This window comes from Zonotrichia leucophrys, unplaced genomic scaffold, assembly GCF_028769735.1.
Source record: "Zonotrichia leucophrys gambelii isolate GWCS_2022_RI unplaced genomic scaffold, RI_Zleu_2.0 Scaffold_90_182705, whole genome shotgun sequence".
Lineage (NCBI taxonomy): Eukaryota > Metazoa > Chordata > Aves > Passeriformes > Passerellidae > Zonotrichia > Zonotrichia leucophrys.
Genome location: NW_026992295.1, coordinates 100,535 through 171,703, shown reverse-complemented (window position 1 = coordinate 171,703; position 71,169 = coordinate 100,535). Strand labels below are relative to the sequence as shown.

Sequence of the window (71,169 nt, the reverse complement as noted above, 5' to 3'; positions counted from 1 at the left end):
CTGCTTGACCCAGCCCAGGCAGGGCTTTCCCAGCCACATTCCACACTCCATTGCCCAGCTGGAGCCGCTGGTGCCTCTGAGTTGTGCTGCCCCAGCCCCAGGGACGCTCTCCTTGTCTGCCCATTCCCCCACGGTCTCTGGGCAGGGATGGCCTCAGTGGGGGCTGCTGACATCCTCAGCAACTTGGAGGCTGCTGCTGAATTTCACTGCTCCAGAGGCTTGTTCAGCCTTCAGCTCTTCAGTGCAGGAATTCAGTGTCCCAGGGCTCATTAACATTCAGAACACCTTAACAAGCCAAGTCTCTGGGGATAATGTGATGTAATTTCCAAATCTTTTGTGGTTAATTCAACATATTTCATAAGTGCATTCAAAGTGAAGATATTATATTTACAAAGATAATGAGAAATTTCTTTTTTTAGGGTCTGTTTAGGTTTTTTTCCCCTGTTCATTCATTGACATGTGCAATCTCCAATTGACACCGAATCCAAGTATCACCTCATGCAGTTTGAATAGATATGAAAATCAAGACCCTTCATGGCTGACAATCAATCAGACTCTGTCCCTACCCCCACCCCACCATTTCCCCATCCAAGCCCTGGCACTCAGAGCAGCCTTGTGCAAATCTGAGCTCCCTCCAGCCCAGGCTGCACCTGCAGCTTTCAGCTCCTTGGCTCCAATTCCCACCTGCTTTCCTTGGAAGAGGAGCTGCCCGAGACACAGAGGGATGTTCATTTCTTTTCAGCCAACAAAGCCAAGGGGAGGCACAGCTCCATCAAATGCAAAAGTCATTCCTCTGCTGGGCTCTGCCCTTCCCCTGATTGCCACCACCTGTCCTGTTTCTTTCATCCCTCCTTTGCCAGGCTCTTTCTGGGACAAGGGAGCTCTGCTCTGGCTATGGAAGGAGGTGCAAGTGCCACCACTGAAGTGGGAACCCCAACTCAGGTTTGTGTCCTTTGGGAGTCAGGAACTGGTGGGACTCAGAGGATCATGAAGTTTCTTTTCATGGCACACATAAAAATGTGAATATGATAAAATTTAATAAAAATCAAAACCCTTCCCTCTTCTCCATGTGACATTCCAGAAACATATGACATGTCCACCATCTACAAGGGATTTCCATACAGGAAGGATTTTAGACAAAGACAACTTAGTTGTAGTTTTATGTCACTCTTGCTCCAGTCTGAAACAGGGCCCAGCATGGTGCTGGGATCATCAGAGAGCTGAGGTGTGTTCTGGAATTCAGTGCCCTCCCCATCCCGCAGCAGCCCTGCCTTTCCCCGCTTCAGCCTTGGTCTCCAGCACAGCCATGGAGACTCTTTGGGCTCTGGACGATTTCTGCAGCCCCCAAGAGCAGCTGAGCTCTGCCTTTGGCACAGTCAGGCCTGGCCAGCGCCGGCCATGCTCAGCAATTACCTGTGTGTGCCTGGCCTTGCTGTCAGCCCCGGCAGCGGCTGCGTGGCCCCTTTGTGGCCCTGTGCTGGCCAAGCCATGGCGGCCCAGACCCTGTGCAGGCCCAGCCCAGTCCAGGAGCATTGCGGCTGGGAATGCCCCTGTGCCGTGGTGCCCACAGCAGCCTTGGGGCTCTGTGCCCCATGGCCTCCCTGCTGGGCAGCCTCTGCCACCTACTGCAAAGCCCGTGGCTCCTGTGGGGCTGCACGGACAGCCCTGCCCCGGGCTCTGCCAGCCTCTGGGCCAGCAGAGAGGCAGCCAGGGCTGGCCATGGCCGGGAACAGGCAGGAGGATGGAGCTGGGCCACAGCCAAACTCAGCCCAGGCAGAAGCTGGGCTCAGCAGCCATGGCTGCCAAGGGCTGGGCAAAGAGGCTGGTGCTGACAAATGTCCTGGGCCCCCTTCCTGTTCTGTCCATGCCACCAAGGGCACAGAGCAGCCTCCTCTCTGGGCCACTTGCCTTTTTGCAATGCCTTGCACAGGCGCTGGCCCTGCCCCACAAGGCCTGGCCTGAGTCCTGCCCCTGCACGCTCAGCCAGGCTGAGATGGACACTGATGGTTTCTGGGCCAGGCTCTCTGAGCCCAGCCCAGCTCCCTGCAAGCTCTGCCAGCTGCCCTGAGCTCTGGGCAGCACCAAGGGCCTCTCCCCAGCCCAGCCCAGCCGGCTCTGGCCCCACAGCTCTGCTCAGGCCAGGCTGCTCTGGGCACTGCCCCACGGCCTCAGCCCCTGGCAAGGGCACAGCAGCAGCTGCAGCTGCCACAGGACTCAGCCCCAGGCATGGGGGAAGGTGCTTGGCCAAGGCCAAAGGAGGCTCCCTGGCTGCCCTGCTCCCCTCGGGCTGAGGTGCTGAGAGCTCTGCAGCCCCTGCTGCCATCCCATCTGCCCAGGGCAGCACAAGAGCCGTGACCTTGTTGCCCTCAAGAGCTGCTCCTGCTCCAGGCCCAGGGCCCATGCCAAAGCTTGGGTAGCCACAAAGCTGTGCCCATTTCTGCTCATTGCTTCTCTGATGGGGATGGGTCCTCAGCCACTTGGAGCCTGATGATGAATTTTACTATTCCAGAGGCCTCTTTTTTCTAGTGGTTTTTGGTTCAGGAATTCAGTTACAAAAGCTCATAAAGATTTGTTCAGAATACCAAAAGAAGACAAGTGTCTGGGAATCATTCAAGTTTTTAATTCTTCAGAGGTTAATTAGTCACATTGCAGAAGTGTATTCAAACTGAATATACTATATTGAAAACAATGAAGAGAGAACTGTTTTGTCCAGTTCAGTTGTCTTTTCCAGTTTAGGTTGATATCAGCAATGTCCAATTTATACTGGCCCCCACCACCTTCTAATTTTGAACAGATATGAAAATCAAAACTCCTCGTCGCTGACAATCAATCACACTTTGTCTGTCCCCCCTCCCCAACACTTCCGTCATCCAACCCTTCTACCCACTGTCTCCCACCAGCACCCGGTGAAGAGCCAGGCTCTGTGTTCTATATTCCCTCCTTGCTGGCACTGCCAGGCTGGCATGAGGAGCCCCTCAGCCTTCCCTGCTCCAGGCTGGACCAGTCCAGCTCCCTCAGCCTCTGCTCACAGCCCAAGGGCTCCAGCCCCACCTTGGGGCCCTTCCCAGACCCTGCTCCAGCTGCCAGACATCTTTCCTGCCCTGGGCAACCCAACCCAGGCCACAGTAACCTGGATAATCCACGTCCTTGGTGTCCTGGTCACACAGCCCTGGCCCCTTGTCCCCTGTCAGGCTCTGGGGTGGATCCTGTGGAACATCCTTTGGATGGAGGCCGTGGCTCCACGTGAGCCGGGGGGATCCCAGGGGACAGGGACCCTGCTGGGCATGAACAGCATTGGACTTGTTGGGAGAAACTGTGAGGGGGAGCTGGGGCAGAGTGACCAACCCAGTGACCTCACACAGCCCTGCTGGGATGTCACACAGCCCCTCTGGGATGTCACAGCCTGCTCTGTGATGTCACAGCCCATTCTCAAATGTCACACAGCTGGTCTCTGATTTTACAGCCAACTCTGTGATGTCACAGCCAACTCTGTGATGTCATCATCTGCTCTGTGATGTCAGACTGCTGCCCTGTGCTGTCACAGCTTGCTCTGTGATGTCATAAATGCAATCTATGATGCTGTAGCTTCTCCATGACCTCCTATCCTCCACTCTCTGATGTCAGAGCCCATTCTGTCACCTCATGTTACCAGATGATCCATTATCTACACCAGGTGAGCTCACACCTGGAGCTTGTTCTGCAAAACCCCAGGCCTGTGGAAACCTCACAATGCCCATTGTGTGAGAAGGGGAACTGGAAGTTCAGCAGCCTCAGTGTCCTGCCAGCTCAGCCAGGCCCACAGGAACACTGGGGTCCATGACCACCAGGGACCACCAGAGAGACCCCAGGACAGAACAACACATGGCTGAAGGGGAGGGGAAATATGTGAATGATTTTGGGGAAACCATTATCATATTTATGTTTAGTCTGGGAAAATCAGGGAATATGTGTACAATATAAAGAATATAAACAGAAACTTTCCTGCTCTCAGCCTGCAGGGCTTTGGGAGGAGCTGTCCCCCGTGCATCCCCCTGAATAAATAATGCTGCTTTTTAATGCTGCATTGGTGTTCAGGAGTTTTCTATTTTACTGAATTTTTGGTAACACTCCCACTGCCAAGGAAAGCTCTGTCTGCTGCTGTTCACAAACAGAGAAGGGCTGGTGGCAGATGTGGGGCTCGGAGGCTGTCTGGGGCACAGTGACCATGGAATAATCAAGTCTTCAATATTCTGTGAAAGAAGGAGGGGCAGCAACAAAACTTCTACACTGGAATTAGGAAGGGCAGACTTTGGCCTGTTTAGGATGTAGATTTGGGGAGTACCAAATCAGGTACTGATTTTTTGAAGGGAAACAGCCTTTAAAAACAAAGGGGTCCAGGAAGGACAGACACATTTCAAGAAACTAATCTTAAGGGGGATGGAGCAGCCTGTGCCAGTGTGGCAAAAGATGAGCTAGTGAGGAAAACGACTGGCCTGGCTGCCCATGGAGCTTTTGTGGGAACTCAGGGGAAAAAAGAGGATGCATAAATTTTGGACAGAAGGCCAAGCAACTTAGGAAGTGTTTAAGGATGTTTTTTGGTTATGCAGAAAGAAAAGGAAAGAGGTGAAAGATCACTTAGAGATTAACATTATTTTTTCTGTAAAAAAGAAAAGAAATGTTTCTATAAAACAAATTAATAGCAAAACATGGGATAAGGAGAACCTCTCCTCTTTATTGGATGCCGTGGAAAATATAGTAACTAGAGATAAAGAAAAGGCAGAGATACTTAACACATTTTTTGTCTCACTTTTCAATATTAGGACAGGTTGTCCTCAGCACAAGTGTTCTCCTGAGCTGGTAGATGGGCACAGGGAGCAGAACAGCCCCTGTAATCCAGGAGGAAGCAGTTGGTGACCTGCTGAGCCACTCAGATGCTCACAGGTGTGGGATCAGATGGGATCCATCCCAGGGGGATGAGGGAGCTGTGGATGAGCTCCCCAAGCTGCTCTCCATCATTTACCATCAGTGCTGGCTCAGCAGGGAGGTCCCAGAGGACTGGAGGTGCCAGTGTGAGCCCATCCCCAAGAAGGGCTGGAAGGAGGAGCTGGGGAACTCCAGGCCTGTCAGCCTGACCTGGGTGCCCGGCAAGGTTATGGAACAGATCACCTTGAGTGCCATCACAGGGCACCCACAGGATGGCCGAGGGATCAGAGCCAGCCAGCGTGGATTTCAATATCTGCATTGATGATCTGCATGAGGGGACTGAGTCCAGCATCAGCAACTTTGCAGATGACACCAAGGTGGGTGTGAGTGTGGATCTGCTGGAGGGTAGGAGGGCTCTGCAGAGGGACCTGGACAGGCTGGATCCAGGGCCCAAATCCAACAAGGTGAGGTTGAACAAGACCAAGCGCCGGGTCCTGCACTTTGGCCACAACAACCCGTGCAGCACTACAGGCTGGATGACAGCCAGGCAGAAAGGGACCTGGGGGCACTGATGGACAGCAGGCTGGACATGAGCCAGCAGTGTGCCCAGGTGGCCAAGAAGGCCAATGGCTCCTGAGCTGGATCAGGAATGGTGTGGCCAGCAGGAGCAAGGCAGCGATTCTTCCCCTGTGCTCAGCACTGCTTGGGCAGCACCTTGAGTGCTGTGTCCAGTTGTACTGGTTTAGGGCAAATTTGTTAAAGAATCTGCAAAGGAGGGCCCCTCCAGAAAGCGAAACCCACACGGCCCCTCCCCACAACCGGTTCGGGAAAAAATTCCTCGGAGAGAGGTGGAAAGAACCTGTTTATTTGACTGGCCCCGCACCCCCCAGCACACAAAATGAACAATACCCGATGACACCGCTCTGAGAAAGATGGCAAAATCAGAAAGTCTCTTTCGGGGGTGGTTGCTCTGTTCTCAGTCCCTCCGGTGCTGGGCCAGCTGCTGCAGCCGAACCCTTGGTGTTCCCGGGTCCCAGTCCGGAGCAGGTTCGAGACGGTCACAGGAACAGGAGAGGAGAAACAGTCCAGGAAGCAATGTGGACTGTTTAGCTAGAACTAGCTAATAAGCAGAGGCAGAAAGCAGAGCAGAAGCAAGAGCAGAAAAAGAGAGCAAGCAAAAGCAGCAAGCAAAAGCAGCAAGCCCAAAGCTGGAAGTAAAAAAAAAAAACAGCTCTGTCTACTGCTTGTCTCTGTGTAATGATAAGAGAAACCCAAACAAAACTTCCACTCTTCAGTGCCGGTCTTAAAGGCACAGAACAGATGAATGGGGATATACAAGCATCATAACGTCACCCCAGGACACCAGTTCTGGGCCCCCCCCACTTTAGGAAGGCCATGGAGGGGCGGGAGTGTGACCAGAGAAGGGCAACAAGGCTGGCGAGGGGTCTGAAAATCAAGCTACCAACTCCTGTGAAGAGCAGCTGAGGGACCTGCAGTTGTTTATCCTGGAGAAGAGGACGCTCAGGGGAGACAAGGCGGGCGTCAGAACACAGGTTGGACTTGATGATCTCCAAGGTCTTTTCCAACCTTGCTGATTCTGTGACTCTCTGGAACCACCCTTGGAGCAGTTGCAGGATGAGCCCTGGGCCTCCTCTTCAGAAGCTCCAGCAGCCCAGGTCCCTCAGCTTCTCCTGCCAGCCCCAAAGCCCATCCTGTCAGTCCTGCAGAGCCTCTGCAGCCCCTCCTCACTGCCCAGAACAGGGAGCCCCAGAGCCAGACACAGCAGCCCAGATGTGCCCCCCTGGCCTGGGGTGCCTCTGGCAGGGGAACAGCAGGAGGCACTTCAGGAGTCTGCAAACAATTTCTGCAGCACTTTCTAAATGATCCTGCTGCCGAAGGGACGCTCCCATGGTGCCAAGTCAGGAACTGCAATGGGGAGTGGGGCCAGAGAGGAAAGGGCAAACAGGGATGGGATGTTTGAGGGGACGAAAGGAGGCTTGGCAATAGGAAGAAATTTGCATCAGGAAGAGGAAAGAAAGCAAAGGTGAAGAAAAGGAAATGCTCAGGACAGTTTGGGGGTGGTTGCCAGGCAGCTCTGGCTCTGAGAAACAGCGTCTGCAGTGAGACAGGAAACTCCCAGCTGATGGGAACAAACTTTCTGGCTGACTGCAGAGGCCAGGACAAAGCTGAGTGGTTTCCCTGGTGTCCCCCAGGCCTTGCTGGCCCCAGGGGCTGATGGCATTTGTGCTTCCTAAGGTTCATGTCCCCACACCAGCAGCATGGGGATGCTCCCCCTGCTGTGTGCAATGCAAACAGGGGCTGCTGAGCCAGTGCTGCCGTGTCTGTGCCTGCAAGGATGGGGCACCTGTGTGAGCTGGGGGAGAGGCCAGGGCTGCAGAGGGGGGATGTTGTTGGCAGCTCCATGAGGAGCACTGCCACCCCCAGGGCTGTGCCCGGCCCCGAGAGCACTCAGGCCCTGCAGCAACACCAGGGCCACCAGGGCAGCGAGGCAGGGTCACGGCAGCAGCACTGGCAACACCAAGTGCTGCTGCTGCTGCTGGGCACAGCTGCTGGGCCAGCACTGATCTGCCCCAGCTCTGCACACAGACATTGCTGCTGCAGCTCCAGAGAAGGCAACAAAAGGGCATCTCTGCAGAAAACTTTGCTGGGAGATCTTTAAGTTACGTTAAAGGCACCAAGAGCTCATTGACACAGTTTGTGGCCACAGGGAAGGTGGAGAGAAACAAAATGAGAAATGGCAAAAACAATTATATTTATTAGTTAACAAGATTTAAAAAGTAAAATAAAAAGAGAAAGAACCTCCAAAATGAAAATAACAAGAAGGATCAAAGATCACTTTCATTTCAAGTGATTTGCAGAAATTGGCCAGCAGTTTATCTTTTCTGAAACCATCCAGTCATCACTTTCCACACTGCAGCCTTGAGCTCCTGGTTTCTCAGGCTGTAGATGAGGGGATTCAGGGCTGGAGGGACCACTGAGTAGAGAACTGACAGGGTCACATCCAGGGATGGGGAGGAGATGGAGGGGGGTTTCAAGTGAGAAAACACAGCAGTGGTGATGAACAGAGAGAGCACAGCCAGGTGAGGGAGGCAGGTGGAAAAGGCTTTGTGTCGTCCCTGCTCAGATGGGATCCTAAGCACAGCTCTGAAGATCTGCACATAAGAGAAAACAATGAACACAAAACAGCCAAATGATGAACAGGCAGTAACAGCAAGAAACCCAAGTTCCCTGAGGTAGGATTTAGAGCAGGAGAGCTTTAGGATCTGTGGGATTTCACAGAAGAACTGGCCCAGGGCATTGCCATGGCACAGGGGCAGGGAAAATGTACTGGCAGTGTGAATGAGAGCAGTGAGAAAGGCACTGGCCCAGGCAGCTGCTGCCATGTGGGCACAAGCTCTGCTGCCCAGGAGGGTCCCGTAGTGCAGGGGTTTGCAGATGGACACGTAGCGGTCGTAGCACATCATGGTCAGGAGATAGTACTCAGCTCCAATGAAGAACAGAAAGAAAAAGAGCTGAGCAGCACATCCTGTGTAGGAGATGTTCCTGGTGTCCCAGAGGGAATTGTGCATGGCTTTGGGACAGTGGTGCAGATGGAGCCCAGGTCAGTGAGGGCCAGGTTGAGCAGGAAGAAGAACATGGGCGTGTGCAGGTGGTGGCCGCAGGCTACGGCGCTGATGATGAGGCCGTTGGCCAGGAGGGCAGCCAGGGAGATGCCCAGCAAGAGGCAGAAATGCAGGAGCTGCAGCTGCCGCGTGTCTGCCAGTGCCAGCAGGAGGAAGATGGAGCTGCTGTTGGACATTTTCTGTGTCTTGGCATGGGGATCTGTAAGAAAAGTAATCATGGAATAGTTGGGTTTGGAGAGGACTTGAAAAATCCCAGCACAGCCTGGGGGCACTTTCCCCCCACTTCTTGCCCAGGGCTCTGCTGCCTGGAGCTTTCCCTGCCAGCAGCTGCTTCCCTGTGCCCAGGGTTGGGCCCTGCCAGTGCTGCCAGAGCCCAGCCCAGCCCTGGGGGCTCAGCTCTGCCCTGCAGACCCCTCCCAGCTCTGGCACTGCCCAGGGGCAGCTCTGGCTCTGCAGGCTCTGATGGCACCATCAGAGCAAAGAGACACTGATGCTGCCTGTGAGGGGCCCTACGGTATTTCTGTCACTGCCTGATTTATTAACATCCGAGATAAATATTATTTATCTTTCTCATCTGAACTGAGAGATTAATATCTCGGTGCAATTTCCCATCCCGGCAACCCAGAGCGGTAGATTAAAAAAGCAGGATTTTCCCTTTTATGCAGCCCCTGCCTTGCTGTGCTCCCTGTATAATCTACTTGGAAATGTTCTGCAGATTTATGTCATGCTGGGAGCAGTCCTGAACAATGCAGCATCCTCCCCACACAAGGAGAACACTTCCAAGCCTGACCAGCTGTCTCCTCCCACCCAGACCTTGTCCCCCAGTGCTGGGAGCAGCTGCCAGGGCTGGCTGAGAGCTGTCCCTGGCAGGCAGCAGAGTCCCTGCCCCAGCACAGCGCCCTGGGCTGCAGGACCCTGCTCTGCACGACAGCCCTGGGCAGCCCTGGCTGCTCTGCACAAGAGACAATCAGAGAATGTACTCACAGGGTCTGCAGGCATTGGGATGTTCCAGCTTTAGGAGATGGCTCCAGGAGCTGCAGCTGCATTGTCCTGCAGCCAGAGGTTCCTGTGCCAAGGGCTGGCAGTGATTGTGCCCCAGGCACTTGTCAGCACCTTCCCAGCCCTGACTGATTGAAGCTCTCTGTGCCTCTGTGCTGTGCCCGGGGTGGCTGCAGGCAGTGCCCCAGCCCTGCTGGGCTGGCAGAAGAGCTGCTCATCAAGAGAAATGTGCTTTTGAAGCTCTTCTTGGTTACCAGGAGCTGCCTCTGTGCCAGGAGCCCAGCCCAGCTCAGCAGCACAGACACAGCACCAGGACTTTAATGAGCCTCTGGGGCTTTGTGCTCAGGCCCTGAGCATCAGTCCCTGAGAGGGAGCTGAAGAAACCTCTCCAGAACTCCAAGGCAGAATCCAACTCCAAAGTTTCTTGGACTTTTAATGGGTCCCACTGAGGAGCACAAATGAGAAAGTGTCCCCAGGCCCCAGGCAGAGCAGAGAACTGGAGGCAGTGATGACAGGTGGGGACAAAGAGAAGCCAAGTCTTGGTGCCCTGGGCCACAGCAGCAGGGTCTGTGCCACCAAGGGCTGTGAGGAGACACCTTGTCCTGAGGCCCTGGGGCCTCCTGGCACAGCCCCAGCCAGGCTGGGCACTGTCAGCCCCTTGTCCTGCCCTCAGCATCCTCCCCTAGCCCACATCCCAGTGGCCTCAAGGATCTGCTGGAAGGAGTCCCTGGGGAGCCTTGCTCAGCAATGGCCCTGGGGGCTCCTTAATGCTCCCTGCAGGGACTGCAGGTTTTTCAAAGGACTTTGGGTTTGGCTTTTGCCTTGGAGTCTCTGAGAGGTTTGTGCAATCATGGCCTCCAATTATCTGCTTTAATTATTCCCTAGAGAGGCTTTCTCAGTAACAACACTCAATGGGGCTCATTAATACTACAGGGTACTTCAGTTATTTTAAGGTACTTGGTGTTTCCCTTTTGATACACACTGTGTGAGAGGTTTGTGCAATCATGGCTCCAGTTATCTGCTTTAATGAGTCCCTGGAGAGCTTTGTACTGACACTCAGTGGGGCTCATTAATGCCTTGAGATACTCAAGGTTTTTGAGGTACTTTATGGATTTAAGTAAACTTTTAGGTACTTTTAAAGAAATTTCCTTCCAAAAGTGAGTGTCTGAGAGGTGTTTGTGCCATCCTGGCCTCCAATTCTGTTGTCCAAGATGTCCATGAGGAGCCTGTGTTGGATATCTTCCCCCTTTCTGTTTTAAAACAAAGATGGAACTGAAAGAATTTTGTAAGACTTTCTAAAAGCATTCAAACAATCATGGGAAAATTAACAATACAAGAACAACCACTAAGAGAGTTAAATGTCCTGTTTTAGCTAGACATCATCCAACCCTTTAGTCCCTTGGATTGGAAGAGTTTATTGAACCAGTCTTTGTTTTCCACTTGAAGCTTCTTGAACCCTTCCTTCAGTACCTGAATGCTCTTGTGGATTGACTCGCTGTGGCTGGAGAGGTTCATGCAACACATGCCCTCAGAGTCTACACAGCCATGCCCATGTGCCCAGAGTAAAAACTCTATCACTGTTCTGCAAGGTGGCATGTCTGATGGTCTCTGTGTCTGAGAGCAGGCCACTCATTGTGAGGGAGGTAGCATTGGTTTGCTTACTTAACAGGCACCCAAGATGGTCTAATGGTCCTAAAGCTTTAGCTGCAGCCACCCAAGGCAGTCCAAATTGGGGATGCTACCATCCAATACCGGGATTAAAGCTTGCAAAGCCATCTCTTTGATATCATCCAATACTTCTCTAGGGATACCTGCTGCTTGATAATCTGGTAGCCTGTGTTGTCCTTCTCCAGCTATGATGGTTGCGTTGTCAATTCTGCCCTTGCCTCATTATTTTATCATAGTCATTGCTATTAGCATAATAAACACTTCCATTGCCTCTTCCCACCAAGGTGTATATCTGTAAAATGACAACAACATAAATATTTTTAAAATCATAGGATGGTTAAAATGTGCTGTTAACATGGCCCTCATTAGGTCATTTAAGCAAGGTAAGTGCTTCTATGTCTTAGATACAAAGATCCTTGATTTCCTGCAAACAGTGGTGATACTGGGATTCTGCCCCCTTTTCATTATAAACAGGGCATGAGAATTTGAGGCTATTTGCAGTCTCCTTCTAACTGGAGGCATGGTCCAGGGTGGAGAGGGAATGATTGACAGTGAGTGCAGTACCCGCAGTTGTGGGGTGGAGTCTGGAGGTTCTTTCAGGGCAGAGGCAAAAAGTTGTGGCAGCAGGAAGTGGAGGAGCCAAGATGGAGGGAGGTGGTCAGGCTCCTGAGCCATATTTTGGCTGTTCGTCTTGAGTCTCCAGGGCATGATGTCCAAGAAGCATGGCCATTGCCATCTTGGACCATCATTAAAGGTTTGAGAAAGGCAGGTTTGAGGGAGTTCCCGAGTTAGGAGTTACCAACGATTGAGTTTTCAACACACTGCTTGTGGTTATAGTGTGGTGTGGAAGATGGGGAGCATCGCGGGTGCAATGGGTCCCTTTGATCAAAATTGTACAGTTTAACTCCCACTGAGTCCTAAAATTCAGTGGTATGGATTTCATCAGCAGAGGATCTGGAAAATTTTTAATGATCCACCTCATGATTGATTTTAATTTGTTCTTTAAAATATTTCATCACGATTAGTGAGAATGAAAGCATCCATATATACTCCTTTCTACTTGAACATCTGGTGCCCATTTGTCTCTTTCTTGCTAATGGGGAAGAGCCACTGGAACACTCCAAATTAATTATGGGACATGGGTCATACTGTAAAAACACAGTGACTAAAAGGTCAATGAATGTCTTGTATTTCCCCAAAACCACCTGCAATCCTGTGCAGGTGAAACCGTCATTGTCCCTGCTGATCCTGGCCAAGATCCCTTGAAGCAACGATGAATCTGCCGAGCCTGGCGCAATCCAAAATCCCAGGGAGCACTGACCTATCCATCAGCTAACCCCAGCTGACGTGACTGACACAGGGAGCACTGAACGTTGTGGTCCCTGTTTGGGCGCCAAATGTCCCAATGAGGGTGGCTGCAATAAACCTCTCTGGTTCCCTGAATTCAGGGCGAGGGTGGTGAAAAAGAAAAGGAGCAGGATCAACGGGGTTTTTTAAAAGGAACTTTAATAACAGGGTGAAAAACAATACACATGGAGAAGTCCAGCACAGTACAAGGGCTGGATCCTAAAACCTGAGTCAAGGAGGAAGCAACAACATAGACATTTGGGGCTAGAAAACTAGAACAATAATCATATAGAAGAAATAAGTAACCAATAAACCAATAGGGGAGTAGAACTTGGACAACTTAGCATAACAACACTAAAGGCTTATGGGGGATTTCTCAAGCTCACCCTAAGTTAAAAGAATGATTCCTAGGACTTGAAACTCACACCCAGTTCTTTTGGGGTAAAATCTGGCTGACTCTGAGTTACAGCTGGGCTAACTCCCACATTGCTGATTTGCAATGGTCCCTTGGGACCATGCAGCCCAACAGAGCCACAATGATGTCCTTGGTTCCACGAGGCTCCACAGTGTCACAATGTCCCTTGGATCCATGGTGCTTTGCAGTGTTCCAATGGCTCCTTCATTTCACAGGGCTCCCAAATGTCACATTGGTCTCCATAGGAAGAAAGCCATGGACCCCCCATGTTTCAGCAGCTGATGAACGGCAACCACCAGAGGCCAAGGCAAGCCTGACCTGTCTGTCCTGTCAGGTTTGCTCGGAGCAACCCTTGGATATTCAAAATTATGAATGTGGAATCCTAATTTCAGACATTTGTGCCTGGAGAAGGATGATTTTTTCCATACAAAGAATAGCACAGAGCCCTTTCCAGTATTCGGAAAATAGGTGAATGTGGCACTGAGGAGTTAAACACTAGCCAAACCTGTCTGTCCTGGCACATTTTGTCTGGCAGCAATCTTTGCATACACAGAAATTTGGAGGTGGAATCCAAATTTTGGCCATGGACCCCTGTAAAAAATGGACAGTTCTTTTCCATAAAAAGGAAAGCCCAGAGCCCCAGTGTTTCAGGGGCAGATGAGAGTGGCCTTCTGTCGGATCTCAAAATCTCAGCCCTGAATTCTGAGCCTCCGAGACCACTTTGGGGGTCTCGGGAGTCCTGGAATGTTGCCAGAAGTGTCTGGTGGCAGGACTTTAACCCTGCACAGGAGACGACAAGGATGAGGGCTTCACCGGGTGAATGGTGAAGGGATTAGTTAATTAGAGGGTGAGAAACAGGATTTGGGGTTTATGTACAGGGGGGTTTAGAGGAGCAAGATGGAGGAATTGGGGTGTGTCCTGTCCTCCTTCTTCTTCCTTCTCTCCTCCATCTTCTTTGGCCACGGTGGCACCTTTCTATTGGTTATTACTAAGAGTACACCGAGTTATAACAATAGATGGTATTGGGGAAAAATGATAAATATTGTATACGTAGCAAAGGGTATAAAGATAGGTGCCTGCCCCGGAGGGAGAGGCAGTGTGCCCATGGCTGACTGCTGAGCAGATCTCTGTTTGGCTGAAAGAACATCTTTTAGATAAATAATTAATAAACATAAAACCAGAAAGAAGAACTGAAGCCTCTTCTCGTCCTTTGATACGCGGGCTGCGTCAAGGCCACCTCCGGGCCACCTCCAGAGCCTTTTCAGGCCCCTCAAACAGCCGAGATAAACCGGACAGCCTTCCACATTCCAAGGTCAGGCAGACCTGTCAGGTAACCCCTGGGAGACCAAGGCAGTCATACCTATTTCATGTTCCCTTGCTTCCAGAGGGCCCTGCAGTGTCAAATGGTTCCTTGCTTCCATGATTCCCTCAGATGTCATAATGGCCCCTTGGTTACACAAGTCCTTAAGGATCTCAGTGGTATCTATGGTTCCACAAGGCCCCACAGTGTCGTAATGGTCTTTGGGTTCCATGAAGCCTCTCTTTATCACCATGGCCCCTTGGTTCCATTGGGGCCCAGTAGTGCAACAATGATCCTCTTGGTACCACAAGTTCCCATAGTGTCACAATGGCCCCTTCCTTCCATGAGCCCCTGCAGGATCACAATGTTCCTTTGGTTCCATGGGGCCCCACAGTGTCACAATGGTCTCCATGGTTCCATGGGGCCTTGCAAAGCTCTCCACAGATTCACGGTGCCCTGCAGGATTACAACAGCCCTTTGGTTCCACAGAGCCCCACTGCTTCACACTGGCCCCTTGGGACCATGAGGCCCACCAGACCCACAATGATGTCCTTGGTTCCATGAGGCCCCACAGCGTCACAATGGTCCATTGCATCCATGGTACTCTGCAGTGTCACTATGATGCCCTGCTATTCAGAAGGCTCCCGAGTGTAACAATGGTCTCCATGGCTCCTCAAGACCCCACAGTGTCACAGTGGCCCCTTGGATCCATGGTACTCACAGTGTCACAATGATCCCCTTGGTTCCACAGGTTCCTACAGTGTAACAATGCCCTTTGGCCCCACAACACGCTGCAGTGTCACAATGGTCTCCATAGGAAGGAAACAAGTGAGCCCTAGTGGTGCAGGGTCAGATGAGAGGCAGTCACCAGAGGCCAAGGCTGGCAAGACTTGACTGTATTGGTAGATTTTTTTGGAGAGTAACCCTTGAATATAGGGAATTTTAGAGGTAGAATCCTAATTTTGGCCATGTGAGCCTAGACAAGAAAGAGAGTTCTTTTCCACAGGAAGGAAAGCACAGAGCCCCAGTGCTTCACGGTCAAATGGGAAGTGGCCCTTGGCATGTCAAATTCAGTGGGACCTGTCAGACACTCCCCAGGAGGCCAAACCAGGCAAACCTGTTCCATGTTCCCTTTTTTTAAATGGTTCCCCACACTGTCACAACGGTCTCCTTGATTCCACGAAGTCTTGCAGTGTCACAATGGCTTCTTGGTTTCATGAGCCCCAACAGAGTCACAGGGTTCCCTTGGCTCCATGCAGCCCTGCTGTGTCACCATAGCTCCTTGTTTCTATGGACCCCAGTGTTTGATTACTGACCCTTGCGCCCATAGGGCCCCTGAGTTGCACAATGATCTCCTCGATTCCATAAGGTTCCCTAGTGTCCTTGGACCCGTATTGGCACAAGTGACTCATGGCTCCATGAGGTTCCATATTGTCACTCGGGTCGCTGTCATAGGCTGGATGAGATCGATGTCCCAAGATACCCTGGGATGTTTGGAATACGCGTGTGTGGCCAGGGCCGGGTCAGGCTTTGGTTCGTGGTGGGACAGAGCCCCACCCCTAGTCATGGCCTGGCAGAGCTGTCAATCACACAGCAGATGGTGTGCCAACCTCACTGTGATTGGCTGAGCTGTCAATCAATCACACAGTAACAGCTGGTGCCTAGCCTGACTCTGATTGGACAAGCAACTGGCAGTCCCACCCCAGGGGCGGACCCATGAAGGCCCAGGGTGTTAAAAGCCAGAGCACAAGACCAGCCCATGGTCTGGATCCTGCCTTCTCCAGGGGTTCTTCCATTGGTGACACTGGAGCCCAAGCCGTTGGTACCTATGTGAGTGTCTTTCTATAGATCTTCTGTCTTTCTGATGTTCACTATTTCTTCTCCTTCTAATCCTACTTACCTGGAACATTTTTGGGTAACTAAGCATCTTAAGCGTTAAAGGTTTTTAGGTTAAACCCTTTGCCAAAATTCCTTGACTGTCCATATTTTGCCAGTAAAATTTGGTGTCATTTTGACCTCTTAGCTCAGTTGATTAGAGCATGGTGCTGGTATCACTGAGGCTGTGGGTTCAATCCCTGTGTGGGCCATTCACTTAAGAGCTGGACTTGATGGTCCTCGTGGGTCCCTTCCTACCAAGAATGTTCTTTGCATCTGCCCATGCTGAGAATATCTGGTTGGTGTTTCTCCTGTGCACCAAACTGAAGGAAAGGAAGCTTTGGTTATCCCCCAGCATTTCAGTGTTTTGGGGTGTTCCAGCCCTGCAGGCTCCTCAGTTTCCATGAGGCCTCACAGTGTCCCACTGGCCCCTTGGTTCCATGAGGATCTGCAGTGTCACACAGGTTTATGACATTTGTCCTTGCTGCCCCTCACATCCCACTGCCCCACAAACAGCCCCGAGCCACCCGTGAGGGACAGGCCCTGCTGTCCCAGGCTGGGCTCAGGGCTTGGCCTTTCTGTTCCCCCAGCCAGCCCAGGCCTTGCTCAGCATTGCAGTTCCCTGCTCAGAGCCTTGGGCTCCCTGCAGTCCTGGTCTCAAGGATCTGCTCTCACCAGTTCCTGGGGAGCCTTTGGCAATCCCTGCCCTCAATGGGGCCCAGCCATGCTCCAAGGGGCTTGGAGTTTTGCTGCTGACTTCTTGACAAGCTTCTTCAGCCTTCTCTGTGTGCCTGAGGCTCCTGGACCCAGCCCCAAATCCACTGTGGGGATCATCAAAATACAGAAAGCCCTCAGGAGCTCTTTTCCTTCCTTCCTTCCTGCCTGCCTCCCTCCCTCTCTCCTTTCCTTCCTTCTGTCCAGGGCTTTGGCAGCTGATTGGAGTTCAGTTTGGAGTTCTGTTAAGGAAAAGGTTTCAAAATGCACCTCATACTTTTTTTCTTTCATCAAGTGAGTATTTTTTATTTTCCAGATCAGGGAAGAGCTGATAGAAGCATTCCGCAGGTAACCTTGATGCTGAATGTCTCCTTAGGAGGTCTGGGCACAGAGAAGAATGAGCCCCTTGAGGGCTGACCCTATTTGGACAAGCTGCTCCTCACCCCCAGCCTCACCATGTCTGACATGGCCCACCTGGCACTGACATCCCTGTGCCCTGAAGCAGAACCTTGTCCCCTGAGCTCTGCAGCTCCATGTCCAGCCCATTGCACCATGTCCCACTTCTCTCCTCAGGGCTCTGCCTGCACATAGGCCCAGGAGAAGTTTTCCTGTTGGGAAGGAAAGAATGGAAAAGCCTGAGCAGTTTTCCTGAACAACAAACCCCACTCAGGAACCACCTGCTCAGTCCAGGCTGCCTGGAATGGTGTCACCTTTCTCCAAACGAGAAGGAGTGTGAGCAGAAATGATCTCTGGAAGCAGAATTCTCTGAGTCTTGCAGATGAATTCTCTATCCCTGTCCTTTCCCTGGACCTGTGTTGTAGATGGAAGCTGCTGTTGCCATCCTCACCTTTAACCTCTCTCTTGAATGCAAACAGACGTTCCCAGGTGTGTTCAGCAGGATTTGCTCCATGTTCCTACAAAACTTTTGTGTTCCTCATGGAATGAAGGGGCCATTTTGGCACTGAGGTGGTCACGTGGAAGCAAGGAGCCAATTGTGACCCTGGGGTCCCATGGACCCAAGGGGCCATGGTGACACAGCAGGGCCACATGGATCCAGTGGTCCATTGTGACACTGTGGATCCAAGGAGACCATGGAGACACCCCCAGAACCTCATGGAACCAAGGTGTCCATGGTCACCCAGCGGGGCTGCATGGAGCCAATGGTCCATGGTGACACTGCCCATCCAAGGAGGCCATTTGGACACTGCAGAAGCTCATGGAGTGAGGGAGGCCATTGTGACACTGAAGAACTTCATGGCACCAAATATCCATGGTGACACAGCAGGGCATCATGGGAACCAAGGAACTGCTGTTGACAGTACAGAAACCCATGGACCCAGGGGCCCTTGTGGCACCGCAGAACCAACAGAGCTGCTGGACCTTGTCCCCTGGCCCTGCACAGCTCCTTGGGAGGCACGGCAGGAGCAGCTCCCTGGGAGCCTCGGGAATGCCCCTCTGGGATCCACGGCACACACTCCCAGGGGCTGGAATGGCAGTTCCCAGCCAGGAAAAGATGTTCCTGCCCTTGAAGGCAAAGCTCTTAAGAAGGAGCCAAAGGCCAAGTGGAGCAAGATCTTACAGTGACATTTCACTGCCAGCCTTCATAACTTCACCCATGGTTGTTGTAGCTCGTGGATTGGGAATTAAATCAGGGCAGGGTCGTTGGTGGGATCTGCCCTGGGTCAAGAGAGTCACTGAAAGAGAAACAGAGCAGGCAAAGAGAGGCAGGAGAGAAAGGAGGACACAAACACAATAAGCTGAGAAGGTGGCACTCTGAAAAACAGACCAGAACTGACTGAAAAGGAATGGGACAGAAATCAATAGTTCTGAAATTTCATTACTATCAAAATAGATCACATGCACCCAGACCTACACATTCTCAATCCCACACCCTCAAATTTGGATCCCACTTCTCCCAATCTCCTTCCAATCCATTTCACCCTGGAGACTGTGGAATCAAGTAGATTTGGCATGGGACTGAGTTTTTCTTATGTGAGAATAAGGCGTATTTACATGGATTGAGCAATTTTGGGTAAAATCGAGGTGTTTTCAATGGGATTGAATCATTTTGAGGTGACATACCAACCTGTCTGGAATTCTGGAGTGCAAGGATATGGAGAACATTTGCCGAAATCCCCCAAGAATCCACAAATCTTCCAGAATATGTCCCAAACCCATAAATTCCTAGTCAAGTAATTGTTAACTGATGGAACTTTATATATTTTTGATAAATTTCTTTCTTTTTAGTCCTATTTCAGGTGGTTTTAAGTGATAAAGAAAAATCAAGAGGAAATTGGGGCTAAACCAAAAGGATAACCAGCCAGGTGTCCTCCCAGCACAGATCACTGAATGTGGGTCACCAGGGCTCTGCCCAACGTGGATCCTCTCATGGGGGATGAAGCTGGAGTGGTGCATGAAGCTCTTCCTGCAATTGGAGCATTTCCCGGGCTTCCCTTACTGGTGCCTCCGTTGGTGTCTGGTCAAGGGAGAGCTGCTGGTGAAGCTCTTCCCACACTGGGGAAACTCGTAGGGCCTCTCCTCAGCATAGAGGTGCCGGTGGGTGACGAGGGTGGAGTTGTGCTTGAATCCCTTCGCGCAGTCGGGGCAGTGGAAGGGCCTCTCATCCGTGTGAATGCGCTCATGCAGGAGTAGACTGGAGCTGGCCTGAAACCTCTTCCCACACTGGGGACACTTGTAGGGCCTCTCTCCAGTGTGGATGCACTGGTGGCTGATGAGGTGGGAGCTGCGCTTGACGCCCTTTCCACAGTCGGGGCAGTGGAAGGGCCTCACATCTGTGTGAATTCGCTGGTGGCGGAGGAGGTGAGAGCTGCTCTGAAACCTCTTCTGGCACTTGGGACACTCGTAGGGCTTCTCTCCCGTGTGGATGCGTTGGTGGGTCACAAGGGTGGATCTGTTGCTGAAGCCCTTCCCACACTCCCCACACTCGTATGGCCATGCCCCTGTGTGAATCATCTGGTGGCTGATCAGGGTGCTGCTCCGCTGAAGCTCTTCCCACACTGCAAGTACTTGTGGGCCTTCTGCCCATGATGAAGGTGCTCATGGGCCACCAGCTCTGAGCTCTGGCTGAAGCTCTGTCCACCTTCCTGGTACAGGGTAGGTCGTTCTTCCTCAGAGCACCCTGGGCTGGGTTTGGAGCCCCTTCTCATGGGGGATGTCTGAGGTTTTTCTTCCCTGTTGGATTCCTGTGCACTAGAGTCATTCAAAATGGCCTCTTTCACAAGGTTTTTCCATGGAGATTTTTCCTCCCTGGTCTCCATCCTCAGTTCCTTCCCTGGGGGAGGAAGGACAAGGAGAGGATGGGATTTGCCTCCATGCCAGAGGGAAGGGGAAGGAGATCCCTCCAGTGCATCTCCAGCCAGATGGGGTTGGCACCGGGGTTGTCCTGCAGCCAGGGGCTGTGCTGGGCTGGGAGCTGGAGCAGGAGAGAGGGGGAAAAGGGCACTGACTTCCTTCTCACCTGCCTGGGTATCCCAGGGCTCTTTCCTCTTCCTCACAGCCTCCTCCTTCATTGAGTCAAGGTTTGGGAATAGGAAATCCTTTTTAGGGAAGAAAACAAGTGGTGGCACATTGTCTTTTAACTGGTTTTAAGGCAAACCTGGGGAGGGTCTAAACCAGATTTTCAATTTAATAAGAAAATTTAGATCAAGGCAATGATACAGAAACACTGCCTTAAACTGAGAGAGTCAGGATATAACCTGACACCCTGTTGGTCAGGGTGTTGGCAGCAGTCACATTTAATGGTGGCTGCAGTCCTGTTGGAGTGATGAACGTGACTCTCTCAAAGCAGTGATCCTGCAGAAGGGTCTGGTCTTCCCCTGAAGGTCCAGTGGTGGTTATGGAGCTCTTGTCCTCTGGGAATCCAGTAGGCAAGATGCTCCTGGTGTTGAAAGCCTCAGCTTATATCCAGGTAGGAATGCTTGGATCCTCCACCTCGGCAGAGCATCCCACAATGGGATGATGGAATTTTATCAGTCCTGCAGTGACACTTAATGGCCCATTAACAGAAGATATCTCCCCTGGAGGCCGTTATCAGGGCTGAGTCATGGAAGAGATAAAGAACACTGCCTGCCTTTTTATAGCAGTTGATGAAGATGGGGATTGAAAACATGCATTTGGTTACATCTTGCATTACAACCTGAAAAAGTGGGGTAATCCCTGCTCAGGGGGTGAACACCACCCCCCTTACCCAAACTGGCTCAGGTGTAAAACCCCCACCCCAGGAAGGCCGCACACACAGGGGACAATGTCACACTTGGCCCTGCGCCAGGGAGGTCTCTGTCCCTGTCACTCCCTTGCTCTCTCCCCTTTTCTTTTTCTTTCCAACACTCTCTCTATCTCACATTTATTGTTCAATAAAATCCACGATGGATTTCGTCTTGTTAGCACATTAATCGGTGCAGAGGCATCTCTCTAACAATCTTCTTAACCAGATTGCAACATTATTTTGGCACAGTGTGTTTAGGCGCTGTTCTCTGTGTGCCTTTGACAACATCATGGTTCCCTCCTCTGAGGAGGTTGTGGTTCTCTCTTGAAACTTGGATGCAGCTTCCTCTGAGCGACCTACGAGAGAACTAATGAGAAAAATGGCTGTTGTGGGTGGCCAGTATAAAGGAAATATTTTGTTGTCCTTGCTTGAAAAGTTTGTTAAAATCACTGGAGGAAAGGGAGCAAATGATACCAGCAAGACTGACAAGGTTCATTCACCCCATGGTGAGGAACACAAGGGGCTGCTGAAAGTCCTACAAGAAGCCCAGCTCCAGTAGCTAAATTCCCAATTAACTACTGAATTCCCAGGCTTAAGTTCCTTGGAAAATGTGAGAATCATTATTCTCTTCATCTCTGTCACCTTTGTGACAGCTACACAGAGCTTCCCCTTCCTTTTAATAATATCTGTATTGGGCTGAATTTGCACTTTTCTTTTATTGGAACCTGCCAGCAGCTGAGCTGGAGCTGTGCAGGAACCAATGAAACTTGGAATTGACATAGAATTGCTTTATTGTCAGCTGGTGCTATGGGGGCCGTGGGGCAGAAAGGTGGGAAAGGGGGGGTCCGGGGTGGGAGCAGAGGAAATGCTGGGACCGGGTGCTGAGCACAGGGCTGAGCACACAGAGATGGTTTTGTTCTTGCTGACCTTGCACTGAGCCAAGGCCTGTCCTGCCCCTTGTCCAGCCATGCTGGGGAGGGGCTGAGGGTGTGGGGGAGGTTGCAAGGGGACAGAGCCCAGACAGGTGACCCCAGCTGACCCCAGGGATACCCCAGACCAGAGCACATCATGATCAGTGTATGAAATGGGGGGAACAAGGAGGAAGGGGGGAATTTTGGAGTGAGCGCTTTTGTCTCCCCAGGTAACACTTAGGCAGGATGAGGCCCTGTTTCACTGGTGGGCAGGGCCAGCACCAAAGACACAGACACCAACTTAAATTAAGGAACAGGCTAATTTAGATAATGCAAGTTTTCAAAAATTTACAAAAATATTAGATAGGCAAAGCAAATAATCATTAGTAAATAATTCCAAAAGAGAAGATGTTGAAATGATTATCACACAACTTTGCATTTCTGGCTGCAGGCTCTGGAGATTCTATCTCTGCCTTCAGTCAGGGTTGCATTCCCTAACAAGTCCTGGTACCAAATCCTGCCTTCCAAGGCTGGAACAGTGTCTCAGGTTTAGCTGAGTGTGTGTTCAATTACCATCTGTTAAAGGTGGGGCAATTATCATTTATTAATTGAGCAGTTTACTTTATCTCTTACACAAGGAATCCTTCCTCCAGGGAGATATCCTCTGGTAATGGGCCATTGAGTGTCACTGATAAAAATTACATCATCCCATTGTGAGAAACTCCACGCAGAGGGAGGAGCCAAACATTCCTACCTGGATATAATCTGAGGATATGAACAACAGAGTCAGCCTTCTCCCACAGGACACCCAGAAGAGCAGCTTTCAGCTCCACTGGATCCCAAAGGAAGACCAGGCTGATCTACACCACCACTGGACCTTCAGAGGAAAACTCCATCCTTCTGCAGGATCGCTGCTCTAACAAAACCACCTCTGTCACTCCAGGAGCACTGCAGCCACCCTTTAACAGGAGTGCTACCAACACTCTGACCCACAGGGTTTCAGGTTGCATTCTGACACTGCAAGTAGATTTTTAATACTATTTCATTTGTATTTTTAATTTTCCTGCCGAAGAACTGTTATTCCTCCTCCCACAGATTTTGCTTGACAGCCCCTTACTTTGAAAATTATAATTCCAAGGGAAGGGATTAACATTTTCCGTTTCAAGGATGTCTCCCGCCTTCCTTAGCAGACACCTGTCTTTTCAAACTGACACAATGCCCCAGGACACCCAGGCAGGTGAGGAGGAAGTCAGTGGCCCTTTCCCCCTCTCTCCTCCTCCAGCTCCCAGCCCAGCACGGCCCCTGGCTGCAGGACAGCCCCAGTGCCAACCCCGTCTTGCTGGGGATGCATTGGAGGGATCTCCTTCCCCTTCCCTCTGGCATGGAGGCAAATCTCATCCTCTCCTTGTCCTTCCTCCCCCAGGGAAGGAACTGAGGATGAAGACCAGGGAGGATAAAACCCCATGGCAGAACCTCATAGAAGCAGCTGTTTTGAGAGGCTCCATGGCACATGAATTGAATGGAGAGGAAAATTCCCAGAGATTCCACAGGAGGAGGGGCTCCAACCCCAGCCCAGGGTGCTCTGAGGAAAGATCCACCCTGTGCCAGGAAGGTGGACAGAGCTCCTGCCAGAGGTCAGAGCTGATGGCCCAGGAGCAGCTTCATGATGGGGAGAAGTCCCACAAGTGCTTGGAGTGAGGGAAGAGGTTCAGGCAGAGCAGCCACCAGATTATCCACACCAGGGAATGGGCCTACGAGTGTGGGGAATGTGGGAAGGGCTGCAGCTACAGATCCACCCTTGTGACCCACCAACGCATCCACACTGGGGAGAGTCCCTATGAGTGTCCCCAGTGTCAGAAGAGGTTTCGGATCAGCTCCGATCTCCTCAGGCACCAGCGGATTCACATGGATGAGAGGCCCTTCTGCTACCCTGACTATGGGAAGGGCTTCAAGCGCATCTCCCACCTCATCATCCACCAGCGCATCCACACTGGGGAGAGGCCCTATGAGTGTCCCCTGTGTGGGAAGAGGTTTCAGACCAGCTCAAATCTCCGTCTGCATGAGTGGAGTCACACTGACGAGAGGCCGTTCCACTGCCCTGACTGTGGGAAGGGCTTCAAGCACAACTTCTTCCTCATCAGGCACCGGCGCATCCACACTGGGGAGAGGCCCTACGAGTGTTCCCAGTGTGGGAAGAGCTTCACCCAGAACTCTGACTTGACCATGTACCAGCAGAGGCACCAGTAAGGGAAGCCCTGCGAGAGCCCTGACTCCAGAAGGACTTCATGCCCAGTTCCAGTTTCATCTGCCATTGGAGGACCCATTTTGGGAAGAGCCCTGGTGATCCATTTTCCCTGTGATCCATTCTGGGAAGACAGCTGTCCCTTTTCCTGCCCCTGCCAATGATCTGATGTGGGATTGAAGAACATGAGGATCTGGCCACGGCCCTGTCATTACATTCAGTCTCACCTCAGAACATTGCCAGGGTCAGGAAAGGGACCCTCTCTCTCCCTGAGGAGAAGGGTGTCCTTTCCAGGCAGGGGGAAATTGTGGCCAGGAAGAGCCAGGCAGTTGTGTTGTAGTTTTCCCTTTTTCTTATCTCTTATCAGTATTGTTTCTGCTTCTGTTTCTTCCTTATCTTGTTGCTGTTCCAAATAAATTGTTCTTATCCCAGCCCGGGATCTTTGCCTTTTGTGCTTTCCATGGGAGGCAGGAGGGCAGCGCAGTTTTAGCAGGAGCAGGAAATTGGGGAATCCCATTCCTGAACCCCGGCCCCTGAAAACCGAGCATCCCAGCTGGTCCCAGCCCTGGTGGCCATGGCAACAGCCTTGGGAGCGGGTCCCTGGCTGGGGCTGTGGGAACCTCTTCCCTCTGGTGCCCAGGGACAGGAGTGGAGGGAACGGCTGCAGCTGAGTCAGGGCAGGCTCAGGTTGGGTGTCAGGAAAAGGTTTTTGCCCAGAGGCTGCTGGGGCCCTGCCCAGGCTCCCCAGGGAAGGGTCCCAGCTCCAGGGCTCTCTGAGCTGCAGCAGCGTTTGGACAGCGCTGCCAGGCCCAGGCTGGCATTGTTGGGGTGTCCTGTGCAGGGCCAGCAGTTGGACTGGAGGATCCTGATGGGTCCCTCCCAGCTCAGCCAATTCTGTGGTTCTGGGATCCCATGAGCTTGGGGATGGGGCGGCCAATGGCTGCCATGGCAACAGGCTCTGGCTGCAGGCCTGAGCTGGTGTCCATGGCAACCACCCCTGGCATGGGGTCTCCATGGAGCTGCCAAGGGACTGAGCATAGCAACATGGGGCTGGTGACGGTTGCCATGGAAACTGAGCATAGCAACATGGTCCTGGTGATGGTTGCCTGCTGTCATGGTTTGAGCCTGGCACAGAGCCAGTGCCCCCATGAAAATGCCTCACCCTGGTGTCTGCTGTGAGATGTGACCAGGAATAAGCAAAACAGGCTCCAACTTAAACATAAATAACACTTTATTACCTAAAACTACAGGAAAAAATAGGAAAGACTATAAGGAAAAAAAAAAAAGAAAAAAAAATTGAAAACCTTACAAAAACCACTTTTCCTCCTCCCCACTCCCTGACTTTCCCAATCCAATACATTCTCTCAAAAAAACACCAACTGCCCAGCCCATCACGACACTACACTTTAGTATACTCAAACATCAGTTCATGAAGAGGAAAGGGAGTCCTTCTTGTTCCATAGGCTTCTGGAAGCACACTGAAATCCCGGATGCTTCCTTGTCACTTCGGCACCGCCCGGAAAGTCCATTTGCCGCTTGTGACATGTTCCTTCCATGCTCAGTGCTCTCACCACCGAGACATGGCCAGAGCTGCTTTTAGGGTGGTCTTTCAAGGATGCCTTGTCTCACTCCAAAAAGGCACAGTCTCTGCTTTTGGGACAACTGTCCCCCCCATATATTTCCAACCCCCTGGGGCCGGGGGGTCCTCACAAATGAACCCTCCTGGTTTTGAGGCACTGCCTCCCCCTAAATGCAGTCTGTGTCACAGGAACAACTGAGTCCATGGCTACAAGAAAAAAGTCCAGCCAAAAGGCCACTCCAAATCATCTCTCCCCATCCAATCATCTCCACAATCTCCGAGCCAAGTCATCTCATCTCTCATCTCCCTTCTTATTCAGCTTCGAGGAGGATTAGCATTTTTGTAAGGCCCCAATCATGCAAGAAAGGGTTAAAAGTTTTCAGTCTCTGTCTGTCGAACGGCTCCCACGCACGCTGCCCACACGCTGCCGCTGCGGCCGGGCAGTCTTCTCCCCCTTCTCGCTGGCTGCTCTCCCGGGGGGGGGAAGGGGGGGCTGGCTGCTCGAGGGCTCGATGTCTCTTGGGGCTCCCCCACCCTTCCATCCTTGGAGCCCCCCCCCGAAGCCCCCTCTGTCCAGGCCCCAGGCCTTACCGCATGGCTGGCCCCTCCCCCGCCCAGCAGCAACAGGCTGGGCGGGGGAGGAGAGAGATCTGAACTCCTCGCCCGACGATGTCCAAAGAGGAAGTGCCAGGGCAGTGCCCTGCTTTTAACCCCTGTGTATTCTCGGAGGTGTGTCCAAACCCCACTGGCTACACCAGGTGTCAGTATGAAACTCAAAACCTTCATTGGTTTGACCACAGCTTCTCAGAATTCCCACTTCTTCCTGGTCAAACCATGACACTCCACTCTTCACCTTCTGAGAATACACTTTCTAAAATTATCAACAAAATTACAAAACACTTCTACACAACAATACCTTAGATTCACTATGACTATCTATCTACCTTAACTTAGTACATGCTTTCCTTATTCTTCTTGGTCTCATCTCACAGCTTTACCTCATCATTCTCCCGTGATTCGATTTCCCGGTCCAGGGAACCAAAAAATGTCATGGTTTGAGCCTGGCACAGAGCCAGTGCCCCCATGAAAATGCCTCACCCTGGTGTCTGCTGTGAGATGTGACCAGGAATAAGCAAAACAGGCTCCAACTTAAACATAAATAACACTTTATTACCTAAAACTACAGGAAAAAATAGGAAAGACTATAAGGGAAAAAAAAAAAGAAAAAAAAAATTGAAAACCTTACAAAAACCACTTTTCCTCCTCCCCACTCCCTGACTTTCCCAATCCAATACATTCTCTCAAAAAACACCAACTGCCCAGCCCATCACGACACTACACTTTAGTATACTCAAACATCAGTTCATGAAGAGGAAAAGGAGTCCTTCTTGTTCCATAGGCTTCTGGAAGCACACTGAAATCCCGGATGCTTCCTTGTCACTTCGGCACCGCCCGGAAAGTCCATTTTGCCGCTTGTGACATGTTCCTTCCATGCTCAGTGCTCTCACCACCGAGACATGGCCAGAGCTGCTTTTAGGGTGGTCTTTCAAGGATGCCTTGTCTCACTCCAAAAAGGCACAGTCTCTGCTTTTGGGACAACTGTCCCCCCCATATATTTCCAACCCCCTGGGGCCGGGGGGTCCTCACAAATGAACCCTCCTGGTTTTGAGGCAATGCCTCCCCCTAAATGCAGTCTATGTCACAGGAACAACTGAGTCCATGGCTACAAGAAAAAGTCCAGCCAAAAGGCCACTCCAAATCATCTCTCCCCATCCAATCATCTCCACAATCTCCGAGCCAAGTCATCTCATCTCTCATCTCCCTTCTTATTCAGCTTCGAGGAGGATTAGCATTTTTGTAAGGCCCCAATCATGCAAGAAAGGGTTAAAAGTTTTCAGTCTCTGTCTGTCGAACGGCTCCCACGCACGCTGCCCACACGCTGCCGCTGCGGCCGGGCAGTCTTCCTCCCCCTTCTCGCTGGCTGCTCTCCTGGGGGGGAAGGGGGGCTGGCTGCTCGAGGGCTCGATGTCTCTTGGGGCTCCCCCACCCTTCCATCCTTGGAGCCCCCCCCGAAGCCCCCTCTGTCCAGGCCCCAGGCCTTACCGCATGGCTGGCCCCTCCCCCGCCCAGCAGCAACAGGCTGGGCGGGGGAGGAGAGAGATCTGAACTCCTTGCCCGACGATGTCCAAAGAGGAAGTGCCAGGGCAGTGCCCTGCTTTTAACCCCTGTGTATTCTCGGAGGTGTGTCCAAACCCCACTGGCTACACCAGGTGTCAGTATGAAACTCAAAACCTTCATTGGTTTGACCACAGCTTCCCAGAATTCCAACTTCTTCCTGGTCAAACCATGACACCTGCTAAGGGTCAGATTTGTCACAGGCCCTCAGAGGGGTTCCATGGGGACTTTCCAAGAGTCTCCAGGCTGTTCAAGAGCTGGAATGTCACAGGTAGACACAGGGGCTCCATGGAGGCCTCCCAGGGCTTTCTGAGGATGGTAAAGAGCCCTGTGGTCAGAGGCAGTCACAGCCATTCCATGGTGACATCCCAGGGGACCTTGGACTGCAAAGGCACCGATCTGTCACAGACACTCACGGGGGCTCCACGGTGACATCCCAGGAGTCCCCAGGCTGCCAAAGAGCCGGGATGTCCCAGAAACTGGGAAACCCCATGACAGGGGTTCCTGTCATGGGCACAGTGGGAGCTTCAGGCAAAATTTATTAGAGAAGCTCCTTTTGGGTGTCGAGGTGCAGAAAGGATTCCCAATAGCCCCCAGAGATCCCCAAACATCCCTGTTGAGTCAGAGATGACATAGACTCAGATCAGACATCTAAGGGCTAAAAGCCACCTGTTTTTTCAATCCTCTTCTTTTACACCTTGCTTTGCTACAGGTGGACCTCATTGGTCATTTAATCAACAGATTTCACGTGATTGGCCAATTAAAGCAACACCCTTCAGTAAACAACTTTATGGAAAAACCAGCTAATTAAAAATATTGTCAGGGTACCAGTTATTGATGTTTGTTTTACCTTGGACCATTCTGGGGGCTGCCTGGATGGGGGAAACCTTCCTGGAGCAGTTCAGTGCCAGATAAAAGGAGATGCAGAGGACCTTTTTGGTCTTCAGCTTCTAGTTTATTTTTATATTATCTCAAGTTTTGCATTGCTGTCCACATCAGGCTCAGCATGCTAGAAAAACACCTCAAAATGGCCCCAAAATATTCGGTTTCAAGGTCTTTAAAAGTTACCAATTAACTCTTAAAACATATATTATCTCTCCTTATCGACCAATAACTCATCCCTTGACTGTCCACATAATCTCTGCACTGTGCTTTCCTTGACCAATCACCCTGTGCCACCAACACTGCAGAAAATGGAGTAGATGAAGAAGATGAAAGGGACTACACCCAAATTCCTCCATTTTGCTTCCTATCTAGATGACCCTTAAAAATCCCAAAACATAAATTTCTCACCCAAGGGACATGGTATACAACCTTTTAATTTATTTCACACTTTGGTAAATTCTAATCTGTCTCAAAGTCCTGGAAGTCCTCTCCATGAGGGAAGGTTAAAGGCAGTGTTTCTCTGGGGGTCAGGACCCCTCAGAGCAGACAGAAAAATATTCTCTGTGCCCTGGATTCCCACACATTTAACCTAAAAACCTTTAACCCTTAACATGTGAAGTTACCAAAAATGTTCCAGGTGAGTAGGATTAGAAGGAGAAGGAATAGAGAACAACAGAAAGACAGAAGATCCAGAGAAAGACACACACATAGGTACCAACTGCTCAGGTTCCAGCATCCCCAAGGGAGGAACCCCAAGAGAAGGCAGGACCCAGATCATAGTCTGGCCTCATGGTCTGGCTTTTAACCCCCTGGGCCTTCATGGCCCCGCCCCTGGGGTGGGACTGCCAGTTGCTTGTCCAATATGAGCTAGGGTAGCACCAGCTGCCAGTGTGTGATTGACTGATTAGCAGCTAAGCTAATCAGAGCTGGGATAACATCACCCCCTGCTGTGTGATTGACAGCTCTGCTGGGCCAGGGCTGGGGGCAGGGCTCTGTCCCACCACAAACCAAGGCCTGACCTAGCCCTGGCCCCACAGGGCATTCCGAGCATCCCAAGGTGTCTCGGGACATCGATCTCATCCAGCCTCTGACAGCGACCATGATGACACTGCGGAACCTCATGGAACCATGGGTCAGTTGTGACAATGCAGGTCCAAAGAGACTATGGTGAGACTGTGGAATCCAGGAATCATGGAATCAAGGAGACCATTGTGCAAATCATGGGCCCTATGGAAGCAAGGATCAATGATCAAACTGTGGTTTGATTGTGATTGATTTAAAATAGAAACAAGAAGCCATTGTTCCACAGTGGGGCTGTGTGGGCCCAATGGACCCTTGTGACTGTTGGGGCTGATGAAACCAAGAAGCCACTGTGACATTGCCAGACCTCATGGGATCAAGGAGACCATTGTGACAGTGTGAGGACCCATGAAGTCAATGGAACATGGAACAGGTCTGCCTGGTTTGGCCTCCTGGGGGCTGTCTGACAGGTCTCCCTGAATTTGACATGTCAAGGGCCACTTCTCATCTGACCATGAAGCACATGTGCTTATATTTGTATGGGAAAGAACTTTCTTTCTTGTCTAGGCACCCATGGCCAAAATTGGGGTTCTGCGTCTAAAATTCTCTATACCCAAGGGTTACTGCCAGACAAAACCTGACCATACAGTCAAGTCTGACTAGATCTGACCTCTGGTGACTCCCTCTCATTTGCCTTTGTACCACTGGGGCTCACTTTTTCCCTTTCTATAGAGACCATTGTGACACTGCGGAGCATTGTGGAACCAATGAGCCATGGTGACAATGCAGGCCCTTGTGGAACCTGTTACACTGTAGGAACTTGTGGAACCAAGGGGAACATTGTGACCCTGCAGGGTACCATGGACCCAAGGGGCCATTGTGACACTGTGGGACCTTGTGGAACCAAGAACATCTTTGTGGCTCTGTTGGACCACATGGTCCCAAGGGCCCAGTGTGAAGCAGCAGGGCTTTGTGGAGCCAAGAGACCATTGTTGCATTTCAGGGCCTCATGGAGCCAAAGGGCCATTGTGATCCTGCGAGGCACTGTGGATCCCTGGAGAGCATTGTGGCATTGCAAGGCCCCACGGAATCATGGACACCACTGTGACACTATGGGGCCCTACGGAACCAAAGGAACATTGTGACCCTGCAGGGTCTCATGGAAGCATGGGGCCATTCTGATACTATGGGAAGTTGTGGAAACAAGGACATCATTGTTGCACTACTGGGCCCCAATGTAACCAAGGGGCCATTGGACACACTAAGGCTTCATGGAAACAATAAATCATTATGGCACTGTGAGGCCTTGTGGAACCACGGAGACCATTACGATCCTTAAGGACTTGTGTAATCAAGGGGCCGTTATGGCACCATGGGACATCATGGAAGCAAGAAAACCATTGTGACATTGCAAGGCCTCATGGAAGCAAGAAGCTGCTATGACACTGCAAGCAGCTACTTGTTCCCTGTGGAGAAAAGGGAACATGAAGCAGGTGTGGCTGCCTTGGCCTCCCAGGGATCACCTGACAGGTCTGGCTGACCTTGGAATGTGGAAGGCCACTCCCATCTGCCCCTGAAACACTGGGGCTCTGGGGTTTTCTTTTTATGGAAAAGAACTGTCCATCTTTTCCAGGCATCCATGGCCAAAATCCAAATTTCTGAGTATCTAAGGATTGTTGCCAGACAAAAGTTGCCGGGACAGACAGGTCTGACTGGTCTTTGACTCCTGAGGGGCAGCACTCACCTGTTCTCCACACACTGGAAAGGGCTCTCTGCTTTTCTTTTTATGGAAGAAAAACATTCCTCTTCTCCAGTCACAAATGTCTGAAATTAGGAAACCAGATTAATAACTTCAAATATCCAAGGGTTGCTCCAAGCAAACCTGCCAGGACAGAGAAGTCAGGCTTACCTTACTCTCAGGAGGCTGCCGTCCATCATCTCCTGAAACATGAGGGCTCTGTGGTTTCCATCCTATGGAAACCAATGTGACATTTGGGAGCCTTGTCAAATGGAGGGGCCATTGTAACACTGCAGAGCACCATGGATCCAAGGGACCATTATCACACTGTAGAGCCTTGTGGAACCAAGGACATCTTTGTGGCTCTGTCGGGCTGCATGGTCCCAAGGGACCAGTGCAAATCAGTGGCATGGGATTTAGCCCAGCTGTAACTCATAGTCAGCCACATTTTACCCCAAAAAGATTGGGCGTGAGGTTTCAAGCTCTGGAATCATTTGTTTAACTTAGGGTGAGTTTGAGAGTTCCCCTAAATAAGCATTTAGTGTTGCTATGCTAACTTCTCCAAGTTCTACTCCCCTATTGGTTACTTGTTTCCCCTATAGGGTTATTGTTCTAGAGTGTTCTACCCCCAAGTGTACAGGTTGTCGCTTCCCCTTTGTCTCAGGTCTTTGGATCCTGCCCCTCATACTGTTAGTGACTACTCCATGTTTATTGTTTTTCACCCTGTTATTAAAGTTCCTTTTAAACAACTCCATTGATCCTGCTCCTTTTCATTTTCACCACCCTCGCCCTGAAGTCAGGGAACCAGAGAGGTTTGTCGCAGCCACCCTCGTTGGGACATTTGGTGCCTGAACAGGGACCATGACATTCAGGGCTCCCTGTGTCAGTCACGTCAGCTGGGGTTAGCTGATGGATAGGTCAGTGCTCCCCAGAATTTTGAATTGTGCCAGGCCTGGTGGATTCATCCTTACTTCAGGAACCTTGCCAAGGATCAGCAGGGACAACAATGGTTTCACCTGCATAGACTGCAAGTGGGTTTGGGGAAATGCAAGACATTTATTGCCCATTTTGCCACTGTGTTTTTACAATATGCACCCACCTCCAATAATTGATTTGGGGTGTTCTGGTGGCTCTTCCACATTAGGCAGAGAAAGAGAAAAATGGGCAGCCAGATGTCCAAAGTAGAAAGGAGCATATATGCATGCTTTAATTCTCACTGATCATGACAAAGTATTTTCAAAGAACAAATTAAAATCAATTATGAGGTGGATCATTAAAAATTTTCCACATGCCTCTGCTGATGAAATTCATACCACTGAATTCTGGGATTCAATGGGAGTTAAACTGTACAATTTTTCATCAAAACGGACCCCACTGCATCCCAAATGCTCCCCATCTTCCACACCACCCTGAGTCACTCCAAACTCAGGACCTCCGCTCAAACCTGCCTTTCTCAGACCTTCCACGATGGTCCAAGATGGCAATGGCCACGCGGTCTTGGAGCATCATGCCCTGGAGACTCAAGATGGAAGGAGCCTGAATGTGGCTTCGGAGCCCGACCATCCTGCCTCCATCTTGGGTCCTCCACTTCCTGCTACCACAACCTTCTCTTCCGCCCTGAACGAACCTCCGGACTCCACCCCCACAACTGCGGGTCACACCCCCACGGTCTATCCACTGTCAATACCTCCAGAACTCCACCCTTGAAGTCGGCCATCCTAAATCAAGGCCTTTCCTCCCAACCCCTGACAAAATGCAGTGCCCTTTGCCTCACTGTCTGGCAACAATATAACCCACATGGTCAAGTATATTAAGGCCAGCTGTCACACTATTTCTAATCCAAATGTTTCTGTTCCAAGTTATTCTTCCTCCCCAGAACAGAGTTTCAATTCCCCAGAGCCACCTTGCCCCTCAACCACAGAAGATCCCTAGGAAAGGATTTGGAAAGAAACACTTAAGAAAGGAGACTGGCAAATAGTCTAAAAACTCCTCGTTGCCCCCGCATGTTATGAAAGAAGGGGGCAGAATCCCAGGTATCAGCCACCGGTTTGAGGGGAAATCAAGGATCTATGCAGGGCAGCTAAAGATCATAGGAAGGACTTACCTTGTTTTAATGGCCTAATGAGTGCCATGTTTACAGCATATGTCTCAACCTCCTATGATTTAAAATATATTATGACCATGTTGTTGTCACCTGCAGAATACACCCTGTGGGAAGGGGGATGGAAAGGGGATGGAAGTGTATACTAAATCAATTAATAGCAATGACTATGTTAATAATGAGGCAAGGGCAGAATTGACAATCAACCATCTATCTGGAGAGGGACAACACAGCCTACCAGATGATCAAGCAGCAAGTATCCCCAGAAAAGTATTGGGTGATATCAAAGAGATGGCTTTGAAAGCTTCAATCCAGGTATTGGACTGGTAGCACCCCCAATTTGGACTGCCTTGGGTGGCTGCAGCTAAAGCTTTTGGACAATCAGACCATCTTGGGTGCCTGTTAAGTGAGCAAACCAATGCTACCTCCCTCACACTGAGTGGCCTGCTCTCAGACATAGAGACCATCAGACATGCCACCTTGCAGAACAGCGATAAACTTTTTACTCTGAGCACATGGGCATGGCTGTGTAGACTCTGAGGGCATGTGTTGCATGAACCTCTCCAGCCACAGCGAGTCAATCCAAAAGAGCATTCAAGTATTGAAGGAAGGGTTCAAGAAGCTTCAAGTGGAAAACAAAGACTGGTTCAATAAACTCTTCCAATCCAAGGGACTAAAAGGTTGGATGATGTCTAGCTAAAACAGGACATTTAACTCCCTTAGTGGTTGTTCTTGTATTGTTAATTTTCCCATGTGTTTTGGATGCTTTTTGAAAGTCTTGAAAAATTCTTCCAGTTCCATCTTTGCTGTAAAACAGAAAGGGGGAGGATACCCAACACAGGCTCCTTATGGACTGCTTGGAGGAGAGAACGGGAGGCCAGGAAAGCACAAAAACCTCTCAGATAGTCAGTGTGGGAAGGAAACACCTTAAAAGTACCTAAAAGTATTCTTAAATCCATAAAGTACATTAAAAACCTTGAGTATCTCAAGGTGTTAATGAGCCCTACTGAGTGTCAGTACAAAGCTCTCTAAGGACTCATTAAAGCAGATAATTGAGGCCATGATTGCATAAACTTATCACAGAGTTTTTATCAAAAGGGAAACACCAAGTACTTTAAAATAACTGAAGTACCCTGAAGTAGTAACGAGCCCCAATGAGTGTTGTTACTGACAAAGCCTCTCCAGGGACTAATTAAAGCAGATAATTGGAGGCCATGATTGCACAAAGCTCTCAGAGACTCCAAGGCAAAAGCCAAACCCAAAGTTCTTTGAAAAACCTGCAGTCCCTGCAGGGAGCATTCAGGAGCCCCCAGGGCCATTGCTGAGCAAGGCTCCCCAGGGACTCCTTCCAGCAGATCCTTGAGGCCACTGGGATGTGGGCTGGGGGGGATGCTGAGGGCAGGACAAGGGGCTGACAGTGCCCAGCCTGGCTGGGGCTGTGCCAGGAGGCCCCAGGGCCTCAGGACAAGGTGTCTCCTCCCAGCCCTTGGTGGCACAGACCCTGCTGTGCCCCAGGGCACCAAGACTTGGCTTCTCTTTGTCCCCACCTGTCATCACTGCCTGCAGTTCTCTGCTCTGCCTGCAGCCTGGGGACACTTTTTCAGTCATGTCCCTCAGTGAGACCCATTAAAAGTCCAAGAAAGTTTGGAGTTGGATTCTGACTTGGAGTTCTGGAGGGGTTTCTTCAGCTCCCTCTCAGGGACTGATGGTGAGGGCCTGAGCACAAAGCCCCAGAGGCTCATTAAAGTCCTTGTGCTGTGTCTGTGCTGCTGAGCTGGGCTGGGCTCCTGGCACAGAGGCAGCTCCTGGTAACCAAGAAGAGCTTCAAAAGCACATTTCTCTTGATGAGCAGCTTTTCTCCAGCCCAGCAGGGCAAGGGCACTGCCTGCAGCCATCCCGGGCACAGCACAGAGGCACAGAGAGCTTCAATCAGTCAGGGCTGGGAAGGTGCTGAGAAGTGCCTGGGGCAGAATCACTGCCAGCCCTTGGCACAGGAACCTCTGGCTGCAGGACAGCTCCTGGAGCCATCTCCTGCAGCTGGAACAACCCAATGCCTACAGACCCTGTGAGTACAACTCTTAAGTGTTTGGGGTGCAGGGGAGGTGAAATGCTCATGAAGTTCTGACATGCTGAGGTGTTCTGATCAGTTGTAGAATATTACCAAGACAATGATTTTGATAAAAATGAGGATATTTACAAAGACCCGGCATTCAGTTTCCAACTATTGGAGCATGGCAGGGAGGGAGGGAGGGATAAATATTAGTGGTTGATTATTAATTATGAATTTTCAAAAGTGCCTGAGAGATCTGAAACTGTTACTTTTAGTAATCAATAGGTTCACAGAAGATCCCTAATGTGCTTTCCGCTACTCTGCCCATGGACAGACCAGGATCACTATTGCTGGAGCCATCAGGCTCAGTCTGAGCTGTCCTTTCTCCAGGCTGCAAACAGAACCTGCCCCCAGCCAGTGCCCTGCAAACAGGCAGGGTTCTGTCAGGCCAAGGAGAGTGCAAAGAGATTTGGGGTCTGTGAGTGCTGGCAGGGAGAGATCAGGCACAGGGAAACACCTGCAGGAGGAAAATCTCCAGGAAGCAGAGAGAAGAGCAGGCAATGAGAGAAAACAAAACCCAGCAATGCTGTGGCAGGGAGAGTTTAGAGATGCCCACAGGATCCCCTCCAGTGCAGCCCCTCCCTCTGAACAAGCCCCCTCCCTTCCATGCCCCCAGCCCAGCCTCTGCCCTCAGGGCCGGGGCTCCAAGGCGTGCAGCCCCTCCTGTGCAGGCAGAGCTGCAGCAGAGCCGTGGGGCAGCTCTGCAGCTCCAGGCCCAGTTCCCTCTGCAGAGCACAGGGCTGGGAGCAGCTGCTCGGCCCTGGGGGCTCTGGCAGGGGGCACAGCTGGCTCAGGGTGACGCTGTCCCCAGTGCCCGGCTCTGGGCAATGCTGTCAGTGCAGCCAGGGAAGGAGCTGCATCTCCCTCCATCCAATGCCATCCAAAGGACACTTGGAAGTGTCCCAGACATTTCAGTCCAAGCTGGGAGCTTCAATCCCAGATGCAAACCTGTCCTAGATCATCTCTGAATTAAAAGATTGATGGGGAAAGGCAGAGGTATTGTGACACAAAAAATGCTGCTGGGTTTGTGAAATCAGCAACATGAGCCCTTGGCTGCAAATGTGGAGCTGGGCTGTTGTCGATCCATCTGCTCTCAGCAGTACATGGTGACATTTTAGGGGAAGCATGGGAAGGTGATCACTCTCCATCTGAGAAAGTTTAAAGCTCAGAAAAACTCTGAACAGGTCAGAATGACACACCATCTCCCCTCACTCTCCACTGATCACTTTGCTTCTCATATCTTGCTCTGTTCTCCCTAACTGCAGGAAAAATGCTGAGGGTTTCTGATATCCAAGACAACCAGGAAAGACATGGGGGAACTTATAAAGAAACCATCAGAACTTGAAAATAATAAACACCACCTGTGTGTTCCAGGGTAGGGTGTATGGGAAAAGGCTTTGATTTTGGTTACAGGTGTCTCCTTTAACTCTTCACTGTTTTTCTCCATGAACAGGTTCCCCTGGCCAGCCAGAGCAAATGTCCAACAGCAGCTCCATCAGGCACTTCCTCCTGCTGGCATTGGCAGACACGCGGCAGCTGCAGCTCCTGCACTTCTGCCTCTTGCTGGGCATCTCCCTGGCTGCCCTCCTGGGCAACGGCCTCATCATCAGCGCCGTAGCCTGCGGCCACCACCTGCACACGCCCATGTTCTTCTTCCTGCTCAACCTGGCCCTCAGCGACCTGGGCTCCATCTGCACCACTGTCCCCAAAGCCATGCACAATTCCCTCTGGGACACCAGGAACATCTCCTACACAGGATGTGCTGCTCAGCTGTTTTTCTTTATGTTCTTCATTGGAGCAGAGTTTTATCTGCTGACCATCATGTGCTACGACCGCTACGTGTCCATCTGCAAACCCCTGCACTACGGGACCCTCCTGGGCAGCAGAGCTTGTGCCCACATGGCAGCAGCTGCCTGGGTCAGTGGCTTTTTCACTGCTCTTCTGCTCACAGCTAATACATTTTCCCTGCCCCTGTGCCATGGCAATGCCCTGCGCCAGTTCTTCTGTGAAATCCCACAGATCCTCAAGCTCTCCTGCTCCAAATCCTTCCTCAGGGAATATGGGCTCATTGTTATTAGTGCCTGCTTATCATTTGGCAGTTTTGTGTTCATTGTTTTCTCCTATGTGCAGATCTTCAGGGCTGTGCTGAGGATCCCCTCTGAGCAGGGACGGCACAAAGCCTTTTCCACCTGCCTCCCTCACCTCGCCATGGTCACCGTGTTCATCAGCACTGGTACTTCTTTGTACTTGAAGTCTCCCTCCATGTCCTCCCCATCCCTGGATCTGGCCCTGTCAGTTCTGTACTCGGTGGTGCCTCCAGCCCTGAACCCGCTCATCTACAGCCTGAGGAACCGGGAGCTCAAGGCTGCAGTGTGGAGACTGATGACTGGTTGGTATCAGAAACATTAAACTGCTGGCCAATTTCTACAAATCACTTGTAATAAAAGTTATCTTTGATAATTCTTGTTGTTTTTCAGTTTGAAAATTTTTGTCTGTGTTTTAGTTTCTTAATCTTCTACACAAAGATATGCCAATGTTTGTGCCATTTCTCATTTTGCTTCTCTCCACCTTCTCTTTGGCCACAGACTGTGTCAATGAGGGGCTGCATTCTTGGTGGTGTGGGAATCCATAAAGTCAGAGGGTTTTTAGGAAATGGTTAAAAAAGAGTATTTAGGCCTCAGGATGTGGGCCCGAACTTCTGTTACAGCAGGAAAGTTTCCCAAGCAAGCAGAAAAGTTTCCCAAGTTGAAGACGTGACAAATAACAATAAGACTTTGTAGGTTTGGTTTTAGGATGGCAACAAGTTTATTTAATGTATATTTTTAGAAGGTTACTGTGAATAGAGCTCTGTTCTTTGTTTCTTATGAAATAGCCTTTGTTTTAACTACGATTACATATGTTTTATAAGGTTGGATGGAAAGCTTGTCAATATGTCTTGTTTTGGTGTGATTGGCTGAAATCTAAACTGAGATGATTTTATGTCATTCCGTTTTATCCCACCTTCGGGGGCATTTTCCTCTAGGCCAGCAAGCTGTTATCATCTAACAATGTTCTGAGGCTGATGTACTAATAAATAAAAAAGCTGGTCTGGATTTGTCCAGTGTTGTCCATATTTGGACTTTTTGCCGCGGCAAGTGGGTTCCTCTCTTCAGACGTGGGTTCCTGACGCCATTGGATCTATAGCTACCCTGGTGCCCCGACAAACCCAGCCAGCCCAGGCCTTGCTCAGCATTGCAGTTCCCTGCTCAGAGCCTTTGGCTCCCTGCAATCCTGGCCTCAAGGATCTGCTCTCAGCAGTCCCTGGGCAGCCTTTGGCACTCCCTGCCCTCAGTGGGGCCCAGCCATGCTCCAAGGGACTTGGAGTTTTTCTGCTGCCTCCTTGAGCAGCTTCTCCATCCTTCTCTGCGTGCCCGAGGCTCCCGGAGCCAGCCCCAAATCCAGCGTGGGGCTGATTAAAATACAGAAAGGCCTCAGGAGCTCTTTGTCCTCCTTCCATTGTCTTTGGGTCTCCAGGGTTTGTGCAGTGATTGGAGTCAGTTCGGAGTTCTCTTCAGGAGGGAGATTCCAAAATGCACCTCATGATTTTTGGTTTTAGTCAAGGAAATATTTTTTTACTTTTCATTTCAGACAAGAGCTGACAGAAGCATTCCCAAGTGATCTTGATGCTGAATGTCTCCTTAGGAGGTCTGGGCAAGGAGAAGAATGAGCCCCTCGCAGGCTGAGCCTGTTTGGACAAGCTGTTTCTCACCCCAAACCTCACCATATCTCACATCACAAAACATGAAAAAAATTTAAGCATTTTTCCTTCTAAATAAAATTTAATGAAGTAACAAAATTATGTTTAAATTATTCTAATTATGATACTATTATTCAATATTTTGCTACCTAATTTTTATATTTATATTTTAAAATCAATACAATTTTAGCAACCAAAAAAATTGTTTCTCATTAGTTCAAAGTAAACACAATACCGTTCATTAATTAATTAAGCTTTATTGGCTATTTATTTCTTCCTGTTTATGGTAACTAATAATATTTGTAGGCCTTTTGGCACCATTTTTATAAACTATTTCCCTAATAGGGTCAAGGGGCAGCACTTTGGGGTCCATGGAGACATTTCTGGGGCACATTTGGGGCAGTTTTGGGTCTGGGGAGGGAATTCAGAGAGAACTTGAGGGTCTGGAGGACACTTAGGGGAGCCAGGTGGGCACTTGGAAGGGCACTCAGGGATTCTGAGGGACAGTTCGGGGTCCGGGGCAGCACTTGGGGGTCCACAGGGGCCCTTGGAGGTCAGGGAGGGGAATTTGGGGCCCTTCAGGGTCCGGGCGGGCCCTTGGGGGCTCTGACGGGGGCTCGAACGGGGCGCAGGCGGTGATGGGAGTTGTAGGCACGGGTCTAATACGATTTAAAGGGGCGCGGAGCATCACGGGAGTTCTGGGCACAGCTGCAATGGCTCTCGGAGGAACGCCGGGAATGACGGGAGATGAAGTCCTGACTGGAATAGCGCTGGGCATGCGCCGCGAAGCATGATGGGAGCTGTAGTCCCGGAAGTGACTCGAATACCATGTTTGGGGGTCTGGGAAAGCTCTTGGGGGACACTTTTGTTGGAAAAGAAATGAAATTTAGCAAAATGTTTTATTATAGTTTAGTTATGAGTTTTGTGTGAATTGGTTTGTAAAAATAGTTTTGTAGCCGTTGATATTATGTGTTGAGTTCTGTGTAACCTTGGCAAGTAGCCTTAGGAACTTAATAAACATTAAAGCAGGGTAGGAGAGTAAGAAGACTAACCGGTTTGGGGGCAGCATACAATAGGACAGGTAGAAGATTTATGATTTTGCTCGTGAACTAGGGAATGTATTACAAGGGTCCGTAGTTTGGCAAAGGGCCACTGTTTCTTGGAGACTTTGTTATGAATTGCATGTATATAAAAGGAAACCACCCTTGTGTGAATTTCGGGGTTCTGATTTTGGGACGTTAGTCCGCAGGCCCCCGGGCCCTTCAATAAAGCGCCGCACAAAACTTATCCGAGTTTTGTGTCCTTTATCAATGGGGCAACAGTTTTCTGGCGACCGCGGCAGGACTCCGAGGGCAGCTGGGGTGGCTCGCATCTCAATCCACTCCAAGCCGGCACCGAGCATTTCTCGGCGGAGTCATCGGTTCGTGCCCAACTCCCCCGCGCCTGTCGGACAACTGCATAAGGTAAGCCCGAAGGCGCTTTATATTGGAAAAAGGTGACAATTGGATTTGGATTTGGTGGTTAATGGAAAAAGCCTAGGCTCCGGCCATAAGACGTCTAGGGTACGCAGGTCCGGAATTCGCCTCCTATTGTTTTTTTTTTCTTGGGGAAGGACGGCGAGAAGGTATATTGGTTTATTGGGACTAAAGGTGGAATTAAAAATTAAAGGCTGTAATATGATGTCTTTTAAAACTTTTAAAACCTTAGTGCAGGCCAATGAAAAAATACCTGGAAATACGCCATTAGGTTGTATATTGAAACGATGGAAAGGTGAAGGATATTCTCAAGAATTAGATAAGAGCAAAATGATAGATTATTTCAATCGTTGGTGGCCTGAATATGAGATTGGGGAAGCGAGATGGCTGGTGAATGGTACACTGGAATTTGGGATAATGGAATCTTTGATGCAATTTTTAAGGAGGAATGAGAAATGGGATGAAATACCATATTTAGATTTGTTTTTCGTTTTATATCGGAAAGAAGAATGGCAAAAGGAGTGCGGTATCTTGGTTTTAGAAGTAAATGATGAGAGGGAGTGTGTTGGATGTAAAGAAAGAAAGGACCGTGATTTGTATCCTCCGACCGAGGAAGATTTGTCCTATTGTATAGCACCCCAGAGGGTTCCGGTTGCTCCTAATGTGCTCCCTGCTCCCCTGCCGATATATCTATAAAAATGGGATCTAGTGAGAGTGATAGTGATGGTGATGGTGAAAAGAATGAGAGTGTTAAAACAACTCCGTTAGCGGGGCAGACTCGCCAAGGAAGGAAGGGGCAGAAGGGGCCACAGTTAATTGCTCCGTTAAGGGAAGCTGTGGGACCACAGGGAGAAAGGATACTTATAAAGGTGCCTTTCTCTCCAGGGGACTTGGTAATATGGAAACAATCGGCTGGGAGTTATCAGGAGGATCCTGAAAGAGTAGAAAGGGTGGTTAAAATGGTGATAAAAACTCAGAATCCAGACTGGAATGATTTACAGGTATTATTGGATACTATAATGGATTCCACAGAAAAGGAAATGGTTATTAGAGCCACTAGAGAAAAGGCTCGTGAGGAGATTCGGTTGTGACAACTAAATGAAACCGTTGATGAGTTGGTGCCAAGTGAGGAACCCAGGTGGGATCCAAACTCTACGGGAGGAATAAGGGCTGTAAAACGATATCAGGAATTGTTGGTGGAAGGAATTAGAACAGGAATACCTAAGACTATGAATTGGTCTAAGTTCCATTCGGTTAAGCAGGACAAGAACGAATCTCCATCTACCTTTTTGGAACGATTAAAAGACATGGCTCCGAAGTTTACTAATTTAGATGTAGAAGATGAATCAGGGAAACTTCAATTTGCATTATTATTTTTGGGCAATCACAAGAGGATATTAGGAAAAAGTTACAAAAGCTGGAAGGGGAGGATACTCGGAGTTTGGATAAAATGTTGGAGGTAGTGGGGAAGGTATACAACAACAGGGAAAAAGAAACTGCAAAAAGACAACAAGCTAGTATTCTGGCTGTAATGCAACGGACAGGGGCAGGAGGAAAATTCATTAGGGGACGAGGTCGGGGAGGAGCTAATCGCAGACAGAGGGGCATGGCGAGAGGTCGGGGAGGATTTGGGTTTGCACCTAACACGGGGAGGTTGGATCCAAACCAGTGTGCATTTTGCCGACAATTGGGACACTGGAAAAATGAATGCCTGGTTAGAGGGGGTAACATGGGATTAATAGGGAATACTCATGTGGGAGGATTTACGGGAGGACCGGCAGAGGCCGCTCAAGCACTAGTTTTGGGAAACTATCAAAATCAGAGCTGACTAGACAGGGGTCTGAGGATAGTTTTAGAGATAAATGGGAAAGGTCAGGAATTTATGGTAGACACTGGAGCTACATATTCTGTACTTAATAGACTATTAGGGCCTTTGAGTGACACCACGGTACAGGTGGTGGGGGCAACAGGGAAGCTAGAGGAACAACCATTTTTACAACCTTTAAATCTTAGGTTTGGGGGAAGGAATTAGATCATCAATTTTTGTATATGCCAAATTGCCCCACACCCCTTCTTGGCAGAGACCTATTGTCCCGACTTAATGTGAAAATAATATTTGAAGGGAGAAGGGTGAAATTGGAGATACCTGAGGAACAAATAGCAGGCATTTTTGTGATTAAGGAAGTGGATGCCTCTCCTATTCCAGAAGAAATTGAGCAGGCTGTAGTACCCTGGGTGTGGGAGTCAGGGGTCCCCGGAAAATCTAAAGCTGTGCAGGCAGTAAAGGTGGAACTAAAGGAAGGGGCCCGACCAGTGAGGGTAAAGCAATACCCCTTGAAGCTTGAGGCAAGGAGGGGAGTAGCCCCGTTAATTAAACAATTTTTGGTTCAAGGAATATTACAGGAATGTGAATTGGAGTATAATACTCCAATTTTTCCAGTGAAAAAGCCTAATGGTAAATATCATTTGGTACAGGACTTGAGAGCTATTAATGAAATAGTAAAAGACATACATCCAGTTGTTGCTAATCCTTACACATTGTTAACATCTGTATCGGAAGAGTTTAAATGGTTTTCTGTGATTGATCTTAAAGATGCCTTCTTCTGCATCCCACTGGCAGTAGAGAGTAGGAAATATTTTGCCTTCGAGTGGGAGAGTCCTGATTTTGGGAGTAAGAGGCAGCTTACGTGGACAAGACTCCCACAAGGATTTAAGCTCAGCCCTACTATTTTTGGAAATCAACTGGCCAAGGAGCTGGAGGAATGGAAGATAGCCCAGGTAACAATATCTCCATCCTTGTATGTAGTCCTGCAGTACGTGGACTGTTGTGGTGTGTTGCAATATCCTGTTTTACCTTCTCCCTTCCCCCTCGCCCCTTGCTGAGTGTGCCCTGTCAATCAGGCTAACATACCAGCAAGGCGTCGTGTGATAGGTGTCCCTAGTACCTTGAGACCCTGCCCCTTCACCTGGTTGGTGACTCACCTGTCCCCTCCCCTGCCCCTGTCCTGAGCTTAAAATGTGAATGAGACCATGCGGCCTCCCTTCTGTTATCAGCAGTAGCCCAGTGCAGACATATCTGTGCTCATGGAATAAACATCTGGCTACCTTCTAGCAGAATCCGCTCCCTTCTTCTCTTCACCATCGCCAGAAGCTGTCCCCTGAGGTAAACGGAGTCCTGTCTTGTGCCCCGCTGCACTCTGCCGCCAGCCAAGGTATCTCTGGGGTGAACACCGCAGTGCTGCCTCTGGCCCAGCAGCGAAGGTCAGAATTGGCCTAGGCACCATCTAACTGGTTATATTGGGATACATATTCCAATATATTGGCGTCCCTGTGGGTGGCTCGACTCTGCAGCCCGAAAACGGACTCGCAGTTCCTCAGAGAAGCTTCTGCCAGCCGTGCATCCAGCTGAAAGGAGCCTGGCTTCAAGACTCCCAGCTAGAGACTTTGGGAATACTCCCAGAAAAAGTTTCGTGGACTGTTCGGCGCCTTTGGAAAGCCCTGCTTCATTGTGGTGAACAGATTTTCCAGAGGAAGAAAAGGGGAGCCTCTCTTGCACCCAGAGAGAGGTCCTTTTCCGGTGGAGACCTGCCTGCCTGTACCCAGCCTACAGCTTCCATTTCACGTGAGTATCTCTGCTTTCGGTAGAGCAGAAGCTCAAAAACAGACTCTGCCGCGAGTTCTGTTCCTTTTTTGCCTTTGCATTTTGGCTGCGCAGCCCCACAGACGAGAATTCATAGCGTTCTAGTTTAGCTTTCCTGCTGCGTGTTTCACTGTTTTTTAGAATTCGCGCCGGAGCGGAATCGCTCTCTGCCCTTCCCCCCCCGGCTCAGCAGCGTGTTCAGACACGTGTTAGGAGATTTTCTTTCTCTTTCTCTTTGCGAGGGAGGGGGGGGCTCTCTTTCCACGTGGCCGGGGGACCTGCGGGGTCGGGAGTGCTCTGCACACGCGGCGGCGGGGGGGGGCGTCCCGGTTTCGGCTGCCACGTGGAGGGCTGCTCCCTCTGCTCCGCGGGGCAGCTGCATTCCACCGCGGGGGAGGCTTTGTTTCTGCCTCAGCTCGGCAGGGCGTGCCCTGCTGCTGCTACCCGGGAATTTTAAAAGCGGTGTATACAGCTGCATTGTGAAGCTTTTGTCTGCTCGTTATCGCTTTCTATCTGTGGTTTTTTTTAGAAATTGGTAGCTGATTTTAGCTTTGTTTTTGGTCAGGCGGGATTAAGTACTTTGCTTTTTAACATGGGTTCCAAACTTAGCATTGTACAAAGGGGAGTGTATTATCATATTGTTAGCATTTTAGTCAAGAGTAATGTGAAATTCTCTAAAGGAAAATTGAAACAGTTTATAAGATGGCTTTTTCTGCAGTTCCCAAACATTTCCCCTGAAGAAATCCACAATATTCAATTCTGGGATAAAGTTGGGAATGAATTGATAACCTTAGGACAATCTGGCAAATTATCCTCAGCTAAATTTGTGTTCTGGAGTTTAAAAATTCGAACAGCATTGCTCAAACAAAAGGAAATGGAGAAACAGCCAAATGTAAAGCCATGTGCCTCTGCTCTCCCTGTTCCTCCCTCTCCCTCTAAAACCCCTAAACCTCTTTCCCCAAAAAAATCCCGAGCACGTGTTAGCTTTTCGGACAGCAGTGATGTCCAAAATGGCCCCCAGTCCCTAGGGGGTGCACAAGATAGTGGGTGCCACGTGGCATCTTCCCAAACCGGGTTTTCTTCTTCCCAAAATCCTCTTAAGCATTCCAAAATTCCATCCCCATCCCCCTCTCCTCCTGTTCCTCGTGACACCTTCCCCCCTCCCCCCGCCTTTCCTGCAGTACCCTCAGCTCCGCCCCTCTACTCCTGCCAGGGGGCGGCTGCTGACGTGATGTCACCAGGTGACTCCGCCCTCTGTTCCCACGGTATCCCCGCCCCCTGTCAGCCCCTTGACCCCGCCCCCTGTTCCCACGGTTTCCCCGCCCCTTGCCGGCTCCCTTTCTCCGCCCCCTCCCCGGGTTCCCACGGTGGGGACACACCCACTGCCTGTCCCCAAACCTGTAGCTGTGATCCCAATGCTTCTGATTCAAGGGATACAGAGCAGGGGACAGCAGACCCAATGCACAGTCCCATGTTGTCACTGGCTCCTGTTACGTTTCAGCCTGCAGCTCAAGCTGGAGCAGCCCCAACTGCTAATTGGAGCTCTTTTGGACGACAATTGATTAAAGAGATCTGTAAATCTCATAAAGAATATGGTCCACACAGTCCATATTTCCGTGGCCTTTTAAATTCTGAATTAAGTAGGACTATTGTGGTACCACATGATTTAAAACAACTGTTTTCATGTCTCATGACATCCACAGAATTCAAATTATGGGAATCAGCATTGAAACAACTGCTAAAAGATGCTCTCCCAAGCTTACAGGCTGATCCAAACACAGCAAAAGACAACAATGGTAACCCCATTACTATTGACCACCTCTGTGGTGAAGGTCAATGGTCTTCTCCCTCAGTCCAAGCTGCTGCAATTCCTGCAGAAACACTTGAGAAAGTAAAGGAAGCAGCTGAAAAGGCATTCTTTTCCCTCCAACCTGAGGGGCCTTTTGAGCCCTATAGTAAAATCAAACAACTACCATCAGAGCCTTTTGTGAAATTTGTAGAAAGGCTAACTAGAGCCATTGAAATACAAGTTAAAAAGGAAAATGCTAGGGAAGCAATTTTAGAAGAAATAGCGTTTACAAATGCAAATGAACAGTGTCGAGCAGCAATCCTGAGCCTTCCTATGGAACCTTCCCCTACATTAAAAGATATGCTTCTAGTCTGTAACAGGAAAGTGCCTCTGATGACTGTAGCTGAAGACACCAGACCAAGGCTGCTGCCAAGACCACCTCAGCGCGTTGCTGTTGCCAGCCCTGCACCTTCTCTTTCAGCTCAGCAGTACCCTGGGCAGCAGCGGAGACCGGCAATAGTTGAGCCCACTAAACCATGCCTGCTTTGCAATAAGCTAGGGCACTGGAGTAACCAGTGCCCCCTGAAAAGGGAATTTGATGAATTTAAAAATAGCAGGGGAGGAGAACTGCAAGCCCTCCCTGGGGGTCAACAACAAAAAAACGAAGAATAAAGCGCCAGCCTGCCAGGCGTGCAGACATAAAAGGAGCAGGCCAAGAGAATAAGGGTAGCAAAATAAATCAAGCGCGCAATAATATTAACATTTGTGTAAGTGAAGCAGGTGCTTCAAAGACCAAGTCCGCTAGTCCACTGTTAAATGTGAAACAAAATAACCTTTGTTATGATTTAAGTGATTCTGTATTAACCGCATCTTCTGTCAATGAGCCTTACAGGTTGCAGCTGACAGAGTCACTCCACCTGAAGGACACTGACTGGCATATTGTCTCTGTAAATCCTGAACAGAAAGGTACTTGGAACCAAATTCGTTGTAAGTACATCATCACTGGGGACAAAAACACACCACAAGAGATCGAAATTGCTCCGGGACTGACAACATCAGATCCCAAGCAATTTGTTCTCAGCCTGCACTGTTTCCACCCACCCCTGTTTCTTCCTAAGGGACAAATTGTTGCTTAAGCTATCCCTGTGCCATCTTTACCTGAAAATGTTGATAAACAAGGGCCCACAGTCGCCCGGGTCCAAGTTATTGGGACAGATAAACCCAAATTGTGGTGCAATGTCAGTGGGGGTGGGGAGTCTAAACGCATTGAGATGCTTGTAGACACAGGTGCAGACTGCACAGTGATTCCAGTACAAGACTGGCCAGCACACTGGCCTTTACAAAATGTTGCTGGTCACCTTCGAGGTGTAGGAGGTCTGCAATTGGCAAAGCAATCCAAAAGCATTATTCAATTTGAGGGTCCAAACGGACAATTGGCAAATATCCGTCCATTTGTGTTAGATTATTCAGAACCTTTGTTAGGGAGAGATTTAATGGCCCAGTGGGGTGTCACAATTAATATTCCAGACTCTCCACAGCATTTTTGTGCAGCAGTCATTAAACAACAGCGCCCCACCCAAAAACTTAAGTGGAAAACAGACAAACCAGTTGATGTGAAACAGTGGCCACTCAGTAAACAAAAAATAAAGGTGCTTGAGGAACTAGTACAAGAGCAACTAAGAAAGGGCCACATTGTGGAGACCATGTCCCCATGGAACTCTCCAGTGTTTGTCATCCAAAAAGCTGACAAAAAGAGGTGGCGACTTCTCTGTGACCTCCGACAAATTAATAATGTAATTGAAGATATGGGTTCTCCTCAACCTGGTATGCCATCCCTAACAATGCTTCCCCAAGATTGGAAATTAGCTGTTATTGATATTAAAGATTGTTTTTTCCAAATCCCATTGCACCCTGATGATGCACCGCGTTTGGCATTCTCTGTCCCTTCTATCAATTCAGAAGCTCCTATGAAAAGGTACCATTGGACCGTTCTTCCTCAGGGCCTGAAAGTATCTCCAGCTATCTGCCAGTGGTATGTCTCTTCCCTGCTTTCCCCAGTGCATGCAGCCGCAGAGAAGGCCATCATTTATCATTATATGGATGATATCCTTGTGTGTGCCCCCAATGATGATTTACTAACACATGCGCTTGACCTAACGATCGATGCATTGATTGTTGCAGGGTTCGAGCTCCAGGAACAGAAAATTCAAAAGATGCCACCTTGGAAGTATTTGGGCTTAGAAATTGGAAATAGGACCATTGTTCCTCAAAAACTAGAAATCAATCCAAGGATCAAGACCCTTGCGGATGTCCACAAGTTGTGTGGGTCTTTGAATTGGGTAAGACCATGGCTTGGTCTGACCAGTGAAGACCTTGCCCCTCTTTTCAATTTATTGAAAGGGGGAGAAGACCCAGGTGCTCCTAGGTCTATTACCCCAGAGGCACGGAAAGCTCTAGAAAAGGTTCAGATTGCAATGTCCACAAGACAGGCCCACCGATGCCGGCCTGATCTGCCATTCAAATTTATCATCCTAGGTAAGTTGCCACACCTCCATGGAATTATTTTCCAGTGGGAGGAAAAACAAACACCTAAGGCAAAGGACACACCAAAAAAGGACCGGGACCAGAGGGACTCTCTCTTGATCATAGAATGGGTTTTCCTCAGTCACAAAAGGTCCAAGAGACTGACAAAGCCTCAGGAACTGGTAGCAGAACTGATCCGGAAAGCAAGGACCCGGATCAGCAGGATGTGATTTTAAGTGCATTCACATTCCAGTTGAGTTAAAATCAGGTCAAAATACTATGAAAATACTGGAACAATTGTTTCAAGAAAATGAAGTGTTGCAGTTTGCTCTGGATTCCTACTCAGGACAATTTTCGGTAGCACGGCCCGCTTGTAAATTGTTTGAACAAGATGTTCAATTTACTTTAAAATTAAGAACTGCTCTAAGTAGGAGACCTTTAAAAAGGGCTCTAACTGTCTTTACAGATGCGTCCGGGAGGTCACACAAGTCTGTTATGACTTGGAAAGATCCTCAAACCCAGCAGTGGGAGACGGACATTGCTGAGGTGGAAGGTTCACCTCAGGTTGCTGAATTGGCTGCAGTTGTTAGGGCTTTTGAAAGGTTCTCAGAACCATTTAATCTGATTACAGACTCTGCATACGTGGCAGGAGTAGTATCCAGAGCAGATCAAGCAATACTGCAAGATGTATCTAACATTGCACTTTTTGAATTGCTTTCCAAACTGGTAAAGTTAGTCACTCACCGAGAGCAACCCTTTTATGTGATGCATGTCAGGTCACACACTGACTTGCCAGGGTTTATCGCTGAAGGCAACAGAAGGGCAGATGCTCTTGCTGCGCCTGCAGTGATGGCCACTCTCCCAAATGTTTTTGAACAGGCAAAAATCAGCCACCAGCTTTTCCACCAAAATGCACCTGGCCTGGTTCGCCAGTTTAACATCACTCGAGAACAGGCCAAAGCGATTGTGGCCACGTGCCCAAATTGCCAACAACATGCACTCCCTACAGTGAGTATGGGAGCAAATCCAAGGGGACTGAACAGTTGTGAACTGTGGCAAACAGATGTAACACACATACAGGCTTTTGGACGGCAGAAATATGTTCATGTTAGTGTAGATACCTTTTCTGGAGCGGTCTATGCTTCTGCCCACACAGGAGAATCATCTATTGATGCTATTAAGCACCTCTTACAGGCTTTTTCTTTCATGGGCATCCCCAAGGAGCTGAAAACTGATAATGGGCCTGCTTATAAATCCAAGGAATTCGGGAGCTTCCTGCAGCAATGGGGAGTAGAGCACAAAACTGGCATCCCCTACTCCCCTACAGGTCAAGCCATTGTAGAAAGAACTCACCGTGATATTAAAAGGGTCCTGGACCAGCAACAACAGGTTCTGAAGGTAGAACCTCCCCACATCCGGTTATCCAGGGCGCTATTCACAATAAATTTTCTGAATTGTTCTTTTGACAGCCTGAACCCTCCCATCCTACGCCACTTTGGGGGGAACAGTCACAGGTTGATGAAAGAAAAACCTCCAGTTTTAGTAAAGGACCCTGAGACTTGGAAAATGGTGGGACCTTACAAATTGGTTACTTGGGGACGTGGATACGCCGGTGTGTCCACCCCCTCTGGTTTAAGGTGGGTTCCTTCCAAATGGGTAAAGCCCTATGTTCCCAAAGTCTCAGAGAAATCTGCAGAAGCGCCCCAGGTTGCTCACGCTGCCTGGAGAAGAAAACGCCGCGCACGTTCTCTGGAGGAAATTCCATTTAAGCCTCCTATCTGGAATAGTTTGTAATATATGTTTGTCTCAAGTTTTTGTACCAGTTTAGATCCCACTGTTCGTGTGTAGCCTCGAGATGTCATGAGACCGAGCCTGCTTCTCGTCCTACTCGTGATCATCCCACCTGCAATCTCCTACATAGTACCGCAGCCCAAACCACATATGGACTACCTCGATAAAGGTTCTCAGACATCAACAGAGAAACTGACAACGGGCTGAATGGACTTTTCAATGGCTGGGGACTCTCGGGCTGGTTGGGATCTATTCTGAAAACTGTAATTTTAGTGCTGTTTATTTTAGTTGTAGTTATTGTAGTTTTTGGCATTGTTTTTGGAGTAATCAGACGCATGGTTCTCAAGTTAATCTTAAACTCATCACCCCCTCCTGAAGTCTACCATTTGGAAGCCCTCAGTGCTCCAGTGGATGACCTGGAAGCCTCAGTAGAATCATTCTGCACCATAAACACAGCCCTCTTCTTTTTAAACAAAACTAGGGGGAGATGTTGTGGTGTGTTGCAATATCCTGTTTTACCTTCTCCCTTCCCCCTCGCCCCTTGCTGAGTGTGCCCTGTCAATCAGGCTAACATACCAGCAAGGCGTCGTGTGATAGGTGTCCCTAGTACCTTGAGACCCTGCCCCTTCACCTGGTTGGTGACTCACCTGTCCCCTCCCCTTCCCCCGTCCTGAGCTTAAAATGTGAATGAGACCATGCGGCCTCCCTTCTGTTATCAGCAGTAGCCCAGTGCAGACATATCTGTGCTCATGGAATAAACATCTGGCTACCTTCTAGCAGAATCCGCTCCCTTCTTCTCTTCACCATCGCCAGAAGCTGTCCCCTGAGGTAAACGGAGTCCTGTCTTGTGCCCCGCTGCACTCTGCCGCCAGCCAAGGTATCTCTGGGGTGAACACCGCAGTGCTGCCTCTGGCCCAGCAGCGAAGGTCAGAATTGGCCTAGGCACCATCTAACTGGTTATATTGGGATACATATTCCAATAGTGGACGGCATTTTTCTGGCCACTAAGGAAAGGGACATGTGTGTGGAATTAACAATTAAATTACTTAATATGCTTGGCCAAGCAGGGTATAGGGTCTCTAAGGAAAAGGCTCAATTGATCAAAAATAGCGTTATTTATCTCGGTTGTGAGATCGCACAAGGGCAGAGACGTTTGGGAGTTAACCGAATAGAGGCAATATGTGCTATTCCTTTGCCTCGTAACCATCAGGAATTGAGATCTTTTCTAGGAATGGTGGGATGGTGTCGACTGTGGATCATGAATTTCGGTCTCCTAGCCAAGCCACTGTATGAGGCCTTGAAGCAGCATCAGTTGGAATGGACGACACAACAAAAGAAGGCCTTCCAGGAATTGAAGCAGGCACTAAAAGAGGCCCCAGCCCTAGGACTCCCTGACCTGACCAAGGAATTCCAGTTGTATGTGAATGAGAGACAAAAACTGGCATTGGGGGTCCTCACCCAGAAGGTGGGATCATGGAAGAGGCCAGTAGGATACTGCTCTAAACAACTGGATTCGGTAAGTTCTTGGTGGCCCTCGTGTTTACGAGCCGTGGCGGCAACAATAATCCTTATTCAAGAGGCCTGGAAATTGACTTTGGGGGCAAAAATGAAAGTGTTTGTTCCCCATATGGTCATGACTGTTTTGGAGCAAAAGGGGGGGTCACTGGCTATCATCAAGTCGAATGTTGCAATACCAGGCTATCCTGAGAGAACAGGATGATATTGAAATAAAGACTACTAACCATGTTAATCCAGCAGAGTTTTTACGCAGTGACCAGGAGGCTGGGGGACTGGTGCACGATTGCGTGGAGGTAATTGAACAAGTGTATGCCAGCAGACCCGACCTAAAGGATGAACCATTGGAAGACCCTGAATGGGAACTATACACTGATGGATCCAGTTTTGTCGAGAATGGGACTCGCTATGCTGGGTATGCAGTGGTAACATCGGATCAGGTAATAGAAGCAAAGGCTTTGTTACCTGGAACTTCGGCCCAGAAGGCAGAGGTGATTGGACTCACCAGAGCTCTGTACTTGAGCAAGGACAAAAGGGTTAATATCTGGACAGATTCTAAATATGCCTTTGGTGTGGTTCATGTACATGGGGCGTTATGGAAAGAAAGGGGGCTTTTGAATTCACAGGGAACCAACATCGAGCACCGGGAGGAAGTGCTACAGCTACTGGATGCAGTACATAGTCCCAAAGCAGTTGCAGTAATGCATGTTAAAGGACATCAGAATGCGGAAGGAGAAGTTTACAGAGGAAATCGATTTGCTGATGTTACAGCACGGCAAGTGGCACGGGAAGTATGGACTCAAATGGCATTGGTACCGGTAAGAACAAATCCGGCTACCCCGTACCTGAATCAGGAGCCCAAATATTCAATAGAAGATGGAAAACTAATAAACTTGCTAGGGGCACAGAGGAATTAGCTCAGATGGTATGTTATACCAATGGGACAAATAGTGGTACCTACTCGCATAATGAAATTTATTTTGGAATCAGAACATAATAAATGCCATTGGGGGGCAGAAGCATTGGTAAAATTTTTAAAGAATGAGATAATCTCTAATCAGATGTTAACAATGGCAAAAAGAGTTAATGCAATGTGCCCGGTATGTTTGAAAAATAATCCAGTAGTTAGGAGACAAATACAAATGGGAAAGTTGCAAATTGGGCCACAACCAGGAGATTATTGGCAAGTTGATTTTTTCTGAATTGCCTAGGGCACAGGGATACAGATACTTGTTAGTGTACGTATGTACGTTTTCAGGGTGGCCAGAAGCTTTTCCGTGTAGAACTAATCAGGCTAAGGAGGTGGTAAAAACCTTGTTAAAAGAAATAATACCAAGATTTGGAGTACCCTTAGGATTGTCGTCAGATAGGGGTCCTCATTTTATAGCCAGGGTAGTGCAGGAATTAGCACGGATGTTAGATATAACCTGGAATTTGCATACTCCCTGGAGACCTCAGTCTAGTGGGCAGGTGGAAAGAATGAATCACACTCTGAAAGGACAAATCAAAAGGATTTGCCAGGAAGCTAAACTGCACTGGCCTCAGGCTTTGCCTTTGGCCCTACTCAGGATTCGAATTAAACCGAGGGAAAAGGCAGGCGTAAGTCCATATGAGATACTATATGGCAAACCATATCATGCAACTGTATTAAAAGGGGAGGTACATGCGAGTGGGGATCAGGCAATTGCAGAGTATGTTATGTCACTTAATAAGATTTTGAATTCTTTAAGAAATACGTTACAGTGGAATAAACCACTCACGCTGGAGAACTCTGTCCACGACATCCAGACTGGGGACCAGGTGTACGTCAAGAAGTGGATTACGGATCCGCTACGGGAATCATGGAGCGGACCCCACCAGGTGATGATGACGACCTACACGGCAGTGAAGGTCCAGGGGATGGATGCTTGGATCCATTACACCAGGGTAAAGAAGGCACCGTTCCAATGGGAAACCCAGATAGTGTCTCCAACCCGGATGATCTTCCGCGCAAAGCCGCCTTCTTAATTATATTGCTGCTAGTAAGCATGAGACTGGTACCCGTTCAAGGGTCTATTTTAGTACAGGTTAAAGGAACAAAGGTTACAGCCATGGAAGGGATGGATGTTCAATTAACTTGTGTTATATTTCCCAGCCAGAAAGTTGAGGCCGGTGAAGTTATTGCAATATGGCAACGGGGGGCTGAAAGAAGCCGAGGCAAGATAGAATTCGGTTGGGACCAGGATAAACAACAAGGAAACACGGTACTGAATCTTATTAAGGTAACCACAAACGATACGGGAGAATATACATGCTTGGTTAAAATACTGGATAGTTTTGATTACAAAAGAGTGAGTATGAGGGTTTTGCCATGGACAGGGGATCGTGCTGGGAGGAAGCAAAATAGGGAACTGACCTGGGACAGAGTAAAGGACGGGACCAGCTGGTGGGAGAAGGAAGGCAAAGGTTGTGGGTGGTCGAATGTCACTAATCCTAGAATAGGAAATGCATGGTGGAGGCATGACAGAATGATGTCATCCTCACAGAGACACGGTAGAAGGAGTAGACAGGAGGCTAATGATACAATAGAACGAAATGCTGAGCAGGAAAACCTAGTGGTAGGATTAATTAGAGATTTTGGGATCATGCAGAACGTGACTAAAATAACAGCTTGTCTGCCATTACCACAGGCTGCAGGTGAACCAATTCCCTGGGGAATAATACCGGTAACCAAAATGCCTGAATCATTCAAGAATGTTTCATGGTCCTGCCAGTCAGTTCCCAAACAAGTAGAGGTATGGAGGGATTTGTGCATGACCATTCGGGCTATGACTAAAGAGGAATGTGAAATGAAACCCAATCATTATGGTTGGATTCAAAATACCAGGAGGTGTTTGATTGCAACCCCAGTAGATGAGCCATGCAATACAGTATGAATAAGAATGAAATCCCAACGAAATGAGATGAGTTGTCAGAATATCACAGAATTTTGACACCTGGAAAAGTTGGAAGACATTATGGGGACCCAGTGTTTTGGAACACTATAATTACCTTGGGGAAGTACAATGGTGCATCCAATGGTCAGGGGTAAAGAATCAGTCACATTATAGGGCCATCATCACGTCTACATCTTCCCGAGAGTTCAGACCACAGAAAGAGGATTGGAATTGTACTGAGGTTTTTACATGTGATACACCGGAAGACCGAATTGGATTGGTACCGGTGAAAATGGCATTAAAATGGGGATGTGAGTGTAGGGGGTATAATCACACGGTTAGCAGAGACTCCATGGATGGACCTATAGATTGCAGATATACTTCTGTGCACAGTCCTGGAAATCTAGTCTGGGTGTTGGGACACGGACAGTGGACCACACACTTATCTCTAGATGGATCAGTAACACAAATCACCCTAGGGGTTCCCACATTGTGTCCATACTGGAAACAGAATAGATTGATTCAAAGGAAAGGACTCAAAAAGAGGGAAGAATCCCTAGAGGAGCAGTGGCATGAACCTGGCGCAGGAGTACAATTTGGGTGGATATTAGAGTCATTATTCCCTCCGATAGCAACATATCGAAATAGGGAAATGCTCAACAACTTGTTAGGACAGACAGAAAGATTGGCAGCAGCTACTAAGAAGGGATTTAAAGATCTAAATTTGCAATTGCAAGCTACATCAAGAATGACCTTACAAAACAGAATGGCATTGGATTTGCTACTGTTAAAAGAACATGGAGTTTGTGGTTACCTGAGTAGGAGAGTAGATCATTGCTGTGTACACATTCCAAATGTTACACTTGAAGTGGAAAAAGATATTTCCCAATTGGCAGAAGTGGAAACAAAAACCAAGGAAATTGAAAAGGAAGCACAGCATAATTGTATAGGAGCAGTATTTGATTCTTTGGGGCTTCACCTGTCTGGCTGGATTACTTCTGCTATACAGTATGTACTAATGTTTTTGGTATTTTTGGTGACTATATGGATTGTATATAGATGCCTTTTAGGTGTGATCGAAAAGGAAAAGAAGCGATCTCTCCGGTTGCTGAAGGCGATGACACGCGGGCGGCAGAATGAAGAACATCCCCCACCTTGTTATGAAGATGTTACTGTCAATACCGTTGGTTGAGCATCCTTGCAGCAGGACTGAAGAATGCTCAAAAGGGGGGGAATGTTGGAAAAGAAATGAAATTTAGAAAAATGTTTTATTATATTTTAGTTATGAGTTGTGTGTGTGAATTGGTTTGTTAAAAATAGTTTTGTAGCCATTGATATTATGTGTTGAGTTCTGTGTAACCTAGTAAGTAGTCTTAGGAACTTAGATAAACATTAAACCAGGGTAGGAGAGTAAAGAAGACCAACCGGTTTGGGGGCAGCATACAATAGGACAGCTAGAAGATTTATGATTTTGCTTGTGAACTAGGGAATGTATTACAAGGGGTCTGTCGTTTGGCAAAGGGCCACTGTTTCTTGGAGACTTTGTTATGAATTGCATGTATATAAAAGGAAAACACCTGTACGTGAAATTTGGGGCTCTGATTTGGAGACGCTAGTCCGCAGGCCCCCGGGCCCTTCAATAAAGCACCGCACAAAACTTATCCGAGTTTTGTGTCCTTTATCAATCGGGCAACAAGGGGAGGTTCAGGCTGGACAATAGGAAGTTCTTCACAGAAAGGGTGAGTGGGCATTGGAATGGGCTGGCCAGGGGGGAGGTGGCAGAGTCACTGTCCCTCTCCAGTGGAACTTAGTGGCATGGTCTGGGTGACAAGGCAGTATTAGGGCATGTGTTGAGCTTGATGATCCCAAAGGTCTTTTCCAGCCTATTTGATTCTGGCATTCTGTGCACTCTGGGGCCATTGTGACACTGCAGGGCCTCGTGGAACTAAGAGGACCATGGCGACACCATGCAGCCCCACAGAACCAGGGGTCCATTGTGGTGCTCTGGGGCCAAATGGAGCCAGGGAGTGCATCGTGAATCTCTGGGTCCTCGTGGAACCACAGAGGCCATTGTGACACTGCAGGGCCTTGTGTAACCAAGGGGTTTCACCATTTTGACACTGAAAAACCAAGGAGACCTTTGGGAGACTCCAGGGCCCAGTGGAACGAAGGGACCTTTCTGACACTGTGGGGGCCCATGGAACCAAGGGGCTCCTGTGAAACTGCAGCACCAACGAGAACATTGTGACACTGTGTAACCCCATGGAACCAAGGAGAGCATTGTCATATTTTGGGGCCCCATGGAACCAAGGACACCATTTGCTCTGCATGGTCACATGGATCCAAGAAGACCAGTGTGACAGTGCAGGGCCTGGTGTGACCAAGAGGCCTTTGTGACACTGAGGGGCCCCATGGAACCAAGGACATCTCTGTAGATGTCACCAAACTGGGTGTGAGTGTTGATCTGCTGGAGGGTAGGAGGGCTCTGCACAGTGCCTGGGACCAGCTGGATCCAGGGCCCAAATCCAACAAGGTCAGGTTTAACAAGTCCAAGTGCCGGGTCCTGCACTTTGTCCACAACAACCCCTGCAGTGCTACAGGCTGGGGACAGAGTGGCTGGACAGCAGCCAGGCAGAAAGGGACCTGCAGGGACTGATGGACAGCAGGCTGGACATGAGCCAGCAGTGTGCCCAGGTGGGCAAGAAGGCCAAAGGCTCCTGGCCTGGATCAGGAATGGTGTGGCCAGCAGGAGCAGGGCAGGGATTCTTCCCCTGTGCTCAGCACTGGTTGGGCAGCACCTCGAGTGCTGTGTCCAGTTACGGACCCCCTGGGGTGGGCAATTAGAAGAAATGTGAATCAGGGGGTATAAAGAAAGGAAATGTGAAGCAAAGGAAATGCTCAGGGCAGTTTGGGGGTGGCTGCCAGGCAGCCCTGGCTCTGAGCAACAGTGTCTGCAGTGGGACAGGAAACTCCCAGCTGATGGGAACAAACTTTCTGGCTGACTGCAGAGGCCAGGACAAAGCTGAGTGGTTTCCCTGGTGTCCCCCAATCCTTGCTGGCCCCAGGGGCTGATGGCATTTGTGCTCCCTCAGGTTCATGTCCCCACACCAACAGCATGGGGGTGCTCCCCCTGCTGTGTGCAATGCAAACGGGGGCTGCTGAGCCAGTGCTGCCGTGTCTGTGGCTGCAAGGATGGGGCACCTGTGTGAGCTGGGGGAGAGGCCAGGGCTGCAGAGGGGGGATGTTGTTGGCAGCTCCATCAGGACGCTCTGGGACGCTGCCCTGGGCTGTGCAGCGCACTGGGGATGGATCAGCCCCTGCTCTGCTGCTCCTTCCCGTCTGCCCCAGGGCCCTTGCAGAGCCCCAGCCATGCTGTTTGCCCCCAGCCTGCCCACGGCCAGCCTGGGGCTGCTCACGGGGCTTTTCTGTGCTGAGCATTGGCCTGGGTGTGTTCTTGAGAGAGCCTGGGCAAGGAGCCTGGAGCCCCCAGGCCCTGGGCTGAGGCGTCAGCGCTGCCCCAGCAGTGCCCATGGCCTGTCCCTGCTGCAGCCCCGGCACTGCCACCCCCAGGGCTGTGCCCGGCCCCGAGAGCACTCAGGCCCTGCAGCAACACCAGGGCCACCAGGGCAGCGGGGCAGGGCCACGGCAGCAGCACTGGCAACACCAAGTTGGCACAAACAATGACATCACTTTGTAGAAAATATTTAAAATTTAAAACAAAGGAAAAGAACCTCCAAATTGAAACCAACAAGAAATATTAAAGATGACTTTTATTACAAGTGATTTGCAGAAACTGGCCAGCAGTTTAATGCTTCTGAAACCATCCAGTCATCAGTGTCCACACTGCAGCCTTGAGCTCCTGGTTCCTCAGGCTGTAGATGAGGGGGTTCAGGGCTGGAGGCACCACCGAGTACAGAACTGACAGGGCCAGATCCAGGGATGGGGAGGAGATGGAAGGGGGCTTCAGATAAGCAAATATGATAGTGCTGAGGAACAGAGAGACCACGGCCAGGTGAGGGAGGCAGGTGGAAAAGGCTTTGTGCCGTCCCTGCTCAGAGGGGATCCTCAGCACAGCCCTGAAGATCTGCACATAGGAGAAAACAATGAACACAAAACAACCAAATGATAAACAGATATTGACCAGAAGATACCCATGTTCCCTGAGGAAGGATTGTGAGCAGGAGAGTTTAAGGATCTGTGGGATTTCACAGAAGAACTGGCCCAGGGCATTGCCATGGCACAGGGGCAGGGAAATTGTATTGGCTGTGAGCAGCAGAGCATTGAGAAAGCCGCTGGCCCAGGCAGCTGTTGCCATGTGGGCACAAGCTCTGTTGCCCAGGAGGGTCCTGTAGTGCAGGGGTTTGCAGATGGACACGTAGCGGTCGTAGCACATTATGGTCAGGAGGTAATACTCTGCTGAGATGAAAGAGACAAACAAAAAGAGCTGTGCAGCACATCCTGAGTAGGAGATGTTCCTGGTGTCCCAGAGGGAATTGTGCATGGCTTTGGGCACAGTGGTGCAGATGGAGCCCAGGTCGCTGAGGGCCAGGTTGAGCAGGAAGAAGAACATGGGCGTGTGCAGGTGGTGGCCGCAGGCTACGGCGCTGATGATGAGGCCGTTGCCCAGGAGGGCAGCCAGGGAGATGCCCAGCAAGAGGCAGAAGTGCAGGAGCTGCAGCTGCCGCGTGTCTGCCAATGCCAGCAGGAGGAAGTGCCTGATGGAGCGGCTGTTGGACATTCCTTCACGCTGGCCATGGTGGACTGTTGAAAGAAGACATTGAAAAGCTCTTTGGCTCAATCTAATAGAGTTATTTTAGGAATTCTCTCAAAACCTTCTCCACTTGTCACGGAACTTCACTCAACATTTTCATTTCTGAGCTTGGGTTTGTGCTGCTGAGTTCCTGCCTCATCTTCAGGATTGCTTTCAGGCTGAGCCCTGGGGAAGCCCATAGGGAAAACAGGGCTCCCTCAGCCCCATTGCAGTCAGACCTACTGCAACCACACAGATGCCCTTTGCCCATTACACCTCCCTCTAGTTCAGGGTGATTGAACATAAAATGTGCTTGAAAAATAAAGCGGAGTTTTTAAAGACTCCAGTTGCAAAGTCAATTTCTCTAAGTCCTTCTCTCTTTCCCAGTGCACCTGAATAGGGTGAGAAACCAAGGGTCGGTCTGGCTCTATGCTGCCTGGAGTTGTGCCTACTGGGAGCAGTTTCTCTTTACCCAAGCCTTGTCCCTGCCAGTGCTGCCAGAGCCCAGCCCAGCCCTGGGGGCTCAGCTCTGCCCTGCAGACCCCTCCCAGCACAGAGCACTGCCCAGGGGCATCTCCCTGGCAGCAGGGCCTTAAGGGCAGGCCAGACAAACAGAGATGCTGCAAGCCAAGGTGCTGCTGCTGCTGTCTGTAGGGAGAGGAGGCTGAGGAGGCACTTTCTGAGGGAGATCTGAGGCCCATCTGCTGATGCCCAGGGTGACAGTGCAGGAGTCTCAGTGACACAGCCAAAGCTGACAGCCCCTTTCCCTTCCCTTTAGGAGAAAGCTGAGAGCAGCCCTGGCCATGCAGCACCATCTCCACAGCAGGAGGAATCTGCCCTGATGGGGGTGGCTCCTTCCACCTCCAACTTCTCCCCTGCAGTGTCCATGGGGAGCTGCCAGGCAGGCTGAGAGCTGCCCCTGGCAGGTGGCACATGCCCTGGGCTGGCCAAGAGCCCTGAGGGCTGCAGGAGCTGCTCTGCAGGACAGCCCTGGGCAGCCCTGGCTGCAGCCCCAGCTTCAGCCCCTGCAGCCGTCCCTGGCAGCAGGAGCCGTCCTGCCCTGTCCCTCTGACGGTGCCCAGGGCAGCCCCGCTCTGCAGCACATCCTCCTCCTCCTCCTGCTCCTCCTGTGCCACAGAGAAACTGGGAGAGTCCTCCTGACACATCCCCCAGGCTGTGCGGTGTGCTGGCTTCAGGAGATCCCTCCAGGAGCACAGGGGACATTGCCCTGCACCCACACACTCACCAAGCACAGGGCTGTGAAGATCTTTCCCCAAGTGAAGTCTCAGCTCAATGTCTTCCCAATCCTGATTGCCTTCAGCCTGTCTGTGCCTGGCTCCTGTCCCCTCAGTGCCTGCAGGCAGAGCCCTCAGCCCTGCTGGGCTGGGAGAGGAGCTGGTCCTGGGAAGAGCTGTTCCTTTAAAGCTCAGCAGCACAGACACAGCACAAGGCCTTTAATGAGCCTCTTGGGGATTTGGTGTTGTTTACATCATACTCAGTCCCCGAGAGAGTGCTCAAAAACTTCTCAAGAACTCAAAATTAAATTGAAACTCTCAAACTTCTTGAAGTTTTAATGGGTCCCACTGAGGAACACGACTGAGAAAGTGTCCCCAGGTTCCAGTTAGAGCAGAACACTGGAGGCAGTGATGACAGCTGGGGACAAACAAGGCAAAGGTGTCTCTGGTGCTGAGCAAAGCTGGATGTGTTTGAGGAATGCCAAGGGCCAAGGCCTGAGCCCCAGCCCCTGGCCAGGCAGATCCTGTCCCTCCCTCCTTGCTCAGGGCTCTTCCCAGGATGGGCACTGGCATGTGGGGATGTGCAATGGCAAGGGCAGGAGCATGGGGCGGCCCCTGCCAGGCTGCTGAGCAGGGACAAGGAGGCAATGAGGCCCCAGGCCTGCAAGGGTCACTTGTCTCCTGCTCCTGCCTCAGGCCCAGGCCCAGCAGCCATGGCCAAAGTGCTGCCCAAGGTGGCTCTGGCAGGGCTGTCTTGCAGCTGCTGCCCATCCCTGTGCCCTGTGCAGCCCAGGCTGTCCCACGGTGTCCCTGCCCTGCGCCTCTGTCCCTGCAGGCTGTCGGCATCCCCCGGCTGCCCCACCTGGCTGGGCCCTTCCTTTGCTGACAGCTCTGCCTCCTGCCTGCCTCTGCCTGCCCACACAAAGCCTGGGGCTGCTCCAGGCTCCTTCTGGGGGATGTGCTGCACCACAGCCCTGCCCTGGCAGGGAAATTCCTTTGTCCTTCTGTCTAGTCCTGATCTCCTCAGTGGCAATTTACATTAGGTTTTTCCATTTTTCTCCCTGTTTACTATTATATTAAAAAGATCCACCATCTCTGAAACCTCCCTTCAATCCCTCCCAGGGCTCTCCTCTGCTGTCCTCAGTCTCCACCCCACTGAGCACAGAGTTCCTCTGTCCCTTTACAGTGCTCGTGTGCTTGAGTCCAGGGTGCCTGGACAAGAAGGACGGTTCTTTTCCACAGGAAGGAAACCACAGAGCCCCAGAGTTTTGAAGGCCGATCAGACGCAGCCCCAAGGAGGCTATCATGGTTTGAGCCTGGCACAGAGCCAGTGCCCCCATGAAAACACCCTCTCCCTGGGGTCTGCTGTGAGATGTGACCAGGAATAAGCAAAACAGGTTCCAGCTTAAACATAAAGAATACTTTATTACCTAAACTACAGGAAAATAGGAAAAAACTATAAGGAAAAAGAAAAAAAAAATTGAAAACCTTACAAAAAACACTTTCCTCCTCCCCAACACCAGAATTTCCCAATCACATACATTCTCCCAACTCACCAACCGCCCAGCCTGGCACCACCCTTTAGTATACTCAAACTTCAGTTCCTGAAGAGGAGTCCTTCTTGTTCCATAGGCTTCCCCTGGAAACACGCTGAAACCTCGTGTGCTTCCAATGTCACTCGGCACCGCCCGGAAAAGTCTTTTTGCCGCTTGTGACATCTTCCCTCCATGCCCAGTGCTCTCACCACTGTGCATGGACCAGAGCTGCTTCTAGGGCTGTCTTTTAAGGATGCCTTGTCTCACTCCAAAAAGGCACAGTCTCTGCTTTGGGACATCTGTCCCCCCCATATTTTTCCAACCCCCTGGGGCCGAGGGGTCCCCACGATGAACCCTCCTGGTTCCGAGGCACTGCTTCCCCCCAAGTGCAGTTTCTGTGTCACAAGAAAAAACTGAGTCCATGGCCACAAGAAAAGTCCAGCCAAAAGGCCACTCCAATCATCTCTCCCCACTCAGTCATCTCCACATTCTTCGGGCCAGGTCCTTGTCTCATCTCATCTCCTATCTCCCTTCTTATTCAGCTCTGAGGAGGATCAGCATTTTTGCAAGGCCCCAATCATGTAAGAAAGGGTTAAAACTTCCAGTCTCTGTCTGTCCCAGGACACCGATACTCCCACACGCGCTGCTGCTGCGGCCGGCCGGGCTGCACCCTTCTCCCCCCTTTCTCCTCCTGGGCCGGCTGCTATCACATTCAGACGCCAGCTGTCCTCTCTCTCCCTCCTGTGGGGGGGAATGGCTGCCCGATGTCTCCTGGGGCTGCTCCTCCACCCTTCCATCCTCAAAGGCCTTCTCACTCCCATCTCTGTCCAGGCCCTGGCCTACCGAATGGCTGCCCCTCCCCTGCCCAGCAGCAGCGGCTGGACAGGGGAGGGAGATCTGACCTCTTTGCCTCGACGTCCCAAGAGGCCTCTCAGGGCCGAAGCTCTGCTTTTTAACCCCTGTGTATTCTCAGAGGTGTGTCCAAACCCCACTGGTCACACCAGGTGCCAATATCAAACTCCGAGCATCCATTGGTTTGACCACAGCCTCCCAGAATTCCCACTTCTTCCTGGTCAAACCACCACAACTGATTATGCCGATTTAGATGTTGCTCAATTGGCTGGTGATTCACCTTACAATAGGCCTGAAAATCAAGCAGCTGAACTGCCTCAGTCTGTTTTAGCAGACATTAAAGATGCTGCTAGAAAGGCCTTGCTTTCACTTGAACCTGCGGGTTCATATCTAAGTTCTTATCCACTGATCAAACAAGGTGAAACTGAATCTTATGGTTCTTTTTTGGATAGATTAACTCAAGCTGTTGAAAGGCAATGTCCAGATGAACAAGCCCCGTCTTATATCATTCAAAATCTTGCTTATGTAAATGCTAATGATGAATGTAGAAAAATTATTTTAGCTTTGCCTGATCAACCTTCAACAGTTACACAGATGCTAACAGCTTGCAGTCGACTTATGAGTTCACAAAATGCTGCAAATTCACAAGTCAATGCTTTAGAAAAAACACTAGAACACAATTTGACACAACGAATGGATAAAATTGAAAAGCTTTTAGAAAAATAAGAAAAACGTTGAGAAAACTCTGTTAATGCTGTACAAGTAGATCCTAATAAAAAGCCTGTCTGTTTTGCTTGTGGTAAACTAGGGCACCTCAAAAAAGATTGTCGTGGAACAGCAAATCAAATTTCTATTTGCCCTCAATGCCGAAAAAGAAGGCATCTTGCTAAATATTGTCACTCACTATTTGACATTAATGGGAACCCACTGTCGTTAAACTTCAAAAACAGCGCGTTCCACCGTGCTCAGACACAAATTGTGGTACCCACTGGCAATCAGATTTCAGAACAAATGATGATGGCACGTCAGCCATTTGTCTCTCAAACAGCCCACCCTCGAATGATGCCAGCTCAGCAATTCCAAACACAAGAGTTGAATTGAGTTCCTCAAAACTAATTCATCTTTTAACTAATTTTTGCTGGGTGAATATTCCTACTGGGCTGATCAACTCTTGTCAACAAGGACAAGATTTCTTAATTTTGAGCAAAACAAACAACAAATTTCTGTGACTGTCAATCTTCCCTACTGTTGTTTCAGTAAATTATAATGAAGAGCTGATGATTTTAGCTCTTGCATTTGATGTTCCTACAGTAATTCCACCAAACACACCTATTGCTATTGCATTTCTGGCATCTGAAAATGTGTCTCCTAATACCTCAGGTGCAGAAGTTTTCTGGGTGCAATATTTGAACAGTGACCGTCCACAACTAACTTGTAGCTTGACTCACTGTGGTAAAACAATTTATGTTACAGGAATGCCTGATACTGGTGCAGATGTTACTGTGATTTCTCACATGTTTTGGCCCAATGACTGAGATTTAGTAGCTCCTTCAGGTTCTCTTTCAGGAATTAGAAGTGCTACTGTTTGTATGCAAAGTGCATCCATGATTGACATTACAGGTCCTGAAGGAAAGACTGCAACAGTGCGTCCTTTTGTTGTTCAGAAGCCTCTCACTGTCTGGGGGAGAGATGTCCTGTCCCAATGGAGAGTAAAACTAGAACTAAGCCTGTAATGAAAACTTCGTCGAAACCTGCAACTTTAAAGCTCATCTGGAAAACCAACCATCCTGTGTGGGTCGACCAATGGCCTTTGACGGAAAAAAAAGTTGAACATTCTTAATAAACTGGTAGAAGAACAATTACAGAAAGGCCACATCGCTCCCACGAACAGTCCCTAGAATTCTCCAGTTTTCGTCATCCACAAGAAGACATCTAATTCCTAGAAGTTGCTACATGACCTGAAGAAAATCAATGAAGTGATTGAAGACATGAGTACTCTTCAACCTGGACTTCCTTCTTTACCCATGATCCTGAAGCATTAGCCTCTTGTTATAATTGATTTAAAGGACTGTTTTTTCCATATTCCACTTCACCCTGATGACGCTCCAAAATTTGCTTTTTCAGTTCCCGTCATCAACCGAAGTGAACCCGTTCGAAGAATAAATCCTCACATGGAAATCCTCCCACAAGGAATGAAAAATTCGCCTGTAATTTGTCAAAATTTCGTTGCCCAAGCCTTGCATCCTGCCCAGCAGAAGTTTCCAAGATCCATGATTCTACACTGTATAGATTATCTTCTCATCACAGCCTCTACACAAGAAGAGATGGAAGAAACTCAAGACTGTGTTGTTGCTGAAATTTAAAAAGCTAGACTTGAAATCTCTGCAACTAAAATTCAAGAATTTTCACCTTAGAAGTACCTGGGATGGAAGATGATTGAGACGACAATAACACCACAAAAAATTCAGATCTGAACCAGAGTCAACAACCTACAAGAGTTACAACAACTTCTAAGAAAAATCAACTGGGTCAGACCGATGATGGGAATCACCAATGATGAACTGAGTCCACTCTTCAATTTGCTGAGAAGAAGTTGCGACCTTACTTCGCCAAGAACTTTAACCCCTGAAGCTCGTGCTGCTCTTGATAAGATCACAGAAGCTCTTCAACAAAGACAAGCTCATCGCTGCATTCCTGAAAACCCTTACTTTCTTGCAATTTTAAGAGAGAAGATGCAGCTTTGTGGTCTCATTTTTCAGTGGGACGCCACAGAGCAAAATCCTTTGTTAATAATGGAATGGGTTTTTCCTCCCTACAGGTTTCCAAAGACCATTTTCACAGTTCTAGAAATGATTGCATACATTATAATTAAAGCTAGAACCAGATTGTTAACTTTGGTAGGTCAAGAATTTTCAGTTATCTATTTGCCATTGAAAAAGGATTACTTCAATTGGGCAATGCAAAATTCTGATGATTTACAATATGCATTTTTGGGTTTCCCAGGTGTTTGTTCCATACACTATCCAGCTCACAAGCTACTGCAAGCAAAATTGAGTTTCAGAGAAAAACCTAAATTAAGTGAAGAACCTTTAAATGCTGATGGCTCTGGCAAAAGCCACAAGTCTGTTGTAACTTAGTTTAATCAAAAAACTAATGTTTGAGAATCTGATATTCAAGCAGTAGAGAGATCCCCTCAAATTGTTGAGCTTGCTGCAGTAGTTCGAGCATTTCAGCTTTTTCCTCAGCCTTTTAATTTAGTCACAGATTCTGCTTATGTTGCTAATGTAGTTAAGAGAATAGAAAGTTCAATTTTAAAAGATGTTAGCAATGAAACTTTACATCGTTAGCTTTCATGTCTTTTTACAACTTTGCAATATAGAACTAATCCATATTTTGTTTCTCATATTAAAGCGCATTCTTCACTTTCTAGATTTTTAGTAGAAAGAAACGCAAGAGCGGACAAGCTGACAATAGTCATTTCTAACACATTGCCAAACATTTTTGAACAAGCAAAATTGAGTCATGCCTTTTTCCACCAAAATGCCCAAGCACTCATGAGAATGTTCCAAATCACTAAAAGTCAAGCTAAAGCTATCATTCATACTTGCCCTAACTGTCAATTGGTACAACCTCCTGTTTCTACAAGAGCAATCAACCCCCGAAACTTACAAAGCCTACAGCTGTAGCAAACAGATGTTACTAAATATCCTTCTTTTAGTAAATTTAAAAATATTCATGTTTCCGTAGACACATTCTCTGGTGCAGTTTTTGCTTCCCTTCACACAGGTGAAACCAGCAATCATGCCTGTCATCATTTCCTGCAAGCTTTTGCTTCATTGGGTATACCCCAAGAAGTAAAAACTGACAACAGTCCCCCATACATATCTCAAAAATTAGCCACATTTTTAAATGAATGAGGTGTTCAGCACATTTTTAGTATTCCCCACTCTCCCACAAGCCAAGCAATCATTGAAAGAACACATCAAACCCTAAAACGCATATTAGATCAACAGAGAGGGGGAACAGAGATCACCCCACAGATGAGACTGAACAAGGTCTTTGAATTTTAATTATTGGGGTAATTTTGATTATTAAATTAATTTTGGGGAAAGGTGTATGCTTTTGTCTCCACAGGTGCTGGAATTAATGGGTTCCTGCCAAAAACGTCAAACCATATCGCACTTCAGAACCTGCAGTCGAGCCAGAACCGAGGAAGCAAGCACGCAGACGTGAACCGAATCGAAGGATCCCGGTCTCGCCTGACGCCTCTTGTGCCTGAGTTCTTTGTACATCGGTGGAACCCATGAACTCTGAATTTGTGTCAATGTTGATTTATGAGTATACTAATTGAATGCTGAATGTTTGTTTAACAGTTTAATTTTTGGCAAGGTTTAAGTTAGAGATTTTGTGTAGAAAGAATTCTGCCAAGACTTAGTTCATGAAAGAGATGGAGCAAGTTCAAATAGTATACTTATTTTGCTTGATTTTAATTGTTTTTTGTCGTGCAGATTTGCCTGTGGATCAACCGAAAACGAATGTTTGGGTGACCTTAGCCAAGGCTGCCGGATCGGATACTATATGTCTGTCTAATTCAGAACCAGAAAAGCCTTTTTCAACCTGTTTGGTTGGTGTGCCAGTGAAAGAGTTGCCTTTGGTCAAAAAACAATCCAATGGTAGGCCAGGTGGAATTGACAATGGAAACAATCCCTCCTTCAATTGGAACATTTGGTCCATAAAACTTCTCAGGGCAGCATCTGAACCTCAAGAATTGGAAATCCTTGGTTCTTTGACCATAGATTTTTGTTTTACCTTTATGACTCATGCCTGGAGAAAAGGTGATCCCCCAAAGTTTAGTGTTACTCCTCATTATTTTGCATATAAAAATTTGAGGTTTTGGTGTAATGTTTCAAACAGTTGGGATGTGTTTCCGGAGACGGATCAATATCCACGGCAATTGCCGAAAGGGTATTGGTTCATTTGCGGAGACAGGGCTTGGCAAGGCATTCCAGCTCACCTTGAAGGTGGTCCTTGTAGCATTGGTATGCTCACCATAATTGCCCCCACTGCCAAAGCAGTGATGAAAAAGAAACAAAGGAGAACGAGAGCTGCTCCTCATTATGATGAGAAATGTCAGAGTGATTTTATGCCTTGGAATGCCGCCAGAAGGGTTTCAGCAGGTATATTTTTACCCCAATTGGCCTCAGCAGTGGCATTGAGACAATTAGATAGAGTTGGATGTTGGCTGAGCAAACAAGCTAATGCCACATCCTCTTCAATCAGTGATATGTTGACCGATGTTGATAGTATTAGACATGCTACTCTTCAAAACAGAGCAGCCATTGATTTTCTTTTACTGGCACAAGGGCATGGTTGTGAGGAATTTGAAGGATTGTGTTGTATGAATTTGTCTGACCATTCTGAATCCATTCATAAAAGCATTCAAAAATTGAAGGATCTGACAGCCCAAATTAAAGAAGATGGAGGTTCCTGGTTGGATGATTTGTTTCAAAAACAGAGTTTTGCACCTTGGCTAAGGCAACTTTGCAAGATAGGTCTTTATGTACTAGGTGTTCTAATACTGATATTTATAGTGCTACCTTGTATACTTTGTTGTGTTCGGCGAATGATGAACAAAACAGTCCAAGAAGTTTTTGTCATACAAGCAGGAGATTTAGGAGGTAGAAGCACAGAGAGTGTTCGAAATCTCACGAAAGCAGTAGATGAAGGTATAGACATGAATGAAGGTTTTGAATTAAGACCTTGGAATTGACCAGAGTTTTTTGAACAATGACTTGTAACTATTACCAAACGTGATATCTCTTTCAAGGATGGGGCCATCACAGCATTAAGTTGCCGTGCCGTAATATAGCAGTGCTTTAGTGCAGATAGGTCTCTAACAGATAACAAGCAGAAATTTTGCAGTAGAGCTATGAAATGCAAGTAGTAAGTGACAAGAAAATGAAAGCTTCTGGGTCAAACAGAGAGGGGGAAATGTGGGAATCCATAAAGTCAGAGGGTTTTTAGGAAATGGTTAAAAAAGAGTATTTAGGCCTCAGGATGTGGCCCAAAGTTCTGTTACAGCAGAAAAGTTTTCCAAGCAAGCAGAAAAGTTTCCCAAGCAATAAATGTGACAAATAACAATACAACTTTGTAGATTTGGCTTTAGGATGGCAACAAGTTTATTTAATGTATATCTTTAGAAGGTTACTGTGAATAGAGCTCTGTTCTTTGTCTTTTATGAAATAGTCTTTGTTTTAACTACCATTACGTATGTTTTATAAGGTTGGATGGAAAGCTTGTCATTATGTCTTGTTTTTGTGTGATTGGCTGAAATCTAAACTGAGATGATTTTATGTCATTCCGTTTTATCCCACCTTCTGTGGCATTTCCCATTAGGCCAGCATGCTGTTAACATCTAACAATGTTCTGAGGCTAATGTGCTAATAATAATAAAAAAAAGCTGGTCTGGATTTGTCCAGTGTGGTCCATATTTGGACTTTTTGCCACGGCAAGTGGGTTCCTGTCTTAAGACGTGGGTTCCTGACACCATTGGATCTATAGCTACCCTGGTGCCCCGACAAACGTGTCCGCTGTGACATGCACATACTTGAGCTGGCCAAACTCGGCAGCCTGGGTGACATCGATCTGCCAAAACTCCAAGGCCCCAAGGCCTCTGGGGTTTACCACCACCGGCAAAGGCGGAGCAATGCATGGCAGTCATCACATGACTCAACAATGTCACGAACCTCAGCTGACGCCAGCTGAAACTGCTTCTGCAGGGTATGTGCATTTTGGAAAAACCCATGCAATGCCTTGGCCTGCGTGAGTGTATCAGGCTGAGGCGCTACCCACGCTGGGTTAGCCAGCTTGTCAGCCCTCGCGTTACCTTCCACCATAAAGCCTGGCAAACTGGTGTGACTCCTCACATGCAGAACATAGAATGGATGAACCTGGGCCTGAATGGCACACCACAAAGTCTTGAGTAAATGGAACAAGGCAGGATTACTGACCTCCTTCAAAACTGAATGACCCAACCTCTGTGCGGTATCGGCCACATAGGTGGAATCTGTGACCAAGTTGAAAGGTTCCTGGGAAAATTTCTCAAATGCCATGACAGCAGCCCTCAGTTACAACCAATTGGGCTGACCCATCCTCATGGCCTTCCAGAACCTGCCACTCAGATCTGTCCCTCAAGGTAGCAATGGCCTTTCCTGTTTTCCCTGAACCATCAGTGAAGACGGTGGGTCGTTGCATGGGTTCCTGGCTGGTTTTGGGCCACAAAGAGATTTGTGTGAATTTTGCCATATGCAGTAGCCTATGGCTGGGCAGATGATAAATGACCTGCCCTGAAAAGTTTTCCAGAGCACTCTGCAGGGATGTTGAAGGAAGGGGATCAGGACACCAGATGGTTCATCACAGGTCCAGTTTATTGAAGAAAGCATCAAATACTTATACAGCAAATAATAAGTTTATGAATATTCTGTAAGCCAAGCAATCTATTGGTTAAACTATACCATCAACTCTTCCTCATTCCTCTGGGCCTACGTTCTCTACTTCTCACGT

General features: G+C 49.1%; 3 protein-coding genes across 3 annotated transcripts; 1 reads left to right on the top strand and 2 right to left on the bottom strand.

Moving 5' to 3' along the window:
* Positions 1–7,796: 7,796 nt before the first annotated feature.
* LOC135460705 (olfactory receptor 14J1-like) lies at positions 7,797–8,384 on the bottom strand. Its single transcript, XM_064737624.1, has one exon. It carries the CDS (start codon positions 8,382–8,384, stop codon positions 7,797–7,799), a length of 588 nt encoding a protein of 195 aa, XP_064593694.1.
* Positions 8,385–37,671: 29,287 nt separating this feature from the next.
* On the top strand, positions 37,672–38,259 carry LOC135460704 (olfactory receptor 14J1-like). The gene has a single exon (XM_064737623.1). It carries the CDS (start codon positions 37,672–37,674, stop codon positions 38,257–38,259), a length of 588 nt encoding a protein of 195 aa, XP_064593693.1.
* Positions 38,260–40,164: 1,905 nt separating this feature from the next.
* LOC135460703 (olfactory receptor 14A16-like) lies at positions 40,165–59,816 on the bottom strand (the record flags this gene model as incomplete). Its single annotated transcript, XM_064737622.1, has 2 exons — positions 40,165–40,245; positions 59,082–59,816. Coding segments are annotated over 2 exons (816 nt in total), but the record flags the coding sequence as incomplete, so codon positions are not given.
* Positions 59,817–71,169: the final 11,353 nt, after the last annotated feature.

Bases quoted from the DNA above. Each gene is read 5' to 3' on its own strand.
- LOC135460704 (XM_064737623.1), top strand. From the start codon at position 37,672: ATGTGCTACGACCGCTACGTGTCCATCTGCAAACCCCTGCACTACGGG.
- LOC135460705 (XM_064737624.1), bottom strand. From the start codon at position 8,384: ATGTGCTACGACCGCTACGTGTCCATCTGCAAACCCCTGCACTACGGG.